The sequence below is a fragment of the Eschscholzia californica genome, unplaced genomic scaffold (genome assembly GCF_041429995.1).
Source record: "Eschscholzia californica isolate CP2 unplaced genomic scaffold, dmEscCali1.0.p SCAF_4, whole genome shotgun sequence".
Classification (NCBI taxonomy): domain Eukaryota; kingdom Viridiplantae; phylum Streptophyta; class Magnoliopsida; order Ranunculales; family Papaveraceae; genus Eschscholzia; species Eschscholzia californica.
In genome coordinates this window covers 25574391-25646479 of record NW_028238461.1, presented here as the reverse complement: position 1 = coordinate 25646479, position 72089 = coordinate 25574391, and the positions used below count along the sequence as shown (strand labels likewise).

Below are 72089 nucleotides of genomic sequence, written 5' to 3'. Positions count from 1 at the left end.
TACAGGTTTAGCAGTTTCTTCTTTACTTTCAGGTCATTAAAGAAGAAGAGATCTTGACTCGCTACATCAACTACTATAATTTGTATTATTATAGTTGAAGAAATCTCGTTTGTCTTGAGAAATCTCTGGTTTGAATTGTCACTTGAAGTCTCAGTTTGGTAGATAAAGAATTTGGTTTTGATTTGGAGTTTCAATTCAGTTCTACTTTGGGTCCAGGAAGAGGTAGATTCTAGGGTTACTGGTTGATGTGGGTTACTGATCTTATCTCGAAGTATTTCATTTCTGTCTCAAACGTTGCTTACTAATACCTAGGGAAGAAGACCGAAGAGATTTCGAGATTATCAAAAGAAGAAGAATAAATCGAAGTGCTTACAGTTTATTAAGTATTTCCATTTTTAAGAGAACCTGCCTCTTTTTGAGCTTGGAAGGAAGTAGAAGAAGTAGATTTGTTTATTAGAAAGTTATATCTTTTTAGCTCTTCTCCCCTGTTTTGTGCATTTCATTGATTGTTGAAGTCATGATGGCCATAACATCTTGCAAGGATTCGAAACTAGGTTTAGACAATGGAAAGTATGTTCGTTACACACCTGAGCAAGTTGAAGCCCTAGAAAGGGTATATCATGAATGCCCTAAACCGAGTTCGATCCGTCGACAGCAGTTGATAAGAGAATGCCCTATCCTCTCCAATATTGAGCCCAAACAGATAAAAGTTTGGTTTCAGAATAGAAGGTAAACAAATAAAATATTTTATGTTTCTTTATTTGGATCAGTTATATATCTGGTATATTGACCTGTTAATGTTCTATATGCAATTTTCAGGTGCAGAGAGAAGCAGAGGAAAGAGGCTTCTCGTCTTCAAGCTGTTAATCGGAAGCTTGCAGCAATGAACAAGCTTTTAATGGAGGAAAATGATAGGTTGCAGAAGCAGGTGTCTCACTTGGTGTATGAGAATGGCTACTTCCGCCAACAAACTCAAAGTGTAAGAATAACTACGGTCAGGGTTTGATCCATTTGGTAAAATAGATCTTTCGTTGAGAAAGGCTTGTTAAAGTTATAGACCTATAAATTCTTAACTAACATTCTGGGTTGCATTTGTATTATATAATCTGAAATTGAATCATGTGTCATGGTGTTTTTCAGACGCTTGCAACCACAGATACAAGTTGCGAGTCTGTCGTGACAAACGGTCAACATCAGTTGACGACGCCTCAGCATCCGCCAAGGGATGCTAGCCCTGCTGGGTTAGTAGGAAAAATCTCTTGGTCAATTGTCCTAGTTTTATTCTTGGTTTCTGTAGCCTTGTTATCACTGTCTAGCTGATAAGTTTATGCTTGTATTTTTTCCAGACTTTTGTCCATTGCAGAGGAAACTTTAACAGAGTTTCTCTCGAAGGCTACTGGAACTGCTGTTGAGTGGGTCCAAATGCCTGGAATGAAGGTCAGTTTTCTCTCTCTTATGCTTTATTCAATCTCTGCATTTAAATTATTTATTGAAATTGATTTTCTCGAAGGCCTTGTCAACTTCTGGACAAGAAATCTGAGGAAATATTTTGGCATAAACATTTTCTATCTTCTTATATTTGAATATAATCTAAGGTTGCATGAACCACAACATTGCACTCACTATTCTATTGATTTGTCCAGCCTGGTCCGGATTCCATTGGAATCGTTGCTATTTCTCATGGTTGCACTGGTGTGGCAGCACGAGCCTGTGGCTTGGTGGGTCTTGAACCTACTAGGGTAAGTTTTTGTTATATATATATATATATTATTTCGATGCTCTGACTTGTCTCCTTATTCTCTTGACTGGGTTTCCAAAACATTTAATCAAGTAAGATTCTTACAGGTCGCAGAAATCCTCAAAGATCGACCATCGTGGTTTCGCGATTGCCGATCTGTTGAAGTGGTAAACGTGTTGCCCGCTGGAAATGGTGGAACCATCGAGCTGCTTTACATGCAGGTACGCACTGATCATTCTATGTTCTAGTCATGGAAGTTGAGACTTGAGGGACTGAGGAGCATGCTTCCTTAACTAACCGTTAACCTTTCAAATCATTGATGTAGCTTTATGCGCCTACAACATTGGCTCCTGCTCGTGACTTCTGGTTGTTGCGCTACACTTCTGGATTGGAGGATGGTAGTCTTGTGGTACATGTTATTACTCTTAACTGCCTGCAACATGGATTTGTTTTCCTTTGCTTTTTCCCTTTTGTGCTCTCATTTCTTCAAGCTCTTGGAGTTCTCATTTGGTGTGCCTACACGTGATTCTCAGGTCTGTGAAAGATCACTTAGCAGCACACAGGGTGGTCCCAGCATGCCTCAGGTGCAGAGTTTTGTTAGAGCAGAAATGCTCCCAAGTGGGTTCCTGATAAGACCCTGTGAAGGTGGCGGTGCTATAATACACATTGTTCATCACATGGATCTTCAGGTAACGCAAGTCACTTGAGATATTATGTTGCAGCTGTTTTCCTGATAATCACATCTGTAGTTCTATTTTTTTTAAAGATATTAATGCTGAAACATTGATCCCATGTACCAGCCATCTGGGGTACCCGAAGTGCTTCGCCCATTATATGAATCATCTACTGTGCTTGCTCAGAAGACTACCATAGCGGTTTGGCTACTTATTCATTTTAAGTTTTTAAGAATTTTTATCATCAACACATTTCGTTCGAGGGAACCTTTTTTAAATGGAAGAAGCTTCTTTAAGAATTATTAAGAAGTATGGGCGATGAAAGTTGAAGCTTTCAATTATCTGACACGTCGGATTCGCCCTTGACTTTTTCATCTAGGCTCTACGCCAACTGAGGCAAATTGCGCTGGAGGCTTCTCAGACTACTGCAAATAGTTGGGGCAGACAACCTTCCGCACTACGAGCACTTGGTCAAAGGCTGAGCAGGTGTGCCTATCTAGTTTCTTCTCCCAGAGGTCTGTTACTGAGTCTTGTGACATTAGACTCTGATACTTTTATGGTTGTCTTGCAGAGGTTTCAATGAAGCACTAAATGGCTTCACTGATGATGGGTGGTCTGTGATGGGAACTGATGGCATGGATGATGTTACTATCCTTGTGAATTCATCTCCAAGCAAGATCATGGGTCTAAATCTTACCTCTTCAAATGGGCTTCCAACTGTGAACCAGAGTGTCTTATGTGCCAAGGCTTCCATGCTTTTACAGGTCAGGGGGTTTCATTTGCTATATTATTCTGAGTGTATTGCTGGTGATCTGGTGAACAATGAAATTAGAGACAGCTACACTCTAGGAAATACTGTAGTTAACATTTTCTTACGAACTATCTTGCTCATCTTTACTAATATAAAGCAAAATGCAGAAAATTCATAAACCATAAGTTAATACCCTGGTAACATGCATTGTCTATAAATGTCCTGAGACTGCATAAGGTACAGGATCTACCAGTTTATGTTCGTTAATTATGTGATCAAGGTATTGTGAATTATTTTTGTCATTTACTCATTTGTTTGTTTTAGTAACGTATTAGAAGGTACTCGTATAAGTGTACATTCGTCAATGATAACCATTGTAAGGATCGTGCTGTTCTTTGTGCATCCTATAGTTTTCATGTAAGTAGTAAGATATGCTATTTATTATTTTTTCTATGGTTATGGACTTATGGTGATACATTTAGTTTATTAGGCAAAGATCAGTTTCATGATATTTAAAGTTGTCATTGTTTGTAAAAATTATATATGAACTCTCAACGGTAGTTGGTTACTTGGTTACAAGTTATGACTAACAAAATTTCAGATAATTGGTGCGGGTATACTTTACCTGCATTCCTTATATTGGATTAAATGTTAAATTTTAGCATTATTTTACTTCATGTATGTCATTTTATGGACTTAACTGAACCTATACTTTTTTTTGTTAATTTGTATATATCACGTGGAAGTGTTTCACATTTGTTCAAGTATTCGTATGTCACCCTATTGCTACGTTTTACCATGTCCTTTAGCTGCATATGCAGAAGTTCTACTGCTCTTAGGATACATATAGGATATTTTCAGTATTTCATGATGGCATCTCTTAATTGTGAAAAGTAAAAGGCCAATAAGGTCCCCTTTCATATTCAACTGTTACTTAGATTCTACTCTCTTACGAGGATTTGATTCTTCTTTGTACTTGTTCCTTAATAATATGGGTAGCATCTATTGGAGGATAGCATATAAATTATTCTAGTTTCAATTTGCTCTGTCGTCCAGAATGTACCTCCAGCTATACTTCTCAGATTCCTGCGAGAGCATCGATCAGAGTGGGCAGAAAGCAGCATAGATGCTTACTGTGCTGCATCTGTCAAAGGGGTTCCTTGTAGCTTATCCAGTTCTAGAGTTGGAGGCGTTGGTAGTCAAATTATTCTTCCGCTGGCTCATACAATTGAGCGCGAAGAGGTTAGTAATAATTTAGTTCTAATCTCTGCTGAATAGCTCTTTTTGGTTGTGTCATGTTATAAGCTTCGAAAATATATTTCCACTATTTCCCAACATGATTCATATTTTTTTTATGCGATCCTCTTAAACAGTTCTTGGAGGTACTTAAGTTGGAAAATATTGGCCATTGCCAGGACGAGTTAATGTCGTCAAGGGATATTCTTTTCTTACAGGTAAGATGCTTCATTTCATTTTTGTACCTAACACTGTCCTAAAATATTATATGGTCTATTGATGGAGTGGTAAAATTCATTACAAAAGGTTGCATTGCCAACCTTTTTCGTAGTCAGAAACGCTGTCATGTTAGCACACGTTTTATTGTTGTGGCATTACCAATTTTCTTTGCAAAAGCCCTACGTTAGTTGATACTAGTTTTCGACATGCCGGAGGCCTATTTTGATCATATGGATTTCCAGTTTTCTGTTTAGTGTTGGCTTCTGTTCAAGAATGACTGATATTTTAAGCGGCGTTAAATGTAAAATGGCAGATCAAAAACGTACTTGTTTGGTTTGGATATTAACAAGAATTGAGATGATCTCTTATTCATTGTTATGTTACTTACAATTTAACCTGAAATTGTGTCTGTCGTTTCGACTCTGTGGCTCCAGCTCTGTAGCGGAGTGGATGAGAATGCTATTGGCACATGTGCCGAACTTGTATTTGCTCCCATCGACTCTTCTTTTGCTGATGACGGGCCAATTGTACCTTCTGGTTTCCGCATTATTCCTCTTGATTCAGGACTTGTAAGTATTTAGCTTTATGAAGATCTAAAGTTTCATCTTCATTTAGTTGCTATTAATTTAAATTTCACTTTCAACACCACGCAGGATGCCTCCAGCCCAAATCGTACACTGGATCTTGCTTCTGCTCTTGAAATAGGCCCTGCTGGAAATAAAATGACTGGTGATTATTCTGGGAACAGTGGTAACATGAGATCCGTAATGACAATAGCTTTTCAATTCGTATTTGAAAACCATCTGCAAGAAAATATAGCATCCATGGCTAGGCAGTATGTTCGAAGCATTATATCATCTGTTCAGAGGGTTGCTCTAGCTCTCTCACCCTCTCGTCTTGGTCCTCATGGTAGTCTACGCTCACCACCAGGCACTCCTGAAGCCCAGACACTTGCTCGCTGGATCTGTCAAAGCTACAGGTGCGTCAAATGTTTTCGCTCACTGAATGTTTATGCCTTCCAATATTGTGTTTTTAACTGCTGCTTAGAAAACAAGTACTTTTAGGGAAGTCAAGATCCACTTTGCTGGAAGAATATCTGTCTTGACATATTAAGGTTTTTCATACTGTGCTCAGTTAGATGGTTTATTCACTTCATTATACCCTATATAGGCGACTAGATGAGGAGTTTGGTTAGTAATGCATTCTAAAACTTGATATCGTTTTGCTAGAAATTGTTTGGGTGCGGAGCTGCTCAAACTTACCGGCGAAGGAAGTGGATCCATCCTCAAAACACTCTGGCATCACCAGGATGCTATCATGTGCTGCTCTCTGAAGGTAGTTGGGTGTTATAGCTAATAATCTCTATGTCTAGGATTCACCTTTACAAATACATTAATTTCACTCTATTTCAGCTTGTTAGTGCAGATGAATTTCAACTTTAATTTAAATTTTATGTCTTCTTTTTTTCCATACGAAACACGTAGTACCCATGGACCAGGACAGTCCATGTCTATTCCCTGTGAACATATTGTCCATATATTTCATTCTCTAAATGGTTTTCTCCTTTCTCCTCGGCATTGACTGTAGTTTAACATTTGGTCTTGTTTCAGCAAAAAAAAAAAAATCTTTAGAAGGCTGTGAGAACTAAGAGCTTGCGCATATCATTTCTCCTTGTGCTGTCATTGAAGCTTGATCTAAGTTTACCGACTTTGTCGATACTCGATACATTAGATTAAAAAATCCATGTATTGTGATCATGCTGCTTCTGGTTCTTTGTCGTGTTAGTGTAGCAACGATTGAAAGCTTTGGGAACTATTAGCTAGACGAACTAGAATGCTCCAGGTTATACTGAAATTAGCATAGACAACGGTAAAATAGAAAGGTCTATAAATCACCTGTTTATTCATTGTGAGGAGGCTAGAAAGATTTGGGTTTTCTTTATCCAGGCAGCGGGAGTACAGTGGTGCTCTCCTTCTTCGCTGCCTAAGGTGCTAATCCAATGGAGGAAAATACCACACAAGAAGCCTAGGAGGGAGTTGTGGGTGATGATCCCCGTAGCAATATGTTGGTCCATTTGGCTGGCTAGGAACTTAGGCATTTTCAATGATTCTCCTAGGAGTCTAGTGGTCGAAGTGGAGGACGTCCTTACTCCTTGGTCTCCTCTTCCATTGGAGTAGAAACATGAGTTGGGCGAAGTGTCTGTCATACTTGGACTTTATTTCTAATTGGGAGGCTATCATGAAGTAACATCTTCGCCTGTGATACAACCAATGCGTTTGTACATTCTTTTCCTCGTCAATATTAATTCAAACTTTAAAAAAAAAATAGAAAGGTTTTCAGCAACTTAGCTCATCATTGATCAAAAGATGTCTTCGACGAACGAACTGAGTCCTTATTTTTGGACCATGTCAGTCCATGTCTCCTCTGTAAATAACTCTACCTGATTCTTATCGCTTAACAGATGAGATAAATGATAACTACATCTACACAACGAGAGAGATTTGTTCTAGTGAATCAGGACTCTGAACCTTAAAAGTTGCTGGCATCAAAACTACCCACTTAATGTACTGAGTTACATATAATCACTTTCAGTTGACTTTATGTACTACTGAAAATATGTTTTCGCTCTTAATCTACTCAGTTACAGATAATCACTTTCAGTTGACTGTCTTTTACTAGTAAAATAAACATAGACATGCTTTCACTCTTAATCTGCCAGTACATATCATAAGATTTAGATCATTGCTTCATGATGGCCCTCATTCTATTTTTAGAAAGATTTATTACTCTTGTTTCTGGAAGCTTCAAATCATGGAGTTGCGCTGTAGTTGTCACATGATTCACGTGCTCTAGGCACTGCAAGTTGAAACTTACACTTCACTGGTTATTTCTCATTCTGCCCATATCCAAGCACATAGGAGTAGAACTACATAAGAGTTAAGACATCTCTTGGTAAAAGAGGAATACCAATTTACTTTGATGATGACAGGTATTTTCTTTAGTAGTCGCCATGTTTAATTGATTTCTGATATGGTTTGTTCAGGCGCTTCCAGGCTTCGTCTTCTCGAATCAGGCAGGTCTTGACATGCTTGAAACAACTTTGGTTTCTTTGCAAGACATAACTCTGGAAAAGATATTCGATGATCATGGAAGAAAGACTCTATGCACAGAATTCCCTCAGATAATGCAACAGGTCTGTCTCTCTGCTGACATATCACCACATTAATGTTACTGCATTCGTTTCTGGCCATTTGTTAGGTGGTTCTAACACTGCTTAACCTCCTGTGTGGGAAATATATTATTGATTTTTTAGCTATTCATCATCCATTATAAACGCCATAGGACCCAAAATGTAAAATGGTCTTTTAAAGCAGAGAATTCGCCTTCTCAATAGTGGTTTTATTTCCACTGCTTTGTCATGTTAGATGATAAATTATTTGTTTCTAACCTTCTGTAATATCATCTGACGTAATTTTCTTCCTGGTAGGGGTTTGCATGTCTTCCTGGAGGTATCTGTCTATCAAGCATGGGAAGGCCAGTATCGTATGAAAGAGCAGTGGCTTGGAAGGTATTGGACAATGAAGAAAATGCCCACTGCATTTGCTTTATGTTCATCAACTGGTCTTTTGTCTGATAATATCTGAATTTATTTATCACTATATACTAGGAGAAAGACCAACAACGTAAAAACTCCTTAACTTATCGCTTGCACTGTTTTTATTAGAACTTCTGCCATGGAGTCTTGAATTTCACATCAGACTGTCATGAATCTTTTGTTACTTTTGGAACTACTCAGTATTCTGCTCTGAACTTGTATGAAACCAACAACTACTATTTATTATGTTTTGAAGCTGTGTGGAACTATTTATCTTGAACCATATAACTTGTTGTGATGCTTCTTGTATTTGATTTTGTTATCGTCTTGGGTAGCTCTTTTTTTACCCTGACTTGTCAAGTGAGTTTTACCAGCATAGAACTCTGGATGCTATAACATTCCTATCCTTAAATACTTGATAGATTCCCCATCCATGTTAGATTTGTGGTAGTAATTGAAATGTTAGTGTAAAGTCAACCTAACTCAGCTTTTATCATATATTGATAATTAGATGTATTCAGTGAAGTGTTATTGTGAGCTTCATTGCTAAAGCTTCTTCTCTCTTAAACTTCACCATCTGACCTTAAACCAATTGTATGTATTCCATCTTTATATCTGGGCAAACTTCAGAGAACAACAAGAGGGAAAATTGAGAAACCCTAAAGAATGAACCTGATTTTTAGATGATATAAAGGCAATATGAAAATAAACATTGTTATTATTTATTTAAGAGGCAAGTAAAAAGTTAGTTTTGTAGCGAATTACTTAACTTCACTCTTTCAACAAAAAAAAAAAAAAAATTTTACTTAACTTAAGGTCCCACTTTCTTTTAGGGTTATTTTTGAAATGGCCTCTTGTTTATATGACCAGTTTGTTGCTCAACTTTTATGCAAAAACCTTGGATGATTTATTTAAGAGGCATCAAGATGACTCGAAGCATAAATGACATTAAGAAGAAAATCTCATCTCCGATCAACGACATCAATTCACAGACCCATCAATTCTCTCCAACTTCTCCACTATTTGCTATGTTATATGTGCAGTACTCTAAAATCTAAGAGGTCGTGGATTTAATTCATAGGGGTGGTATTCAGTACTTGTATGTAAAAAAATCTATGATTATATGGTATAAATAAAGTAAAGGTTCTCTCTAGGTCTTTGAACGACCTTTAAGGGTCTTGGCGTAGCTTTTTAGGGTTTTGCTATGACCTGTAAAGGTCGAAGTATTCGTATGGTCGATGTTTTGGGGAAATAAGAAAATTTTTCGTGATAGAAAGTTTTGGGTGGAAACAAATTTTTTTTGTTTCTTCCAAACAAGTTTTGGGGAAATAATTAAAATTTCTTCTTCCTCCTTTTTCCCTTTACACCACCATTAACTCCGGCGATCATAAACTCCAACGACCCTCCAACACCAATTCCGACCGACTCTTTTCTTCTCTGCATCCTTCTCCCTCTCTCTCTCTTTCTCTCTCTTTCTCTTTTTCTCCCTCTGTCTCTCCCTCCCTCTCTTTCCATTTTTGTGTGTTCCTGTGAAGGGGAGCCCCCTTCCTCGAAACCTCGTCTGGAAAATCAAACGAGGTTGTCTGGTTCTACCATACGAATCTGGTAGAACCAGACAGCTTCGCGTGGATCTGGAATCCAGATTCAGACGACCTTCGTCTGGAAAATCAGAGGAAGGTTTCGGCGAAGGGACCATTCCCTTCGCCGAAATTTAGAGAGAGAAAGGAGAGTAGAGAGAGAATTCCTTCGTCTGGTTTTCCAGACGAAGGTCCCGGCGGAAGGACCATTTCCTTCGCCGGAACTTAGAGAGAGAAATGAGAGAAGAGAGAGAGAAATAGAAGAGAGAGAGAGAGACAGAAGAGAGAGAGAGAGAGAGAGAGACAAAAAAGAAGAGAGAGGGGAGAGATTGAAGATGATGAAGTCGCCGGCCGTCGTCTGTAACATCCGACCGACGACTTTCTGCCGGTGACTTATAAGATGCGTTTAGTTTGAGTTTTTTTGGTTTTTCACCGTCTTCCCCGAAAACTTTTCTACTTTCCCCAAAACGGTGGGCTTATTTGTAATTGTGGCAGTAAAAGTACTCTCTCAAATCATCATGAAACTATTTAATTTTGTATTCACATGATGTAATCAAAATAATGTAAGATGTTTGGATTTTACTCCATCATTAATGAAATGAATATTTTTTTCTCAAATTTTTTTTGCTTACATTCAATTACCTTCATTTAATTTATTTATTTATTCTATGTCCCTTTTATCTTTCTTCTCTACCATAACAGTTTACGTCTCCTCAAAGACAACTTCTTCCCATCAATGATCCACCTTCAAAAAAAATCCTCACCTTTAATTCTTTTATAAATCGTATGGTGATATCATTTTCTTTATCTCAATTCTCACCGATAGGGTCATTTTCACCGTCGGCCATATGCTCGAATCCTAAAACGGTTGTGACTCTGAAAGCATAATAAGTTACGAAAAGTATGTTGTTTTTTTACTCTCCTCTTAGGATTATTTAATATGTATATATACATATAAAACTATTAGAGTAAAAGACCTTATGTTAGATCCAGAATATGGAGCTGATAGGAGGGCTCCCCCGCATACTGCTTGGTGCACTCTCCTTAATAGGACAAACTTCACGGTCTTTTCGTAATATGAAAAGGCTAAAAATACACCGCGTCTTTTTAGCCACCTAAACAATGGAGTGTACTAGGGAGTGCCAAATAACAATGGACTGAAATGGGCCAATAACGGAGACATGAGTACCAAAGCATTCCATGCGGCTATGTCAATCAGAAAACAAAAAAAAATAAATCCACCAATTGAGAACTCAATCAGGTAATGTAACCTCTAATGAAAATGAAATAGCTAAGGATCTGATTAGTTTCTTTCAGAATCTGTTCACAGCTGAACCAGTGATTCAACCACCAATGGAAATACTCAGTGCATATAAAGTGATATCAAATGAAGACTTAAGCGCCATCTCAGGAATCCCAACAGTAGAGGAAATCAAAGAAGTTGTCATGAATATGGGAACAAATAAAAGTCCTGGACCAGACGGACTACCATATGGGTATTTTCAATATAACTGGGACACAATAGGCAGTGAACTCATCAAGTATATTCAGAGTATATTTCGATCAGGTTCGATTGACTCATCCCTAAATTGTACTACTTTGGCTTTAATTCCTAAGGTCAAAACTCCGAGTTGCGCGTCTGAATTCAGACCAGTATCACTTTGCAATTCCATCTACAAATTCATCACTAAGATAATAGCTAACTGTATTAAGCCCTTTCTCGAAGATAATATAAAGTGGACCCAAAACCTTTTGTGCCTAATAGGCAAATCTTAGACAATATTGTTATCACCCAAGAGGTTTTACACTATGAATAGTTCTAAGGCTAAAAGTGGGGGGTTCTCCTTAAAAATGGACATGGATAAAGCTTATGACAGAGTAAGCTGGCAGTTTTTGGAACTACTTCTTAGAGTTATGGGCCTTACTGGCCCCTTTCTCCAGCTTATTCTTCATTGCATTACCACACCTACTTTTAGTATTCAGATTAATGGCCACTTATATGGGAGCTTGAAGGGCCCTAGAGGTCTGAGGCAAGGGTGCCCCTTATCACCCTACCGCTTTATCCTCACCTCTCAGACACTCTCTCTTCTTATTCATCATTACGAATCACAGTGTCTGTTTACGGGTTACAAAATTAATCCCTCTAGTCCTTCCATCTCTCATCTATTATTTGCTGATGATCTAATTGTATTTGGAAAAACATCAAATGATAATCTAACTGCTATTCTTGAGTTTATGACCATGCATTCAAGTTTCTCAAGCCAGGCTGTAAACTTCGATAAATCTTGCATCTATTTCTGCTCGGGAGTCCCACCTGCGATGAAAGAACAATATGTTAATACCCTCCAAGCTCCTATTATGACAACTCAATCAATATATCTTGGAGCACTTCTTTTAAAACCAGGTAATCACATTAAAAGTTTTGATTGGTTGCAGGAGAAATTCAAAAAACCCTTTCGGGTTGGAAACAGAAACTAGTCTCCCAAGCAGGACGTACTGTTCTAATCAAGTCGGTTCTTAGTCCCCTATGTGTGTACCCTTTTGGCTATCAAATGATTCCAAAAGGAGTTATACGTGAACTAGAAAAAGAAGAGAGATCTTTTTGGTCGGGGCATGGTATTCATGAAAGAAAATTACATTTCATCAACTGGGATCTTTTATGCAGCTCAAAAAAACATGGGGGCCTAGGCATTCGTTCACTTACTGAAGTAAACGAATCATTGATTGCTAAAATGGCATGAAAGTTCTTAACTAATAAACAGGCAATTTGGGTAAAGTTACTAAGCTCTAAATACTTAAAAAATGGAGACTTCTGGACGGTGGATAAAAATTTACCTACATCTCCTTTTTGGAGATCACTTCTGCAAGTTAGAGAGACGATGAAAAGCAATACTATCTGGATGATCGGTGATGGTACAGATACAAGAATCATGGAAGATAAATGGATCCCTGAAATTACAGAACACATTCCAACATTAATCCAAGTTCTACCACAGAATATCAGTTGGGTTGCGGATTTGATTGATAAACAGACAAACACATGGAATTCCTCTTTACTTCAACAATATTTTACAAGAGATTCCATCATAGCAATCACAAATATCACAATGGCCACTACAAATGAAAAAGACAGATTGATTTGGAAGAATACAGAACAAGGAAACTTCACAACTAAGTCGTATTATTCATCTATCAAAACTAGACCAGTTTTACCAACAGAGATAAGTGATTTTCCTTGGCCAAAGTTTTGGAAGAAGACGCAGATGGATCCTAAAATACAAATTTTTACATGGAGATTAATTCATGATGGGGTTGCTACTTCATCAAATATTGGGATCATAATACAAAATGTGAGTCAGATTTGCAAGATGTGTCCAACAGAAGAAATCGAAACCGCAAAACACTTATTTGGGACATGCACAACATTCAAATCATTTCTTTCATCTTCACAGGATAATAATCTTTCAGATCTAACAGAAAATTACATAGAAAATCTGAAAGATATTCTAAATAAGGGAAAAAGCTCGAATGAACAGTGGTACAAATATACTTATCTTCTGTGGCATTGGTGGAAAAACCGAAATGAAACTCAATTTCACAACTCAGATACAAAATCTGGATCGGATCTGGAGTAATATCTCTCTTGATCTTCGTCGTAATCCTTCACTTTCTGTTCTTCCCTCTTTTTCTACTGGTTTGCAGGATAAATCATGGAAACCTCCGATCTTTGGGAGGATAAAGATAAACGTGGATGGAGCATATACTCACAACAAAGCAGCAGCGGCGGCGGTTGCGAGAAATTGGAGAGGGGAGGTGGTGGATTCTTTAGCGAAGGTATTCCAACCGTTTTCATCTCTTCACAGCGAGTTGAAAGGACTTGAGCTAGGGCTTATTCCAGCGGATAGGATGGGTATTTATACCTTCGATATGGAAGGGGATTCTCTTACTATAGTAACCATAATATCTAACGGTCAAGAGTGCCCTTGGCGTCTTGCCCACGATCTAACCAAGCTACGTGGCGAAGTGAATCAAAGAGCGGTGTCAATTTCTCATTTCGACATAGAGGGGAATTCTTCTGCTCCCCATGAATTGGCAAAATTAGCTTTAAACCCCTCTGTTTTGAATTAGTGACTTTTAGTCCATGTAATTTTGAATTGTGCACTAGTAAACTCTCATCCTTTATCTCATCAAAAAAAAAACTCTCATCCTTTGGATAGTTATTTATGCTATTGGCTTTTCCGTAAAAAAAAAAAAACAATAAAATCTAAGATTAACCGTCCTGAATACAGTACTGCCAAATATTCATTTTACAAGGAGCACATAGATGTTGGATAGTAAGAAACTTATAATCAAAATCAATGAAACATGAGTTTTATTTTTTCATCAACATCTAAACTATAAATCCCAAAATTATTAATTTATTTTTCTTCATTGCTAGAGGAGAATCACAGTGGTCAACCAAGATCAAAGAACTGACACTAGTAAGTTAACTTGGGATATTAAACAGTACGAAAATATACATAGACAAAAAGACCATTTGAAAATAAAATTAAGAAAAAATAGCAAGAGAAAAACTAGCTAGTCAAGAAGTTCTATTAAGTTGGGAAGTTGCTTAATTATAAAATAGGATCTCTCCTAAATCAAGATATCAACTTTAGCTATATCTGATGGAAAAAGGAAAATATTTGATAGAGCTATCAACAACAAGACACATACACCAGCATTTCTTAATTTCATAATCTTAATTAGTCGTCGTTTTCGTCAAGTCCATTGTTTTTCGATTATCAATCTCCTTTGTGATGGCTGGAATACAACTTGAAGTTCTCATAATTCCACCTTTCTTTACACCTTGAAGACTCACTCTCTCATTAGGACTGTATGACTTAGCCCTAGGACTCTTCTTCAAAATTTCTCTCACAGCCTGAGCTTGGAATAATGCTGGGTAAGCCCTACCAAGCCTATTAAACCTAACACATGCATTCATATGTGAACTTAATGCTTCATCTTCTTTCCCACCATTCTTTTCTAATTCTTCTTTCACTGCTTCAGAACATAACCCACATATCCATTTCCCCGAAAACTTATCTCGAACTCGTTGTATATATTGACGCGTAAATTCTTCTGACATCCCACAACACTCACACTTAGCATCTTCCACCTCCGAAATCGGCGGAAGCTGATTTACTTCATCAAGTGCTCCTTTGCTTAGTTCAAAAGATATATCAGAAGTTGATCTTTGTAAACCTTCCATTGATAGTCTTGGTGGTTTCTTGGTTAAGTTCTTGCTGTTTCTTGTGTAAGAACCGACCACTGTTTCTCCATTTGGCGCCATGATCGATAATGAGAAACTTGAAGCAATACTGTGGTGCAACAAATTAAAGTTGAAGGTAGATGATAATGATAAGCTTATTGAATGAGTGTTATTTCATGTAGGTCTTATACTTTAATTTATATGAGTCTCTTTTGCTTGGAAATCTAGTGGCAAAAAGAAGAAACTAAAAGTATGTGGACAAGTGAAAATACCCCGTGGTTGTGATTAATGTTGAAAGAGAAATGTCATGTAAACCCTAGATTTTTCATGAACAAAGTCTGAAAAAAGTGTCTTTATTTACCAAAGCACCAAGATTCAGATTGGTACCTTACCACTAAATTAACTTCTTTTAATTGTTTCCAAAGAGGTGGGTAAAAAATGGAACATTAATTTCTTTTATTAATTTTAATTATCTTTTTGTACTAAAAAATTTCCTGTCCTACTTGCCAACACCCCTTGATTGGAGTGGTAAAAGGTTTAGTCTTCCACTTGAAAGGTAAAGGGTTCAAGGTGCGCTGACAATTAAGAAAAAAAAATTACTGTCCTAACACTCTAGCATCTCTATTAGAAGACTCAATCTTGAAATATGGAGTGTCTTAAGATACTTTTTTTTGTCTCTAACCTTTGTTTGTGTTTCTATCTTTAATTTCTAGTTCTTATTTTAGGCTGCGGCTTTGGGGAATCCAGGGAGTACATTCTCTAAGGAATCCATGTTTTTTGTATATTTTTGTAGAATATTTTATTTTAGTCCAAAAGTTCACTTGATCAAACATTTCCCCCTAATCTTCATCCTCTTTATCACCTTCACCACAACAACTTCCCAACACCACCATTTCGACCACCACCATTCCGACCACCATTGCCACCTCTTCTCTTTCCTCTCTTCTACTCTCTATCTCTGTTACCCTCTCTCCCTCTCTCGCTCTCACTGACTATCTTTATGTCGTTCTCACTCTAGATCTCCCTCACTCTCTTTCATTGTTATCACTCACATTATTTCTCTCGTTGTAGACATATCTCTCTCTCACTATCTATATCTCTATCGCAGTCTTTATCTCTCTCTCCCTCTCTCTCTATCTCTCTATCTCTCTCTCTCTCTCGGTCTGTATAGATCTGTCTGTGGAAATCATAGAGTTCATGGCCACGAAATCCTGGAGGAGGGGTTTCATCAGAAACCTTCCTCGATGTCAGGTTCCGACGAAGGGAACACTTCCCTTTGCCGAAACGGTGTCTGTGAGAGAGGGAGAGAAACACAGAGAGATTGATTGAGCAACAATGAGAGTTTGAGAGAGAAACCATGAGAGATCGAGAGACATAGATAGTGAGAGCAATAGAGAGAGATAGTAAGAGATAGACAATGAGGGATCAGGATAGAGACTAAGAAAAGAAGAGGGAAAGAATAAGAGAACAAGAGAGATGGTGCGAGACCATGGGAGAGAGAGCGCGCAATAGGAGAGATAGAGAGAGAAAGACATAGGGAGAGAGAAGATGAAGATTATGGGGCAATGTTTGATGAAGTCAAATTTTGGACTAAAAAAAATGCCCATGAATCAATATTTATTGACTAAAATCTTTATTCTCCGGAGAATTTTTTTTATTCCCAAAACGACCTTATTTTTATTTTATTATGTAGTTAAATTTACGTCTTTAAATTTATTTTCAATTATGTCCCATTCTAATTCATCTTTTACTTAATAAACAAAAAAAATAGCATCTAGTGTAGAAGTTTTAATCCAAATTATATAAATTTAGCAAATGTAATGTTTTACTGTCAACAAAAAAAATGTAATGTTTTAATAATAAAATAGATTTGTATTACTTTATTTAAGCAGGGACTTTGGGGAATAAAGAATAATATCCGGAAAATAAATTCTCTAGGGAATCCATGTTTTTTGTATATTTAACGGGCATATTTTATTTTAGTCCAAAAACTCACTTCATCAAACATTTCCCCATAATTTTCATCCTCTTTATCACATTCACCACAACAACTTCCCGCCACCACCATTCCGACCACCATTGGCACCCCTTCTTTTTCTTATCTTCTCTAATTCACTGTTACTCTCTCTCTCTCTCTTGTTGCTTTCGTTTTTTCTCCCTCTCTCCTTGGCTATCTCCCTGTCGTTCTCACTTTAGATTTTTTTTTCTCTCTTTCTTTGTAGATCACTTTCATTATTTCTTTCGTTCTAGACATATCTCTCTCGCAGTCTTTATCTCTCTTTCTCGCAGTCTGTCTCTCACTCTCTCAGTATGTATAGATCTCTCTGTGAAAATCATAAAGTTAGTGGCCACAAAACGTTCGGTGGCTACGAAATGGTGTGGCCACGAAATCTTTGTGGCCATGAAATGACCATTGCCACAAAATGTTTCGTGGACACATAATGTTTTGTGGTCACAAAATCCTTTTCCCTTTGCCGAAGCGGTGTCTGTGTGAGAGAGGGAGAGAAACAATGAGAGATTGATTGAGAAATAGTAAGAGATTGAGAGAGAAACATTGAGAGATTGAGAGAGAAACAATGAGAGATTTAGAGAGAAACAGTGAGAGATCAAGAGACATAGATAGTGAGAGCAATAGAGGAATAGACAATGCGGAATAGAGAGAGAGATACTAAGAGAAGAAGAGGGAAAGAATAAGAGAACAAGAAAACAAGAGAACAAGACAACAAGAGAGAGATGGTGCGAGACAGTGAGAGAGAGAGAGAAGACGAAGATTAGGGGCAATGTCTGATCAAGTCAATTTTTGGACTAACAAAAGTATGCCCTGAGTCAATATTTATTGGAGATTACGATAACAAATTAAAATCGTTTGGAAGTGTAATTCACTATTGGAGTAGAGCTCCAAAATAGGCCCAAAATATAGAGAAGATACCCTTTGGGAGGGGCATTTGGAGGCTGTAGCTCCACTGTTAACAATGGTATAGTGAGAGATTCTATTTTGAACCTCTATGATAACATGGATGGACGTAGTTATTTTAAAAAGTGTCCTCTTTAGTGGGGGCACGCCTACATGGAGACCATCCCAGACTCTATCGCGGGCTAGTTTATTAAAATGATATAATTTGAGTTCTAGATACCACTGAGGAGGTCTGTAGCTAAGTTAGCCAATAGGTTGTCCACCGTAACTCAAGGTTGTTAGCTCAATTCAACACTCCACTACAAAATAAGACATTTATATTTGGTTAGGACAATGATGGAGCAATACCATTCATTTGGGTTTATCATTGACAATTTTTTCGGAAGTGTTTTTTTTTTTTACACTCAATTCTCTCACTCACTCTCTAGACTGCCCCCACTTTCAAATCTCTATATAATCTTTTTTCTTAACAATTTTCTCTATCAATCTATATTTCCAAATCTTAATTTCGAATTATGTGAAAAAAAATGAAAGCGAAGCCTTAATTTTTGTAAAATCCTCCTATATAAATGAGGGGACTTTATTTCGTCAGGACAATGATGGATCAACACCATTCATTTGGGGTTTATCAATGACTTATTATAACGTTTTACATGTAATTTTCTGAAATTTGTGTTTATTACTTCTCGTGTAAATTTTTTTTACCTCGAATTAGTATAACTGTCATCATTAAAGTATTTTGGGCTCTTGCTGCCATATTAAGATCCTTAAGGTCATGTTAGGGGCCTGAAAATCCACCAATTCATACCTTTACTTTATTTACAATTAAATTTAATGACTTGACTCAATTCTTCAACATTTTCCGTTAACTTTAGTTTTTGTTCTCATAAAACTCTAAGTCTTGAATAATTTTGATTTCCTTTTCATCATATGTTTGTTATTTTATAAGATATTTTTTAAAATGGACAACGAACTATTCTAGTTGATGATTATAATTGACTTAAGAGGGTGGTAGTGGATGAGGGCTCTCATGGACTCTTGAGAGTCGCTGGATGTCCGGACATTCGATTCCAGACATTTAAGAGTCATCCACGAATGTCTGTATAATCAATTTATATTTGAGAATCCTCTAATGTCTAAAGCATTCAAGTCCAGATAATTGAATGTCTGGGACATTCAACATAAGACAAAGAGTCCATAGACTTTGGTAAATTAAATTGGACTTTCATGGAAATGGGAGATCTTATTGTAGATTTGGGGAGGAAAATGTCCTAAGAAATGGGGGACATTTGAAGTCCTGATTCGGTAAAGGTGATTACGTTACTATTAATACCGATACTGATAATTTAATAGTAATAATATGAATAATAACCATAAATAAAAATTAAATGATCGAAAAATAGTAAAATGATAGTCATATATTAACTATGTATAATTAAATAATAGTATTATGTATTATTATGTAACCATAATAATATTATTACACAATACAATATAATAATAAAATGATAGTGTATATTGTTATGCTTCAAACTGAGTGGACCCGGTCTGGCCTTTATACAAGCTAGTTTGACCTGTGACTTGGGGACGGTGTTGAGATGGACTGAGTTTTCAGTCCGTCGGGCCATTTTGTTCGTGCCCATCGTAAGTCATAGGCCTCTACAGACCACGTGTTGCCCTGTCAGGCTTGTTTTTCGATTAACTTTTGTTTTTTGCCACTCATGATATTATATACATAATAATATAAATATCTAGGGTTATTTCCCTAATGGCCCCCAACTTTGTGACCAGCTTCCCGCCTGGCCCCCTAAATTAGCAAAAATACCCATATGGCCCCCTTTTTCCGTTATCTTTAACTGTCTGTTACTGTCACTCCTCCACCTCATTTCCTCTCTCTGCCAAGTCACCTACAATGCCACATGATCATCTTCTCCGGCAAGGGGTCGCCGGCAAGGGGGCCAGGAGGGAAGCTGGTCACAAAGTTGGGGGCCATTAGGGAAATAACCCTACCTTTTATAATAGATAATAACAATATCATGATAGGAGATGGCAAGTGTTTGAATATTGATAGTACTGGAAAAGCTACACTTAAAACTGGTACAACATGTTTTCAGCTCAAAAAGGTACTATGTGTACCAAATATTCAGAAAAAATTGCTTTCTATCTCCAAATTCACAAAGGAAAGTTTTTGTAGTGTGGAGTTTCTTCCTTGGGATTTTCTAATAAGGGATTTGTGGTCAAAAGAGGTATTAGCAGATCGTCCTATGGTTAATAATCTTTATAATATCGACTTTATAATGAATCCCTATTTCACTGAGATAGAATGAGAAATGGAGGAAGCTTATTCAGTGAGTGTTTTTGCTAAGGTTTGGCATAAGAGGCTTGGGCATGCCTCCCAAGAAGTTATTCTGGCTCTTGAAAAAGACAACAAGATCAAACTCTCTGCTAAAGACTTTACCACAGTGTGTTCTTCATGTTAGCTAGGAAAGAGTCAGAGAATACCTTTTCCTATTTCAGAGACTTATCTTCTACACCTTTACATCTAATTCATTGTGATATATGGGGTCCAGCTCCTTTGACCACTTTATCTAGAATTAGATATTATATTCTCTTCATGAGTGACTATAGTAGGTTCTTTTGGGTATATCCAATGAAGTTAGGGTCAGAAAGTTTGGGTTGTTACCAACATTTTCAGAAACACAATGAGAAGTTACTCTCCACATTTATTAAGGTGTTTCAAAGTGATGGAGCACCTGAGTTGGCTAAAGGAGAATTTCAAACTTATCTGAATCAAAGTGGGATTCACATTAGAAGCCCTTGTCCTATACTCCTGAACAGAATGGGAAGGCTGAAAGGAAGAAAAGGCACATTACCTCAGTGGGAAACACCTTGATGTTCCAAGCATCCATGACTAAGCATTATTGGTTTCATGCCTATGCCACACCTACTTATCTTACCAATAGGACTCCAAGTAAAGTATTATCTTATCAATCACCCTATGAAATTTTATTTCAGAAGAGTCCAAATTGTGCCATGATTAAGGTATTTGGTTCTTTATGCATTCCTTACTTGGGTAATGTTAAAGAAGACAAGCTCAGTCCCAAATCTGCAAGGTGTATCTTCATTGGTTACATCCCAATTCATAAGGGTTATAAATGTATTGACCTTGTTACCAACAAAGAATATGTGTCTAGATATGTCATCTTTGATGAGTTTATATTTCCCTTTGCTAAGTCTAACACTATTTCCTCACAAGACTCTCAAGAACCTTCACAATCATATCAAACAACTCTTTTGCCAACACTTCCTATCAGTTCTTATCCAACCATTCCATCTTATCACACAGACTATCCTCTTACTGATCAGGAAATTTTACCCATATCTATTTCTCCTGCCTCATCCTCTACTTCTCATCCCTCTAGTGTATCAAATACCTCTTTAACCCAACCTTCTCCTTTTAACTCTCCTTCTCCACATACCTCAGAAACAAACATTCACTCTATGCAAACCAGACTTAAGAGTGGTATTTCTAAACCCAAGACTATACCTGATCACATTGCTCATCTCTCAGTTCCTCATGCTCTTGATAAGTCATATGTGAGCACTCTTGCCTCTTTTTCTGAACCTAAGTCATATAAAGAGGCTGCTAAGCATAAGCACTGGTGTAAGGCTATGCAAGATGAGTATGAAGCACTTATTCACAATAACACCTGGTCCTTAACATTAAGGATTCCCTCCATGAATGTCCTTGGTTGCAAATGGGTGTTTAAGGTGAAACAGAAGTCTGATGGTACTTTGGAAAGGTATAACACTAGGTTGGTGTCTCAGGGTTATAATCAACAAGAGGGTATTGACTACCAAAAAACCTTCAACCCTGTTGTTAAAATCACCACAGTGAGGGTTGTCTTAACATTGACAATAACAAATCAGTGGCCTATACATCAGCTTGATGTGTCCAATGCTTTTCTCCATGGGGACTTATATGAGGATGTGTATATGAAGCAGCCACCTGGTTTTGAAGATCTTAATTTTCCTTATCATGTAATCGTTTGCACAAATCCTTATATGGACTCAAGCAGGCTCCTAGAGCTTGGTTCACCAGGATTGCTACATACCTTGTTCAGTGGGGGTTTCTAAAGAGCTCTTCTGACACTTCTATATTTGTGTATTCATCATCTGATCACATGATGGTGTTTCTCTTATATGTGGATGATATAATCTTGACTGGGTCAAGTCTGAAGTTAATACAAAGTCTTGTACATGATCTTGACACTGAATTTGCTATGAAGGAGCTGGGTGATTTGCATTATTTCGTGGGCATTGAGGTTTTTAGCCATGCTTTTACTCTTTAATTATCCCAGACAAAGTACATTGTTGTGCTATTGCACAAGTCAGAGTTACTTAATTGTAAACCTAGTTTGGTTTCTGTTTCTACTGGTAAAAGAGTGTCCAAGATGGATGGAGATTTGATTGACAATCCTCTATTTTATAAGAGTATTCTTGGAGGATTACAATATGCAACCATGACTACGCCAGACATTGCATATGTTGTGAACAACCTATTTCAATTTGTGCACCAACCCAGAACTGTGCATCTGGTTCTTCTCAAGAAAGTTCTTAGGTATCTCAAAGGTACTCTGGGTGCTGGTATTTTGATTCAACCAGGAGATGTCTGTGTTCTATCTTGTTTTCATATTCAGATTGGGGAGGTTGTCCAGACACAAGGAGGTCCACTAGTGGTTACTGTATCTTTCTTGGAGATTCTTTAGTTTGCTGGTCTTCAAAGAAGTAACTTACAATCCCAAGATCTTCTACTGAGGCTGAGTATACAACTCTGTCTCTTGCTACATCTGAATTACTATGGATTTCCTATTTTCTCAAACAACTTTATATTACAGTGAAGAATCCTATGGTTCTATCATGTGATAATATGGGAGCAAAGTACTTGGCATCTGATCCAGTATTTCACGGAAGAACAAAGCATATTAAAATAGACTTTCATTTCATTCGAGATTTGGTCTTGAATAAGACTATTTCTATCAAGTTTGTTGCATCAGATGATGATTTGGCTGATATTCTCACCAAGAGAGTGTTGTTCTCTGCCTTTGATCACTTCAAAGCAAACTCATGTTTCTTCCTCCTTTGAAACACTTGTTTGAGGGGGGCTATAAGAGTACTGACGAGAGAAGGTCAGAGTTAGCTGAGCTAGAAGGTGAAGATAACTGATTTACCTACCTTCCTATGGGCACACTCACTTGCTGGTTGGGCTTGGTTACGTGGGCCAGTGGTTATACACAATGGGACACTCGTTCACATGTGTAGAATATCTGTGTGATAGTTAGTTAATCATTGTTAGTTAGTTAATCAATTTTAGCTAACTAACTCTCTCTCTAACTATCGCACTCTCTCTAACTATCACACTCTCTCTTTCTCTCTCTAATACTGTATTTCTTAGGTATATATATATATAAAGAGAGATCATTGTATTCTGTAACTAGTGAAGTTAGAAATCAATAAAGCTTCCAAGTTTTTCGGTAAAGAAGAAAAATGAAAATCTGCCAATTCTTCTTTAAAAGCTTCCGATTGCAAACACAAATAAGAATAAGTTTAAGAAAACTAATATAGGAGAAGAAAGCATGTTTAGAGAGATATAGATGAGAGAGATATCACAGAGAAGGCGGACAAAAGGAGCCATTCTAAACATTATATTCGTTAGTTGGATTGAAGTTGAATTTTTTCTTTTTTAATTTCATTTATATTAAGATCAGTACCAAATTTGCTTTTCTTTTTCAATTTCATACCCTCATGCAAGCTGGTTGGTTCATAGGCTCCTAGTGGGTCGGGTTATACGAGAAGAATGAATTCATATTGCCATCGACCGAATCGTAAAAAGGGGCAGTTTTGACCCACGTAGTTATTTTATTCCTTCTAGATCCGAAATCATCTTGGTGCCGATTATTATCTTAGTTCTGACGCTGACTTTTTATTGCTATGAACCTCAAATATGTCTTGATTATCTTACATAAGTACCTTCTTATTGCCATGGGCCCCTCAGCCTAAAGTGGATATGCTCATTAAGTGCAATTTTTTCTAAATGATCTCTGATTCTATTGTGATTATGTTATGTTTGCTCGTCATTACTGTTTTAATGTCACTTGGTTATTTGCGTTATTTACACCAAATGGAAGTTTGATCAACAACTAATTAAGTGGTCGTCCTAGTTAGGAGTATGTCAAAGCTGTATCATTGAATTATTTTTCAAATTGAACTTTCGGTTTATTTACCTTCAATTTGGTGGAGGGTAATAAAAAAAGAGTATCAAAGAGAAGACGGAAATCCAGAGGAAAGATGAAACCAAATCATCATATATTTAAATAACTATTTTATGTTTATCCTTTCCTTTAATCTTAATCTCTTTGTTACGTTTTCATTTTATGTAACCTCCTCAATATTACAGGAAGAGTCTAATAACGCACTCCTATTTTTATTTATTTATTTGTTTGTTGAGTAGACTCACTCCTATTTCATAATCTATTAGTAGTTCTTCATCATAACACATCTACCATATAAATTTGTGTAGTTTTCACATATGCAAGACTCTCCATTAAAGTTTGACACTGACCCCCTCTAAAATCCCAGTCACACTGATTCTCATGGCTGGGTAGAAAACCCACATTATAGACTCCCTTCAACTTGTTTATGTGATTTTGATAGCCACCAATCCTGAAACCACATACATCTTCTTGAGCTAACAACTTGGGTAGCATGAACCAGACTTTTAAGTTAACTAATAAATAAGTAAGTTAATGTTGTTGAGGAATACCATTGCCCTCTGGTTGGAAACAAACCAGCGCCCGCCCACAGATAAAACAACCTGAAAGACATTTCTATGTTCACGTGTTGGCCTATTCCAACCATATGCATATAGGTATTACCTTTTTAGTGTGGGAATGAATGGTAGAAGAAAATGGATTGATTTTTTTTTGTTGAACTATAGAAAATGGATTGATTGATCAAAAGCAAATCCATCCACATGACAACATATATTAACCATAGATTTTTAGAGATAGAACTAGGTAGCTAGAGATTGAGGTCACAAGAAAATAAGTGGTCTGTGCAGTTTTGTCACAAGGAGTGATTAAATATAAACTTTATGATTATGAAGGGTTCTAATCTTAGAAAAGATTATGGAAGCTTTAGGATTCACAGATATCTTGGATAGCAAAAGAAGAGATGGGATAGTAGAACTAGCTCTTACTCTGATTATGTGTATATTTCTTTAAGTTGTATCTATGCCTCTGAAAAAAGGGAAAGTTTTATAGGCAATGCCCAAACATGTTACAAGCAATGTGTTTTTTTATCCAAAACTTGGTCAAAACAAGTTAACCAAGTACGATTAGAGGCAATGCCCAAATTTGCGGGTGTTGGTTACCCATCCCTTCTTTTTCACTTCTTCCAGCAAAATGTTGCTGGCCGACGACCTGAAAAAAGAATTGTTCACCATCTTATTCTTTCTTCTTGTTCTTCTTTCCTCCCCAGATCCAGACGAAGATCTGATAAACCAGACCATCGACGAACGAGTTCCTCCTATTTCTCCAGCCGCTAGAGAGAGAAAGTAGAGAGAGGGAAGAGAAAGATGATTGGAAGGAAAAAAATGAGAAGAAGGAGGAAACAATAAGGGGGAAGAAGAGAGAGAAAAAAAATCAATCGCCGGCCGTTGATGCTGTTAGGTCAAACATATATTACCTCTTAACCCACATTGCTTTTAACCAAACTAGGAATTGCCTTTAACAAGATTGCCTTTAATTTTAGGCATCGCCTATAAAATCTCCCTTATAAAAATTTCTTTATGTTTTGTGATGCATCATTCTAAACCCGGCCCACCTGAAGTTCAATCAACTCGTCTCGGGCTAAGACCTTTTACGGGCTCAGTTCAAGTAAATTTTTATTCTATTTTGTCTGAACCCGCTCGCTAAGTCTAATGATAGCGATATAGGCTACCTGAAGCACCAAAGTCCGGACCAGAGGTACCTATGGGTACCCCAATCCAACCCAATTCCCACCCAAACCCCTACTTATAATAAAATCCCTAATATCATACCTTTTTTTTTTTTTGAATTGTTCATCGTGTCTCGAACCCTTGACCTGTAGAATGGAAGACTATACCTCTTATGACTTAACAAAGGGTTGTTTACAGCTAAAATCATAACTTTATTAATGTCATTTCCTTCTCTGTTTATATCTCTTTTTGCCTTCATGAAAGTCTCCACAATGAATTTACCATCTCAAATTTGATTGACGATTAACATATCGAGTAATGCTTGCCAGAGTCGCCGTTTATCTAGATTTTTTTAATCTACTTTTTGGCGAAAAATTGTCAGTATTCAGTGTCGTTTGTGTTTTGTAGATCTGAATATGAAATCTAAAATGATTGTAAATATTTTAGTTGTTTTGCGTGCTTTTATCTAAAGATATTGAAACAAGCCTACATTTCCAATTGATCAGGTAAGTAAACTCATGCAAGTACTCAAATTGATGAGAGAAGTAAATACTTTTTTATTTAAATTCTTGTCTAAATCTTTTTTTTAAAGTTTCTTTTCTTTACTTATTTAAAACCCCCCACCCTCTCGAGAATTAGACCAAATATAATTTTTCAAATTTTGAAAATAAAATTTTGAAGTCGAAAATAGAATTGAAATCACGGAGGAACCCGTATTCAAATTGAAAATCAGGGTTTCCCAAAAATTAGATAGGAGTCCCTCGTTCGAGAGTCCCAGGGGGTTTGCTCTCATGCGGATAAATTGTGCATGAAATTACATCTCTTTGATGAAATTGCATAACTTGTGCTTCTTACGTAGAAAGATTCAATATTCACTTTTATCGTCATCAATTCGTCCATCCAATTCCAACTGTAAACTTCGGGTAAAGAACTATTGGTGTGACTAATTGATTTTATAGTTGTTGAAAATCTCCTAATTTCTTCATGAATTTTTTTTACATTGATCTCATCCTTTAGACCTCTTTGCCAAATTAGCCCTCATTAATTCTTTGAAATCTTCATGCGTAAAAAATCTCTCATTCTTCATGAGTTTGATTTGAGGGCAAAATGTGTTAAGAGATGGTAATTAGATATGGACATTACAATTTACAAGCACTCACACATATACTTCATACACATTTTGATACTTAGAGTAGAGTAGAGAGTAGAGAGTAGAGAGTAGAGAGTAGAGAGTAGAGAGTAGAGAGTAGAGAGTAGAGAGTAGAGAGTAGAGAGTTAGAGAGTAGAGAGTAGAGAGAGTAGAGAGAGGAGAGAGGAGAGAGAGAGAGGAGAGAGAGGAGAGAGAGAGAGAGGAGAGAGAGAGAAGAGAGAGAGAGAGAGAGAGAGAGAGAGAGAGAGAGAGAGAGAGAGAGAGAGAGAGAGAGAGAGAGAGAGAGAGAGAGAGAGAGAGAGAGAGAGAGAGAGAGAGAGAAGAGAGAGAGAGAGAGAGAGAGAGAGAGAGAGAGAAGAGAGAGAGAGAGAGAGATGCGGAGAGAGAGAGAGAGAGAGAGAGAGAGAGATGAGAGAGAGAGAGAGAGAGAGAGAGAGAGAGGATCCTTATGATACTTAGGGGGTCTTGAAGGAAGCATCAATTGTAGATTCTTAGAGTGATCACCTCTTCAACTAGGGTTCTCCCTGTTTTTGGTTTTCTCCATCTGTGCAGTTTTGTTGATGCATATTTTGATCAACAAGTACTATTTGTTGCAAATCAATCGAGTTTAGATCGATTTTTCCAATTGAACTCATCCAATTACATGTTCATCACCATTGGTTGATGTTGAAGTATTTCCACTCGTATAATGATCTAACTTCTCACCACCTTTAGCCTTCTTTATGTTTTTGTATATTATGTACAGTAACATCTGAACCACTCCAAACAAGAATCCTGGTACGTTTGGTACCTAACATTAAGCAATTAATACAATTAATTTCAGGAATATGGTTATGATCCATATAAACTCATACTAGTAAATCCTTTGATTGTTTTAAGTATATTAAAATTGTGGGTTAATTGACAAACAACCCATGTTCAATTGGTTGAGCATCTACCCAAAAATAACAACCGTGATACACATCCCGACACGTCACCCCGCCGGGTTTTCGGCCGGGTTTCGTGCCGGGATGAGGATCATTTTCCAAAAAAAAAACCTGACCATGGGCCGAGCAGCCGAGACCTGAGGACCAAGATGAGTCTAAGATACTTGAAGATCTACAAGTTAGTGTTTCATGTATTTAGGATATCTTGTAATTGACTTCTAGTATTAATAGAAAACATAATCTAATTTCATAGAATAGTTAAAAGTCATTGAAACTAGAAAAATATAAATTTGAGTCAGTTGTAAGAAGTAATCATCAAGTTGCAGATCGGTAACTAAGACAAAGTAGTCTATGGTGAGTTTATACTAATAGAGTTATTGCTAGTCTTTTGAGAATCCCTCTTTTATTACTTTGTTTAATGCGGTGGCTACAACCCCGTCTGAATCCTGACTGGAGTATGTGATCGGACAAGATTTAGAGAGAGAACGAGTTTATCTTTCCACACTAAATCATGTCTGGATTACCCGGGTGGGATTATGGTGGGGCAAACAACCATTTTTCATAAAGTAAAGAAAAACAATGCTTTCTAAATAATATAAAAAAACAATCATCTTTTTTTTAGTAAAGAGTTGTCAATTCAATCACACAGCTCCACTTAAACCAATTTGGCATGTAATTGGAAGGTACTACTTACAGCAATGTATAGGTCATTCAGTAGGAGGCCATAGGAGCACCATAGAATTGCACTCAAAGTGAGGAAGAATGACAAGTAGAAGGGCATGAATTCTACACTCTTTGTTCTTATTACCAGTCTCTGCAAGCAAGATAATAATTCTTTATAATTAAACAACTAATTCTTTGTAATTAAACAACTTTTCGATGATTAAGAAGTTAATAGAAATGATTAACAATAGAAAGTATTGATTTAGTTTCTCACTATAATGCTTAAAGGTGCAGCGAAAACACAGGCGGAGATACCAACACAAACCCATCCAACAATCTTGGTTCGGGTTGAACCTTTGCTAACAACATGCTGAGAAGAAAGATCGATCCGAATAATCCAAAATTCAATGACACTAGTAACTTTACTGTCAGGATCTACATCCAATAAAAAAAGGAGAAACATTAGTGTTGATCATATTATAAAGAATTGTTATTCTAAAATAATTTTAGATAAGTAAACGAAATTATTCAGAAAAAAAAAATGTATTTGGCGAGGGACAAAAATTCATAAGGGCAATGCTTCTTGCTTCTCCTCGACTTCTATTAATATTTGTCTCTTATCATCCGAAGTAAACAAAAATAAATTTTTCTAATAAAGGTCATCTTTGTTTTCTGTAGAGATATGAGTCTAGTGAATTGTATTTATGTGTATTTTACTTGCATAACTTTAGTCCTTGTAACCGAATATTGGATCTTTTATTTATAAAAGCTTTATTTCAAAAAAAAAGTTGTAGTTCTCCCATGTTAGATCTCAAAATAAGCTTTATTCTCTAATTTGGACTTGTTTTTTTTTTACTGAAAAAACACGTATCGGATATACATACTTGCTCTAACACGTAACTACATCAAAAATGAAAATAGAAGTACACAAAACAACTAAAACTATACGCCTGATTTGTTTTCGTCCTAGTACCTACTTAAGAGCTCCTTTATAGAACTCTTCTAGCAATAGAGTTATGTGATGCGAGCTCCTTGATAATTTTAGTTTACTACTTAACAAATTTTTATTATTATTATTTTTATCTTTTTATAGTTCTCTTAAGAAAGGGGAAGATTAATTATAAGTCTTATTATATGAAAAAGTTCTGGAGTACCCTTGCTTCCTTGGACGCGTAAACAATGAAAACAGTGAGATATAAAGTCTCAATGAGACATCCAAATGAGTTGATGGTAATTAGAAGGAATGCATCCGATTTGAGAAGGGCGTAGTATATCCAAAGCATCGAACTGAATAGGGCAACCACATATGGAATTGATTGAAATCCTCCGGTCGATTTCTTCTTGTATACTCGATAAAATGTTGGCCTGCAATTCCAGAAACAAAAAAACATATAATGAAAAAATGATTGTATCGATGACCAATCAATATATGGATGTCCATATCGATAAAAAAATTGATAAATGTATAATTTTCAGACTCGATACTGACAAAACATATTGTTCGTCGGTAGATTTATTTACTGGGAGGAGGACTGTTGAGTTGTCTACTTAGGTCAACAATCGAACAAATTACTGTGTGACGGAAGCCTTTTGTTTGATGTCATTTTCTATCAAAGTTTAAAGATGCAGACGTTAAGAAATTTAGGATACTTACATGGGTGCAAGGTACACCATGACAGATACTGCATTTCCTGCATGCCAAGAATACAACAGAACCGTATGAAAGAACATTTCGATAAAATATAATCTACTTCAAGTTAAATTATGACGTACGCCTAGCTCGAATGATAAGCTTAAAACTGATAATATCGCTAAATAAAGTAGTATCCATATTTGGGTTAAATCCAAACGAACGAGTTTACAATCTTAAGGTGTTGAAACAATAGCAATAGACGATAAAACTTAAGATGGTGACTACCAACCTCTCTTTGTATTTAAATATATGTCCATGTTTACAAATAATCTTTACTTCTTTGTAAACGAAAAACTGGGCGCCCAATAAATTTTTTTTTGTTCGAGAGAAAAGGTTTGAATAAACCAATCCATGCCAATCTCGTTGATAACATAGACGTTTTTTTCTTTTTCTTTGTCAACAACCTTTGGTCAGAGCGGTTAACAAGTTAATTTCCAGCCACTAGGTCAGAGGTTCGAGACACAGAGACATACTCCTTAAAGTATGTTGACTTCTAAAAAAATAGAGAAAAAAGAACATAGACATGTTTTTGTCTATTAAACTTTCACTCAAAGTTTGAGTATCTTGATAACTTCATATACCATCTCTCTGAATATATATTTTTATTAACTATCTTTTTTAATAATAATAATAATAATGATGTAAAATAAAATGTTACAAATTGTAGGTTATTTTCAGAGTTTTTCTAGGCCTTAAATAAAATTGCTTTTATATATTGTATTTGATTCGTTTAGTACGCTATATGAGAAGTGTTGTTATATCTTGAAAGCTAAGATGTTGCGTTTGGCGATCTTTTTTTTAATATCGTGTTTATTAAAATAATACAGTTATATTATTATATTACTAAAAAAATTTTATAAGATAACACAAAATTAACTTTCTATATACACATATAAAAATCAAAATTTGAGAGATTTGAATTTTGTTTGTAATGGTGAGGATGATTTTAATATTAATGGTGTGAGTAGAGTTGTGGCAATTGCGGTAGTGATTAATGCTGGTTAAGTTGTGGTGGAGGAATGAACGGGGATGTTGGTGGCGGTATAGTGTGGTTGATGAAGTTACAATAATGGGGTTGGAATGTTGTTGGTTGAATTGGTATAGTGTGGTGGTGAAGTGGTTGATGATTGGTGGTGATGGTAGTGAAGTGGTTATGGTGGTGGTGGAGCTGCGACGGAGTTGGAGTTACGGCAGAAGTGGTGGTGGAGTTGCGGCAGAAGTGGTGAACTAGTTGTGATGAAAGTGGTGAAGTAATTGTGATGGTGGTGAACGTTTATCAATAGTGAGAGGGAAATATATTTGTTTTTATTACGACCCAGTTTTTTGGAAAAACAATTATATAAAAACTACAAAGTTGTAACCTTTTCAGAGAAAATGAGTTTTTAAGCTGTAATTTTTTCAACCAAACGCCTTAATTTTTAAATGAACACTTAAAATAAGCTAACGTAGAGGCACATGCCTCAAATTTCTAAGTAATTTGAGCCCTTCCTTTTGGTTGGCAAAAGAAGGAAGAAATTATACCTAAAATGCCAACAGGAAAAGCCCATGGATGATGAGGATGAGCAGGGGCAATTGTCATCTGAACTTCAACTATAACAAGTTAATTGATTACACACATAAAAAAATAAAAATAGTTTTCAAATGAGAAATTAATTAAAATAAGGTGCAAATTTCCATCTCAAACCTTATAGCTAGTTTGCTACTAAAAGATCGATTCCTTAAGTGTTTCAATTGTATTTCAAACTAGTTGATGGGTCGATCCCTTATATAGATTATAGAAAGAGGAATTAGAGATAGAGAGATAGATGGATATAATTTTGGACTTGCATGCGCACTCAAAATTCATTATTGGTGTAATCTAACACTAACAAATTAATATGGACAAGATAAACCTATCTGTTCTTCTTCTTTTTATTTGTCTTCTTTTCCAATTAAAAAAAAAAATCTTAGAAAGAAACATATCTAACAATTCTTTATTGTTACAATAATTTCACATTAGTTGTGGAAGAGATTTATAGTTGTAAATTAAGCCTCAATATAAGATTTGTTTTTTTTTTCTTCATATATTTATTTTTGTTTATCTTGAATACCTTAAAGAGTGAATATGTGGAGTATTACCTATTTACCCGTCTTTCTAACTTCACTTTAGAATAATCAAAGCAAAAAGAATCTGCTCTAAGTAAAATGGAAGCTGGATCATGTGTGTCCAAGGTAATGAGTTGGGATGGTCTTATACCCATTTTTTTTCATCAATTATGTAAACAATTTTTGAAAAATGACGCCGAGATTCACGCCGGAGATGGGCCAAGCATAGTATCTCTGTTGAACAATTTTTCTCTTCTTATTAACTTGTTGCGGTTACAATAATGTTTGCCCCGTAAGGTTATTGTTATGGCAAAAGGAGTTTGTTACGACTGCAATCAAGTAATCCAAGAAAAGCAATAGGAAGTAAAGTACAATCATACAAAACACAAGAGATTTACGTGGTTCGGTTGGTGACACCTACACCACGGCGACAACAGCGCGATGATTTCCACTATGATAAGCAAACAAGTTACAGAAGAGATTCGTGAGAATTCGATACAAATATCTCCTAGGGTGTTAGTTTATATAGCCACTAAAAGCCTAATCCCACCGCCTCTCCTAGGGTGTTAGTGTTAGTTTATATAACCGACATAAGCTCTGCTCCGCATTCCAGCTCTATCTAGGAGTCCTGCTCTGCCTCAGAGCCCTCCTTCGCGTACCAACCCTGTCTTAATAATCAGCTCTGCTAGCTGGTTGGCGGGTTGTAAGCCGGGTTAGATATCAATCCATATTCAAGACACTTTCGACAGTTATGGTAAATTATCCATGTGAGAACTGATTCGATTGTTAGCACATTATCCAAAATTGTTCATGTATTTTCTAGTCCGATAAGAATTTCCTAATTTAATGATTTGGGTTTGCAGATATTATAAGTGCATTTAGTGTATTATCGTGCACGTAGTACCACCAATTCATTTTCCCTTCTTTATTATAGACATTGCGCGCCATTATTTTATCTTTGTTGTTTGCTCTTTGATATTGTAAATGGGGTTGTGAATAGCTACCAGTAGACGATAGAAAGCGTCTATGGTCAAAAGATCGATGGGCAAAGGCTGACGAGTCGGATCGACATACAATCGAAATTCTCTGGTCGAATCTGGTATTTGCAGGCATCGACGACGTCAGCAAAGGGATCTGTCAATGAAGAAATATAAGAGAGATCGTGAAGCTCTATGAAACTGGGGTGGTGCTGACCAAAACAACTGCGACGGTTAAAATAACGACTGTAAATAGGGAATAAGCAAAACAACTAGACTTAAGGAAGATGCCGCCGCCGTTAAAGTTTGATTTGGGTCGTGGAGGGATCGAGACTCGGCTGTACGAGGTGGTTCTAATGTTGTAAGCTTGTAAGAAGTATAATGCATTTAGCAGAGAGGCATTAGTGGTGATCACATGTTCTCAACGGTTCCTCGTCAAGGTGAAGATAAGAGTAATCCAAATATCCAAGGATAAAATGTGACTGCGCAATCACCTGGAGGAAAACTTAAGTTGCAGTATATTTCGAGATAGAAGAATGTTAGTTTGGAATCGATTGATTGTTCCTTCCCTTTCATTGTTGAGTTGTTCCTATTATATAGGGATTAAGAGTTTTTAACGGCACAAAGCCGATCACAGAGGCGTTACAATGGAATGTTCGTGCAAGAATCACGGGTTTTAAATACCTCAATCATATTAATGATTGGTATCATTAGGGACTAAGGTAAGACTATTAAGGGATACGTGGAAAGTCGAGGAAGTCTGACCGTCAGTCGTCCTTTAGATCGGCTACGAAATGGTCGAATTCGCGAAGCTGGGTGTGCTCGGATGGATCTGAATATAAGATTGCGGTATGAAACTTGGTGATTTGCATATGCCAGCCTTTCGACGGGCGTTATATGTAGGGGGATCTCTACGTTGTTGGATCAAGGTTGGTTAGATCTTTAACCATTGTTGCACTGAACGTGTGAGCTACATGGGGGGGGGGGGGGGCATTGGATAACTCAGTGCATAAGTAGGCTTTATGCTTGTGAGATTTGGAGGTCGGTTGACCTCGTGCTTAGGAGGTCAGACAGATTTTCCTGATTCCACAAAGTTTACATGCTAGGCGGTCGTGGTTGTCAGTGTGCTTAGCCAAGTGTGTCAGACCTACCGTTCTAGGCGTTACGACTCGTAGTTGGCTCAGATAAAATATTATCTTATAAATTATGTCCTCCTCTATCTAAGTTGAGATAACTCTAAGACTCAAGAGCAGTTATGTAGATCGCTGGTCTTGAAGTGATACAGTTGTGGGATTGTGAGCGTGATCAATATCTGCAAGCGGTATTGCTGTGTTACAAGGTGTAGCTTGACATTCGAGTGATGTCTGAAAGTTATATTCAAGATATCTTCCTGGTAATCAGTTATCACTGGTAAATCTTCTTTTTTCCTCTAGTGGATCTCAGATAAAAGAAGAGCGTGAAAAAAAGGAGAGATATTCCGACGCCCAAGTCAGTGGCATATTTTTGTAGTATTAAAAAATAATTCAATGCCCAAGAGTGAGGAAGATTACCTTAATTCGATATATTTTTGGGGAAAACTTTATATGCTTACGTAAGTTTGGACAGTTGTGGCGATGCACGACCGAGATGATGCAGTGGTACATCATCAACTTCGATGATGACTACGTCTGTTTGGTCATTTAGAAGATAGTATTTGTTTAGTACATATCTGAAGGAGATGTCCTTCGACCAAAGATGCAATGCGAGCAATTTGTCAGATAGGACAATTGATGAAGAAGATCATCAAGTCCGGTTGATTTAGGGGCGGTAGTGTTTAGCTAGAAACAACTACGATCGTCGAATTACGAAGTAATTCGCGGCTAACTTCGACCGGATCCTCGATCGGGTTACACATAAGAATGTCTATTTGATTGGATGATATAACTAGTGGGATGAGACATATAATCATGGGAGATTCCCATAAACATGTCTCATAGGCTGAAAAGAATTTTAGGAAAAGATAGCACAAAAGGCCCGAAAAAAGGGATTTTGGGACGGGGCTTAAAAGTGATGTTTTAGGGCCCGGATTAGGGCCGGCCTTGGCTGGCCGGTTCTCCTAATGGGGCCGTAGAAATCTGCCCAATTGGGAATGGGTTGGGTGGCTGCATCTAAAGGAATAGAGAAAATATAAACTAATTTCTATTTTCGACTATTTTCTTAATCTTATTCAAAAGGGACTTTTTAGGAATCTAATTAGCTTTGGACTCTAATTTAGAACTCTATATAAGGTCTCTTCGAGACTTGAATAAGGTGTGAAAATTCCCATTAAGCTTTCTTACTCTACCACATCAAGTAGAGAAGAGAAAGAGAGCTAATTCCCAAGCAATCTAACTAGTTAACAAAGAAGAAGGTGTTCTTCATATCAAACCACCATTGGAGTTCTAGATAGCTACAAGGTGGAAGATCAAGTAGATTATTCAGTGTCTTGAGTAGAGGAGCAACACGTGGAGCTCTTGGTCTTCGCATTCGATTGGAAAGGTTCAAGGGAAAACTAGCGATTAAGGTAATCCTAAACTCTTAGTTAATTATTAGCTTATGCATGATGAACTTGGGACCATACTAGTGTTAGACATGAGATGTCTGAGGTTCCGCTTAGAACACTAGGTGACACCACAGCCCAACAGTGGCGTCAGAGCCTCTTCCAAATAGCTAATTTTTGCTAAGTTTCAGACTAATCCATGATTGGTTCGATGGATAGCTATGTCTAAAAGTGTTTTAGACTTCAATTTGATGATTTAGAATGTGATTCAAAAATTTTCAAATTGATTTTCAAAGTTGATGATTGAAAAGAGTTTCAAAAGATTCGATTTTGATTGATTTCGGTATTGAAAAGTGTTTTCAAAAGATTGTTCTTCATTGAATTTTAGAAATTGTTGAAAACAAGGTTTTGGGAAGTTTCTAAATACATGGGGACAACAACTTTAAAGCAAAAGAAAAAAAAATATTGGAAGTTGCATGGAGGAGCAACTTTAAAAAAAAAAAAATACGCGGTTCGTGGTCGCATCTGGGACGCGACCAGTTCAATCGAGACCGTCTTAGACTTGATCAGAGACAGTAAACACGCGTCCAGAGCAACTGACAAACGCGTCTAGGACGCGTCTCGGTGCTCTAGGTAACCCGGGTGTGTCTTGGACTCGGTCCGAGACACCAGGTAGCTTCCACCAGACGCATAAGGATGCGTATGGGTGCTTTAGTCATCTCGGCCTAGGACCGAGATGGCCTAGAGGCTTCGGCCATAGATGCGTCTGGGACGGCCTAGGCCCGAGACGTCCTGGAAGGCCCGACCTTATGTCAGACGCGTCTGGGGCTAGGCTAACGTCTTGGCCCTAGGGCCAGGACGCGTCATATGCCTTGATCGAGACCGAGATGCGTCTAGACGCATCTGGTCTCGACCAGAACGGGCTGGGCATGACCCAATGCACTCGGCCTTGAGCCGAACCAAACATGGGCGGACCTAAGCACCACCCGAGTCTCTTTTGGGCCAGACCACCATATTGGGTCTTGACCTCTGGGTCTTGGGCCTTGACCCATGGTTGTCCCGGGCAATTCCGAATTTGACTTAGGTCCACGGGACGAAGTTTTACGGGTCTTGACCCGAATTGGAGTTTTTCCGACGAAAGTCTGAACCTTTCTCCCGGTCCACCCAAATATTACCGAAATTGTTTTGGGCCACCCGAAGGCCCGAAACGGGTTTTTCTTAAAATTGATGTGGGAAATCATTAAGAGTCAAACCATATTTTTCCGAAATTGACCCAGGCTCTTTAAAAGCCCAAACGGAGTTTTTCTTGATATTTACTTTAGAAATCATAAAAGATAAAACCGGAACGCACAATTAGTCGAATTCTTCGAATTTAGACCTAAGGTCCGTAATGTGACATATAGATGTCGACAGAAGTATCTCCCGGATTATCATGCATATATAATTGTTAGCCTTGATTATGATATGAATGCATGTGATATGAATGCAGGATCTAGTATGGCCATAGAGAATTTCGCTTTCATTCTTGTTTTAAGGACGGATGGGTGCAATTTGTAATAATTTTAATTTCAAGTTTATACGATCTGCGTATCATTTGAGTCTTGTAATTAACGTTTGGGGTCTATGAGTAAATTGAAGAAACTCAAGGATGGAGATCCTAATTCGAGTGGGAGAAATCAATGGAGGTTCAAAGATGGTGATCTTGGCGAACCAAAAGCCGAAAAAAGAAGAAATCCTAAGAAGATTAGATCTTTTAGGACTAGGGGCCAAACTAGGATCCTTATGTGCTTGATTTACTCTCTCGCGCGCATTTACTCATTTATTTACGCTTTATGTTGTGGATGTTAGTTAAGCTAAATAGTTCACTATAACGCATACCAGACATAGCGTAAAATGTCCCTAAAAGTAATTTTGAGAAAATGCTTACCCAGACTAAGACACCCTTTGCGCCCTTGATTGTGGATGGTGAGTCGGTCTTCGCAGAGTGCCATTCTCTATCTTGGGACAATGCGGGTAGACTCAAAGAAGGGGTCTACACGTCAAAATGGTTTTTCTCAACGAGATCAACAAAAGAGTTTTAGATACTCGAGGACAAAAGATAGATTAGCCATTCATATATGCAATCTATCAACCAAGAGTCATAAGTGTAAGATCAGTGAAGTAGTTCGCTCACCTAGGCAGACGGAGTTGAGGGCAGGGCCCTGGTCCGCTTGACTCTGTATTACTAGGATCGTGGAATCACGTTATTCAATTATGGACGATTTTATTGAATAATGTGGGAAGTTGAACCTTCCCAAAACGACAACGAGTTTTAAAACTTTGCAATTCTTTCATGTAGTTTAAGATGTCGCAAGATGACTAGTTCAACCTTGAATCATTGGTAAGGGAAGAGCTGAATAAATCTATCCATGAAGGAAGGAATCGAGAGATACTTCATATATTGGATGACGAATTTAAAAACGAGCTAGATGTCTAAGACTATCCAATTTCAGAATTGGATGCTATTTCGACTGCTAAAGATGAAGAACATCAAAAGGATGATCAAAAGAGGGAATCAATAAATTTCTGGATGCAGACAGCCATGGAGGTAACTCTTCATGAGAAACCCTCTAACATAGAAGTCCAAACCATGTGTGGACGAGCTAAGGATTTATCCCCGAAGACGTCGAGAATAGAACGGTTTGAAACCACCGGGAAATTATTGGATCTGCGCCTTGAGGAAGGAAAACTAATAGGCCCTCATGTTTCGCGAATGATTGGACTCTTTGCAAAACTAGAAAGGTTGGGGTCTCCACTTAGCCTAAGTGAGACTAATGACATCATCCTTCATTCACTTCATAAAGGGTTCAATCTATTCCGGATGTACTACGGTATGAATGGATGGATCAAGTCGTTAGAGGAGCTTCATGCAATTAATGCTTCAGGCACCCGAGGTATTTATGGCAAAAGTGGAGCCAAAGAATGAATTTCTTGTGGGTCAAAAGAACAAAAGGAAGAAGACAAAACGTTCGAAGGAAAAGGCAAGGATGCTAAATGGAAGAACAAAGTTTCCCTTTCTGATGTTAGATATTTCTATTGCGATGGCAAGGGTCATTGGAAAAGAAACTGCCTTAAGTTCTTGGAGGACACGAAGAATGGGATAGTAGCTTCCACTTCAGGTATTGGGAATTAATTTATCAAATACTAAAAATTTCCCAACTTGGTATGAAATACCTAATGCCCTATTATTGTGAATGTATAGGAGCAATTGGGAACTAAGTATTTGACTAAAGGAGAAGAGATCCAAGAGGGAGCAGAAGCCAAGACTGCTAAGGATGCTGAAAGGGATCTGAATCTTCTTTAGGCACTAGTCTAGATTAATTTGTTTTTCTAGTTAGACATCATCTTTGTACTAAGTATTATGGAGAATAAAAAAAAAGAGTTCAGTCATTAATTGAGATGTCTTAAAAGTGCTAAATTAACTAACATATACCAAAAGATTCTATACTTGGTTATACCTGTAAAAGAGACACATAAGGATGTGAATCGTACAACGGGATCATCTCAATGACAAAGGGATAGGAAAGTGTTTCCAAACATAACCAAGAAAGCTTGAAAAACAAAGAATCGAATGGACAAGATAGAAGGTCTTGAGTCAAAAACAGAAGTTGATCGTCGCTTCTAACCTATCCAAGTTGGAGTGCAAAAGGATAAAATTGAAGAGAACAAATCAAACTATGTCCTCCGATAAACACTATGTCTAGACACAACTTCCCACACATAGCCGAAATCTGTCTAAAAACTAAAAGAGCCTTGTAAGATGATTACAAGGCATAAATTAGCAAAAGCTGACGCAATTTCTTTTGGAAGAAATTTGGGCTTCACAACCAATCAAGAGAACAAAGTGTTTGTTGTTCATGATGGTATCCTCCTAATAACTAGTTCCGAAAGGATAATTAGTAAGATAAGTAGGAGAAAGACTCGAATGCTTCTTCGACCAAGAGCAACAAAACTGTTAAAGAAAATAATAGGAGGAAAAGGTCTAAATACCTACCTCATTAAGATGAATGGAGATTCGTCAGAGAACTATCAAGAAGTTGAAAGTTGCTCAAAACATGAATACCTCAAGGAGTTGAGAGTATTCCGAATTGTTGTTCTAAAGCCCTAAAGGTCTTTAAAATTTATCTCCAAAATTAAAAGATTGAAATCTTACTAATAAAACATAAAGGATATAGACCTGCGTAGAGACGGAAACTAACTCGATAATTGGCTAGGAGTCAATATCTTATGGAATCCTTTCTCGTCAAGAATGGAAACTTGATAATTGGACAATGGAGGAAAACCATTGGACGGAAATTAGTTTTTCAAGAAAAAAAAACTGAGAAGGACGGAAGCATTGGTGTTTCCCAAAACTAGACGAAGAAGATTAAGATCGTGGATTCATACCAAGAGACTATGAATGAGATCCTATATCAGTCTATGTTTAAGTCCATAACTAAACATTTGTGCTTAAAACAAGAATGAAAAACAATCTTCTAAGGTCATACTAGTTTCGACATTTACATCCACACATACACAACAATATGACATTCAATATATTATAAAGTACGTAATCTAGTTTTAGATTCATCTCTAAGGGTGGAATCTAGGTTTGCTATGGTCTATATAGTTATTCGAGAGAAAATATTGACATCTATATGCCAAACGACCTTAAGTCTATTTTCGTAAAACTTGGACTAATGGCGCGTCTCAATTTTAACCTTAATGATTTCTCAAATCATCTTTAGGAAAAGTCTTTTGGGCCTTCAGACGGCTCAGGTCAATTTCGATCTCAGTCCGTAATCCTAGTCCAAATTCAAAATGGCCCAGGACAAGGTCCGATAAAGGCCCGAGACACTCTCGGCCTAGACCCACTACTTGGTACGGGGTCGGGCCAAGACATGTTTTGGCCTAGGCCGAGCATGCCTTGACCTAAGGCCAGCATGTTTTACCGTTAGGCTAAGACGCGTCCTAGACGCCTCTGGCCCTAGGACTGAATCCTAGGCCGCCTCGGACATCATGTCCGAGACGCCTTGTGTCTTTCTAGATGCATCTGGCCCATGGCCAGTCCTTGGGCATTTGGGACATCAATTCCGAGAGGTCTTAGAACATTCCAGACGCGTCTAGTTAATGAGGGTTTCTGTGTGCATCTCAAAATCCTAGTCCGAGACAAGCGTGTCTGGCCCGAACTTTTTCAAAAGTTTGTTAATACTTCAATATTCTCTTTTGAAAACTATTTTTAGAAAATGTAATTTTAGAGCTTTAACCTATTGAAACCCTTTCAAAATTTATTTGATTAAGTCTAAATCTTATTCAAACTAAGCTTTAACCTGTTGGGTTTTGGTGTCACCTAGTGTTTAAAGCGGAATCTCAGACCTCTAATACGTCTAATGGTAGTTCCCAGCATCACATGCAAGAACTAAAGATGAACTAGAATCGGGAAGAAAATTACCTTGATCGCTTTCCCACGAACTAAATCCCAATGGGGTTTCTGTCCCATCTGGGACTCCTTAGTGTGGCCGGCCAGGACAACCTTTTTAGTTGGTTGGGCCTGGCCGCCCACTCCATATGGTCGGCCATAACATGGCTGGCTCATCTCCTTTTTGGCCTGACCTTTTTTCGGGCCAGGGTCTTTCTATCTTTGTCCGGACTCATCCCGAACCTTTTGGACTTATGAAACTAGATCTAATCCAACTATTTGCCTAGTTCACCCAAGAGATTTGCACTTCTTATCTTCTCATCAAATCTTATCGTACCTAAATGCCTTCTTTTCTTCTCTGCCTCCTAGTTCTCTTCAATATTAATTGCTCTCTCAAAACTTCCTAAAAAATTCTCCCCCTTCTTCTCTGTTTACTGCCCAAAATTTCCTCCCCTTTTGACCATAAATCGATTGGTATTAATACCCACATAGCTCCCTTCAAACCGGTAAAATCTTTCCCTCTATCTTAACCGTAGTCTTTGTAAACCTCAAAAGCCCCCTGTTGACTACTTTGAATTGCATTACCGGGTGGATTTGAGTTTATCAACTCTAAAGTGATAAGTATACAAAGCCCTTGTGGGACCCATTCTTAAAACAACCAAAACCCACATTATAATTCACCTTTTTGATTTGGTTAAAAGGACGGGTCCCACACATCATTTCCTAACCTTATAATAAAGTGGCCACATTATAATACTCCGCACCAGATTTATACAACAGGTAACATTCACATTGCTACCATACTCTGGATACTTTGGAAAATCAGATGCGACCACTGCTTCCAATACGAAATCACAAATGTGAACACTATCATCAAATTGATCCACACCTTCCCTAACCCCAATAGAAAAATTACAACCACAAAACACAAAGATAGAAATTTCTGGACACCTCCTCCATCATCCTTCTTGAAAATAAATGTTGATGCCTCCTTTATTGATAACATTTCAGTAGTCGGATTAAGCCTAATTATTCACAATGATAAATCTATCTTTATTGCAGCTCAAACTAACACTTGCAGGTGCAGGAATAGTGAGGAAAGCGAAGCTCTAGCAATTCTGTCAGGTCTTATCTGGGCTTTTAATAACGGTTACAATAAAATTATCATAGAAAGTGATAATTTGAACATTATTAACCACCTTCGGAATGATCAGATTGAAATTAGTTGGCAAACAAAGGTGCATATTAGCAAAATCCATCAAATGAAATACAGGTTTGAAGCAATCTCCTTCCAGTATGCAAGCAGGAATTCAAATAGTTTAGCAGATAAACTCGCAAAATGGGCTAGAAAGAAGAATCAGAGCAAAACATGGAAGAATGTCCCCGCCTGTTTAGTTAATTTGTATTGTAAAAATAAGCTACGACAGTGTAATAACGCTTAAGGTTCTATAAATATTCCGTTTCAACAAAAAAAAAAAAAAAAAAAAAAGTGGCCATCACGTGTGCAGTGCCCAACTTGAATTGCCAAATTAATAGTACAGCATCAATATGTGGAATGGTGGATACTTCTCCATTACGTCCATGCAAAATGATCACTCATGCGTAACACCCCCCATCAAATGTCTTTGTTGCACAACAACCTCAAAACTAACTTTAGTTGCACGGAATGAACTATTTTTGGTACCAAAGTATACATCAACTTCCCATTTCTATTGGCTTCTTGACATTTTTGTGTTATTCCTGAAAAACTAATTAAATTGATTAGTTTCATCAAAATTAAAGACTAACGAATGTACATTGATGATAAATAAATGAGTTTTAGCGAACTCATCAAACATCCCCAAACTTACATTTTGCTAGTCCCCGAGCAAAACAGAAAAATGAAACTATATCTAATCCACCACTTTCGTAGGGATCACGATTGCACTTAGCACGTGCAACAAGCCGTTAAACCTCTAGGTTACCCTAGAGGACGAGTTGAGTCTCGTGAGGGTTTGCAGTGAATATACCCACAAAATTCAAAAATATCAAAAATCCAGAAGGGTCTAAATATGACATGGACTAAAAACGTTAAGACGATAGAAATTTTCGAAAGTTAATAGAAATGAAATCCAGGCGGCCAAACCATACAAACGCTAAAAATCCCTTCACTAGTAATCAAGACCTAAAGTGCACGTGACCAGCCAATATGAGTATCATTTCGGTTCTGAAAAGACAAGACCTTGATTACCGTCTCGATACATTTCGCCTCGACTACTGCCTCACGGTCATACACTCAAAAATTAAAGTCACTCAAGAATGGTTCACTCAATGTGTTAGTATGAATATCAAGGAAAACTCAACACATGAAAAAGACGGACTATAATTTTTGTGGACGACTGATCTCAAAGAAGGAAACAACCACTAATATGGAATGGGGAAGCTAACCAACTCTTCTCACCTGATCTACTATCTAACAATGCTTCCTAAAAGTCGATAGACACTAATGAGGATGTGAGTAGAACTCCTGAGAACTCGACGTCTTCAAATCTTCAAGAACTACTTCAGGGAATAAACACTCAAACAAAACTACACAAACACTTTTTTTTCTTTCATCATTTTTTTTTGTTCATTTTTCTTTTTCTTTTTTTTTCTTTTTTTTTTTTTTTTTTTTTTTTTTTTTTTTTTTTTTTTTTTACTGATTCTGGTAATAAAACTCAAAATACATAACATACTTTCTTCACGTTATTCTTTCCTTGGGTAAAATTCTATTCACTTTGCTTCATGCCTCATTCTCAGGGTTCTAAATGATGAAGTTCCTATCTTCCTATAGTTGACACTGTTTTCAAGTTTCTCATACTACAAGAGTAAAGTTTGCTTCCTGATGACATCTCTAGTGGTTGTAAAATTTGAACTCAAGAGATCAACTGAGTTCTAATGAATATTGCGAGGTTGAGTAGCTCTTCATTCTACTCAGAATTAGCTCAGAAGAGATCACTCAAAACAAAAGAAAGGCTCAGAATCTTACATGGGTTAAGTCTCCACTAATGATCAATTAAGTTCTCTCAGAAAAGTCAACTCTTCACCTATCTAACACTCACATGGCTAGTGCACAGACAACTTCAAGACTCAAAATTCGTGGAAAAACCTTTAGCAAAAGCATACAACCAACTAGACTCTATAACTACTAACACGCAAAAACAACTAGACTCACGTTTCTAATCCAAAAATTAAAAATTTTGAACCCTTTTGAATTTTTGATATTAGGACTAGGGAAAGATGTTCTGAAGACTATGCAAAATAACAGGAATAGGGAAAGATGTTACCAGATTCAGAAGTCCTATGCATGGGTTGCCTCCCAGAAAGCGCTAAGTTTAACGTCTTCAGCCAGACGAAACAGATGATTCAACAAACCTTAAGAACAGCTCCATAAACCAATAGGCGAAACATCTGTGGATCTACCCAAGACACGAAGTGTTTAGTGAAGGATAGTCTCACATTTGTGTAAATATGTTGTGGTACCCGTGAGACTATCGTGATCAGGTAAGAATCCCCAAACTTAGACGACAATAAAGTCGTTAAGTTTGGCCATGGACTAGAAAGAGTATAGTCCTGGTAGAAAGGATCTAGGTAGGGAGGAGAAACCAAGTGAGGTATTGCACAATCTGTTAAACATGCTCCCGAGGGATACGACACAAGAGGATCTAGAGGACTATCAAAGATACCCAGAGTTAAACAAGAGGTTTCTAAAACAGGTACACGGAGTTCTTCCAAAGGAATCACTCGGTTACCAGACTCAAACTCTACCAAAGTTGGTTCAGATAAACCCTCTATAATTTGTTTAATGATGATGTCATTAGTGTCCTTAAAGAACTCCAGGTCCTTGACTAAATCAAGCGAGTCATCATTCTCATTTAGTAGATTGAGCAGCCAAGATTCATCATCATCTTTTATGGTGGGTCCATAGTTCAGTGGTAGAGCATTTGACTCATACGATGGAAGTGGTGACTCTAAGGTTGGCAAAGTAATCGGCTCAGATACCAACAAGGAGGTAGAGTCTGACGTGTTATCTATCTCATTTATACTACCCTCCTCATCTAAGCATAAAAGTGTCAATAGAGTTTTTAAAGGATCTCTCAACTGAGTTGTTGGTAATGCATCTTGAACTAATAATTCTACCAAGTTCAACCCACTGAACTCATCTATGTCATCAGGGTGAAGTCCCATATTAAAAATATTCATCTCCACCGTCATATTTCCAAATGACAATCTCAAAAGACCACTTCTACAGTATATGACAACATCTGATGTAGCTAAAAATGGTCGACCCAAAATGACAGGGATTTGACTCTTGGTATCATGAATGGGTTCAGTATCTAAGATGATGAAATCTACAGGAAAGATAAACTCGCCAACTTTTATCAAAACATCCTCTACTATGCCACGTGGTCGTCTTACAGACCGATCTGCCAATTGAAGGACTACAGAAGTGGGTTTTATTTCTCCCAAACTTAATTGTAAGTACACCGAGTAAGGAAGAAGATTGACACTGGCACCTAAATCTAACAGAGCTCGTTCAATCTTATGGTTCCCTATAGTGCAAGGTAATGTAGGGCTTCCTGGATCTTTGTACTTAGGTGGGAGGTTTTGTTGGATAATAGAACTCACTTGTTGAGTCAAAAAGACCTTTTTATGCACATTCATCTTACGCTTTCTAGTACATAGGTCCTTAAGGAACTTAGCGTAAGCTGGGATCTGTTTAATTGCATCTAGTAATGGAATGTTAATATTGACTTGTTTAAATATTTCCATTATCTCGTCGAACTGAGACTTCTTCTTTCGCTCTACTAAACGTTGAGGATATGGAGCTATAGGAATGTAAGGCTCAGTAACTACAGGCGGTTCCTCAGACTCAGGAGCCTTCTCGGGCTCATCACTAGAGACTCTGGTTGGCATAGAAGAGGGTTCATGATCTCTTTCACTATCTTCGGGAACTCCTACCTTATTATCAACTACCCTACCACTTCTAAGGGTGGTTACTGCATTGGCTTGACCCATTTGTTGTTTACCTAAAGTACCTTTTGGGTTTTGCTCCGTTTGACTAGGAAAATCACCTTTTTCTCTCTGGCTTAGGGCTTCTAGCTTGGTTTCCAAACGAGTTATAGACTGGCTGGTCATTTGCATAAACTTAATTTGTGTCTTAGCTAGTTGATTTAGGGTTTCCTTCAAGGAGTCATTTTCTTGAGAAGGGTATTGGGTACTAGGTTGACCATATGGATTCCTGGGAGCATTAAACCCAGGAGGGTTCATCGAACTACTAGGCTGTCCCTGATTTTGACCCTTGGACCAGGAGAAATTGGGATGATTTCTCCAACTTGGATTATATGTGTTAAAATAAGGGTCATACTTTTGATGATTGTCTTGCCTAGAGTTTTGGTAAAGAACATAAGCTTGTTCTTTTTCAGCAGAACTAAGAAATAGGGTACATTTGTTCCCTATATGAGAAGGGTCTCCACAGACGGAGCACGGATAAGAGGTGGATTCATTTCCAACACTCATGACCTGAGTGGGATCCTCCCTGAATGCTTTAGGCTGACCAAGCTCTAGGGCTTCTATTCTTTTAGCCATGGCAGCGAGTGTAAGTTCTGACTTATCAACTCTATAGATGCCACCTTTATTTGGAGTAGGATTTGCCCTAGTAGGAGGTCCTCTAGAAGTTTCCCATTGATGGGATTTCTCAGCTAGATTTTCTAGAAAAGCCATGCAATCATCGGCGGATTTATAAGTAAAACCGCCACCACAGAATGATTCTACCATGGATGTAGTTGGGTAATCTAGTCCGTCATAGAGAATCTGGACTGTCTTATCTTTTCAAAACCATGGTGTGGACACTGTAGTAAGATTTCTTTAAATCTCTCAAGATATTTATAGAGAGATTCTCCTTCTTGCTGCACAAAACTGTTAAGACTTTGCCTTAAAGAGGTAGTTTTGTGTTTCGGGAAGAATTTCAGAAGGAATGCACTGCTCAATTCTTCCCATGTAGTAATGGAATGAGGTTGTAAGGCATACAACCAAGATTTTGCTTTCTTCCTTCAGTGAGAAAGGGAACAACCTAAGTCTCAATATTTCGTCAGGCATATTGGGGAAATTCATAGTCCCACAGATTTCTTCGAAATCCCTAACATGGTAGTAGGGATTTTCGTTCTCAACCCCATGGAAAACAGGGAGCATTTGAATAGTGCTCGGTTTCAACTCGAATTGAGTCGTGCATTGGGGTAACTGTATGCATGACGGTTGACACGTTCTAGTGGGATTCATGTAATCCCTGAGTGTCATAGGCTGATTTCCATCCCTGACTTGGTTTAGATTTTCACCCATAGTGTCACTCAAAGAGAGATTCGCTAAAAGATTACTTAAATGTGCTTCTCTACTGATGAAACGACCTCTCTTATCACGATATCTATCGGGCATACACTAGAGCCCAATGACCAAGGATATTCTCAAAACCTTTTTTTTTTTTTTTTTTTTTTTTTTTTTTTTTTCGAACCAAAGAATCACTACGAAGAACCTATAGGAAAGCAAACACAATCAGGCTGACTCCACCAAGCAACCTAAACAAAATCTAGCAATGAGTGGGTTTGTCAGATTCACCTAAAAAGCTAGACAGCTCCTACTTCGCCACAACACTTGAACTTTGACTGTTATAAAGGTTACTCTATCAGAGTAGTCGGTAAACAATTCTCCAGGAAGACAACCAACGATGAACGTTGTGACAGCCGTCTTCCTTCGGCAAACTTTTCCTCTTCTCGAGGCGGCCTTTTTGACAAGAATTGTTTACAAACTTTCCTCTGAGAATGCCTAGATAAAAGTCAATTTCCCGAGTTGTTTTTGAAGGGTCCAATGAGCTCGATACCTTAGGGGCTGATGTCTAAATAATATTTTAGCTTTTTAAGTGAGGTTTGGGTTCGTGAATGTTGTTACCTATGTGGGCAAGAGAACGGTGATGAAACCCGTTTCTTATCTTGTAACTGGGTTAGTGCCCTTACTAGAATGATTACACTAACAGTTCGATCAAAGCAATTAGGCACACGAATTCACACAAATACCCACTGACAGGAGATTCGTGGGTGTTCAAGAAATTTACCTCCCGTTCAAGACGGACGATGACCTTTGTAGATGACCCGCGAGTGTTCCAACCCGAGGCTTCGTTTTGGTTTTCGGTTACAATTTAATTAAGCCCTCCAATTTAGGGTCAAAACTTTAAAACAAAAATAAAAATAGAAAGTCTAAAAGTCTTTCTCTCACCAAAAATAAAAATAAAATCTAAAATAAAAAAATCTTTGTCTTCTTGATTTCCTCCTCCTTGTTTGCTCCTTTTCTTTAGCTTCTTTTGTGAACTACACACCAAAAACAAGAAAAGCAAGTTAAAGTGATCTAAAAAAGACAAAAACAAAATAAAAATAAGAAAATAAATTTGAAACCCTAAAACTAACTAATCCAAGATCAAAACAAATTTCCTAACTTATCCCCGGCAGCAGCGCCAAAAACTTGATACGTATTTAAACTAACCTAAATAATAGGCTAAAATAAATCCGTATTTTATAATAAAATCCGCAAGTGCACGGGTCTATGTAGTGTAGACCTAGCAAGTACGGGTCGATCCCACGAAGACAAGTTGAAACTATTTTTAATCCTAAACCAGTGAATAAGTAACTTTGAGATTCAGTTTTGATGGTAAAATTAAATAACAAAGCGAAAATAATAAATGATTGAAAGAAAATCAATACGGAAAAAAAAACTAGAGATTTTGAATCCACTCACGAAATACTTAGAAAGAACATCTAACAAATTAATCGAACACTTTTTTTTATCACTCAGACTTTAGGATATGAAATATCTAAAGTCCGGAAAATGTTTTCTTTAAAACAGTCTTAGCTTTTTATATCCACTATCGTTTTAACATTTAAAATAGTTTAACTATTACTCATCAAACAAATAAGAATAGACCATCAAAGACTTAATCTAAGCATGATATATCAAATCTAAAAGCATGAGTAATGAAAAATTAATTTAAATAATAAATACCAAGTGGGAATCAATACATGAAGAACAATAGAGTATCGGATTAATTTTATTACTGTATCTCTAAAAGCAATCTCATGGGTTTCATCATCCTCTCTAGATGGAGGATTAAAAACCCATGTTTACAATGATCATCATGAGGAAGTTAAATACAATAAAAGAAATAAAAGAAGGGATTAAGAGAGAAATCACCCAAGAGATTTGCACTTCTTATCTTCTCATCAAATCTTATCGTACCTAAATGCCTTCTTTTCTTCTCTGCCTCCTAGTTCTCTTCAATATTAATTGCTCTCTCAAAACTTCCTAAAAAATTCTCCCACTTCTTCTCTGTTTACTGCCCAAAATTTCCTCCCCTTTTGACCATAAATCGATTGGTATTAATACCCACATAGCTCCCTTCAAACCGGTAAAATCTTTCCCTCTATCTCAACCGTAGTCTCTGTAAACCTCAAAAGCCCCCTGTTGACTACTTTGAATTGCATTACCGGGTGGATTTGAGTTTATCAACTCTAAAGTGATAAGTATACAAAGCCCTTGTGGGACCCATTCTTAAAACAACCAAACCCACATTGAAATTCACCTTTTTGATTTGGTTAAAAGGACGGGTCCCACACATCATTTCCTAACCTTATAATAAAGTGGCCATCACGTGTGCAGTGCCCAACTTGAATTGCCAAATTAATAGTACAACATCAATATGTGGAATGGTGGATACTTCTCCATTAAGTCCATGCAAAATGATCACTCCTGCGTAACACCCCCCATCAAATGTCTTTGTTGCACAACAACCTCAAAACTAACTTTAGTTGCACGGAATGAACTATTTTTGGTACCAAAGTATACATCAACTTCCCATTTCTATTGGCTTCTTGACATTTTTGTGTTATTCCTGAAAAACTAATTAAATTGATTAGTTTCATCAAAATTAAAGACTAACGAATGTACATTGATGATAAATAAATGAGTTCTAGCAAACTCATCAGATTACATGATGGAAAGACTTAGACGTCACCTCATGTACTACTCATAACATTCACTACTCGACTATATTATGGTTCATTTGGAAAGCGTGATGTGATTGCTGCTTTCAATATATAATAACATTGCCCTACCAGGTTGCTAAGAAAATTCTGGCTTTTCTCAATATAGGAGTTAATTCCCTTCCTACAACGCCTAAGAACAAAATGGAAAAATGGTCTCATCCAGTTAACCTTTACGTCAAAATCAATGCGGCCCTTCCTACAACGCCTAAGAACAAAATGGAAAAATGGTCTCATCTAGTTAACCCTTACGTCAAAATCAATGCGGCCGTGTCGTTCATTAACTTTAATGAATTTATTAATGAATGTATTTGTAATAGTTTATTTTTCATGATGACCAGGTTATTGTAGTCAAGACAACGCAACTCAGAGCTAGAACCAATGAAGAGAGCGAAGCAAAAGCTATCCTACTGGGAGTTCGTTAGGTAGCATAACACAATTATAAATTCATGAACATTGAGAGTGATAACCAGAGTCGTATACAACATCTAGGTGACACTCAGGAAGGAATACAGTGACAAGCTGCCATTCATATGCAACAGTAAAAAAATTAATACCGTAATTCAACGACATCGAATTCTCTTGCATCAACAGATCATGCAATAGTCTTGCAGACAAACTAGCCAAATGGACAAGGACACATCAGGGCAATAGACTTCGGCATCATGTTTCTCATATGCTTTATCATATGTACTATAACCATAAACTTCGTTGTTAATAATATTCGCCTTTCAACTAAAAAATTTCATACTTTCATCAATTATTTTATGATAATACAACGATTTGAAATAAGCAATTACACATTATTTCATTAATACAGGGGACCATGGGTTGGAAGTGCAAAAGTTAGGAAAAATTTGGTCCAAAATCCACCCATAAAGATCTATAGGTTTTTAGTCCTTTGTCTGTAATGCCAAAAATACTTTCAGTTAACAGGTTTTGATACATTTGGTAGTTTGTACAATGCATCTGGTAGTTTGTATATTGCATCTGGCAGTTTGTACAATATATTTTTAAATGTGTTATCCATTTTAGTCTATTGAGTAATAAATTGTATTATCATTCTTTAGACATTCTGAAAAATGTACATATTGTAATTCATTAGACAATTAGAAATACATTCTAAAAAATGTACAACTATCTGAATAATATACCATTAATTCTGAAAAATGTATGCAGAATTATTATCATTCCTTATACATTCTGAAAAATGTACATATTGTAATTCAGTAGACAATTTGAAAATACATTTTAAAAAATGTACAACTATCTGAATAATGTAACATAAATCTGAAAAATATATGCAGAGTTATATATATAGAAGGGGAAAGTTAAAAAAGGCAAAATTTTATTTTCTTAGAGATGAGATTTAGTACATTGAGATCCGATTTTGGACTAGATGTGGATTTATAATTTGTTTTTGAGCTTTTTCTGATTTTTGGGAGATGGGTGGACTATTGGTCCTATTTGGACCTAATTTTTGGACCTATGGCCCATTTTTTCTGCATTAAGTGGATTATATTTGAAGTGATTGGATCTAGCCCCTTCAAAAGTAATACTCAAACGGTGATTGCTATTTTTCTTTTTATTGCCAAAATTAAAGCAGGGGCAATAGTCATCTCAACTTCTACTGTACCAAGTTAATTAATTACTGGGACATAATAAAAAATAGTATTCAAATTATAAAATAATTAAAATAAGCTCCAGATTTCCATCTCAAAACAGTTAGTTTGCTTAAAAAATTTATGTAGACTACAAAGATACACACGAGAGATAGGGGAAATGATAGAGTGCCCAACTAGAATGCCTATTAAAATGTCTAAATTTTCTCATTTAGAAATAAAAGCGGTCCCCACCGTAGTCAAATTTTAAAAAAGCCTTGCCTTTTAGTGAATTCATGTCAGCTGAACATTTTAGTAGGCACCGAGCTGAGCACTCTAGCTTCTCCCGATAGACAGAGGGATATAATTTTAGACTTGCATGCGGACTGAAATTCATTAATGGTGTAATCTCACTGGATAAATAAATGTCTAGACGATAAACCCAAAAAATGTTCGTAGCTAAGGCAGACGTTAGCTAAATTAGAACCCACTTATCTGCTCTTCTTTTTGTTTTGTCTTTTTCCAGCAATTTCTTTTTTCTATTGAAAACAAGTATATCTGACCATTCTTTATTGTTGCAATATTTTAACATTGTCCCACCACCTTTTGTTGGTGTGGTCGGACACCCCTTGATCAAGAAGCTCCAAGTCACATGTTGGACTTTTAGTGTAAGTAGAAATCAACATTGTTGAACTTTAAGTTATTAAAGATATAATTCCAGTATATTTTGAAATAAATAGGATTTAAGGTCTTTTTATAGCCTCTAGGATCCAAATAGGGTACTCTTATCATTATGTATCTAAATATTATACATTCCTGCTGTATCTGTATATTACGTATGTATGTCATAACTCTTTGAAGCCCATTAAAAAAAATTATATAATTTCACATTAGTTGCAAAAGAGATAATTATTAAAGGTCGATGTTTTGGAGAAAACAGAAGAATTCTTCGAGGTACAGGATGGAAACAAATGAATTTTGTAAATTCGGTTACCTCCGAGCACCTCCCACCCTTAATATTTTTTTTTTTAGTTTCTTCTTTTTCTTCTTCCGCCTTTTCTCATTTCCTACCACCAATTCAGACACAACCAGTTTCGACCACAACTTCCTCTCTCTCTAATCACTTTCTCTCTCTAACCCGAAATCTTAAAGAAGAAAGGTCTTACCACTAACAAGATTCTAGTCTCTCTAAACCCTGATGAAAAATGGATGAAGTTGGTTTGATCTTCTTAGCATCCTGATAAGCCGTCCTAGCTTCTTCCTTCATCTCCTTGTGCTCATAACACTGCCCTAAAAGTAAAAAAACTTTCAAATTATCCTGACTCAATTTCACAGAGTCAAGCAAATCAGCAATATGAGAGTCAATTCTAAAGGCGACGATTCAAAGCAATCCGTAACTCAGCTCGCTTGTATTAAGCATCACCTTGTTCATGATTATATAATGATTTCATAGCTAGTTGAGAAAGAGCCGAATCGAGTGATTCGGGAACAGAGGATTTGTGACCTTGTAAATCTAGGGCTCGGGCTTTGAGAATCGGTTTCGTCGTTAGCATCTTTTGATAGGTTAGAGGCAGTGGTTCAGTTAGGAGCAGATCTCGGAATTGAGCACCAAACCGCCAAGAACAAAATAGTGTTTTACTTGAACACTGTCTCTTTGTCAACAAAAGGACAACATAGCATTTGGCAAATCAAAGAGAAAGATTTGAAGAAGGGAAGAGAAATCCGAGAGAGAGAGAAAGAAAGAGGAGAGGGACAGTAGAGAGAAAAAGAGATGAAGGGAGTGTTTGGAAAGACTTTTTAATTTTTTCACCTTATCAAATTTTATTCTCCGGAAGCTTTTCTTATTTCCCCAAAAAAATCGACATTGTTATATTATAGTAAAATAAGTCACACAGCTCGAGTGATAATGATTGTTGTTGTATTTCTACTTTAAAGAGTATAGTATATCTTTATCTCCATCTAAGATCATCATACACTTCAGTGGAAGCTACAAAAAGCCTTTATCTAATGTTGTAAGTTGAAAATGATCGAGGGGTTGTTATGGAAAGAGTGTCATATGATTAGTTTATAAGTGTAAAACAAAACCTTATCTCTTAGACTTTTTTTTTGAAGAGTTATTTTCTTTTTGACCCCCTGCTTTGTGACCAGCCTCTTTCTTGGCCCCCTATTTTTCATAAATTCAAAGTTGCCCCCTATTTTTAAGTAAATGGCATCACTACCCTTCCTAATTTCTAAATAAAAATATTAAAAAAGAAATATTTCCACCTCACCTCTCTCTCACTCCACATCACCTCTCTCTTCTCCAACGAAGGTCGCCGACCGGAAAATTTTCCAGCCGGCGATCTTCAAACATTAAAAAAAAAAAAATCTCTCCTCCCTCTCTCTCTAAATACTCCGGCGAAGGGGTTTCCCTTCGCCGGAGGTTTGTGCCAAACAAACCTTCAGATCCATAACATCAGCAAATTAATGCTAGCAGGAGGGCTGACTCCAGCAAAATCACCACCGTTCGGTAACCCGAGTATCAACTCGATTCTTAGAAGAACCATATCCTACTTTACTTTGAAAAGTCATAATGTCTTCAAAATAAGATTTAACTAATGAGGTAGAACGCCTCAGAGTGGAAGAAATAGTTTTTGAGGTTGAATGCCTCAAAGCTAAAAAGCTACGGGATATGAAAAACTTACAGGCAAGCCTCTAGAGAGCTCGAGAAGAGACATCGTTCGTGAAGAAATCAAAAGAGGGCGAAAAACAGAAGGAAAATGTAAAGACCCTATCACAAAATCTTTTTTTGAATCCCATTTATTGCTTTCATGTCACGTAGCTCAGAAGCTATGGAGTTACTACGTTACCCATACTCTGAAATTATTCGCATAGCCTTGAAAAAGGGTTTGCGGTAGGACAACATAATCTGGGATATAGCTAAAGACGAACCTCTTAGTCTAAAGGGATTTATTGAGACTGTCCATTTTGTAGTAAAAAATGGAAAAAATATATAAAAAGATGAAAGAGATCAATAAACTCCCAGCGGAGAAGGAGCTCCCAAGGAAGAGAAATAAGAAGAGAAGATCGGCGTGCCCACGAGCAGAACTAGTACAAAAGGATCAGACAATACTACGAGTTCTACACCCCTGTCACCTAAGAGAGAGGGGAGATCTTGGAGATCCTGGTGAAGAACAATAAAGTTCAGTTTCCAAAGTCGAACCCCGAGAAGAGGGATTTAAGATCGGGGAATATGAACACATAGTGCACTTTTCTTAAAGTATACGAGCACAAAACTGAGGAATGCATAGACCTCAGAAATCTCATTGAGAAATGTGGTAAGAAAAAAAGAGCTAGACAAATATGTCTGGCAAGAGGATATGGCTCAAACGTCTGAACATAAAGTAAAGAAGTCTTATGGAAAAGAAGGAGTGGGGACAGGGCGGGAGACAACAACCCACTTTATTTCTTCAAAATTAATTCGGGAAATGAGAAGCAACCTGAGAAAGACTCCGAGCCCAAGACAGTAGGAACTATCAACACCATTGTTAGGGCCTGGTGTCGGGAGGAAACACGAAAAATGTTTGGCGTTGATATGCGAACAAGACCAGGGGACCACCTCCATGTGTAGAAAACCTGAAGTCGTAACTCCTGCAATTATCTTCATAGACGACGACTTGCTCGTAATAATTACCTCGCACCACGATCCTCTAATGATCACTGCAAACTCGTTTTTATCTCGTTTCAGGTTCTCTCTAAAAGGAATTGATTTTTTTAGTTTTACTTAGTTCTTTAGAATTTTAAAGGATTCTGCATAGACTTTTTCTTAAGATTTAAGTCAAGATATTGATACTATGAATAATATAATAATGAACAATAGTAAATTGGAGTGTAAGTCAAATTATGATAGTCGAGCGACTCACTGCCTACATTGTAATCATAGGAGATGTTTTATTCTAGATTCTAGAGCCATCGTCTCCATCTCGCACTTAATGATGAAGTTCTTGATCCTAAGAACAACCCTGATAGAAATCGTCAAGGGAAATCAAATTGTAGCACGAGATTGCTATCGGATCTCGACTCATAATTGCAAGAAGGCAGAGAAAAATCCTGAAGCGGCAGACATATCTAAAATACAAGAACAAATCCCGGCAAAATCGGAAAGCACGGAGAACAAATGAAGCAGAGTAGAACCGCAAGGTAAAAACACTTGTAAAGTTTAGTTTAAATTTCTTTTGAAAAAAAGAAAGGGGTGTAATATAATATACCTATATCCAACAAGCCTTAGGGATTAAGTTTTTTAATTCTCTTTTTTTAAGTTCTTAAGTACTTAATTCTTTACTTCTTTCTAAGTTATTAGGGAATTTATTTTCCTCCAAAAAGATATAAAAGTATTTAAAAATAAGTCGGCACTTTGGGGAAATAAGAACATTTTCCGGGGTAGAAAATTTTAAAGGGAAATGTTAGTGTTGACCAATTTTCTGGGGTGAATTTTTTTAAAGGGAAACAAAACACCTCTTTTTGTGCCTCATCTCCCATCACCACCACCACAAAATCCGACCACCTCCACCCATACTATTTTTCTTTGCTTTTTTCCTCTCTGTCCACCACCACCTCCATGTATCCTTGTCTCCATATTCTTCATTCCCTTATTCTCTCTCTCTTCAGTTTTCTCTCTTTCTTTACGATCATTTCGCTCTCTACAGATCGTCTTCTTGGTTGGTAAATCCCCAAACCAAATCGGCTTCTTGGTAAGGAAATTCCCAAACTAGTACGCCGATTGGGGCTTCTCCCAACTAGTCCATGTTGGTTTGGAGGGATTTCCAAACCAGTCTAGTTTTGGGGATACCTCCAAAACCAGGCTGGTTTGGGATCCCCCAAAACTAGTAGAACTGGTTGGGGGAATTGAAGGAGATCTCCTTCGAACAAATGCGAACAATTTGTCGGATAAGACAAATGGTGTAGGAGATCATCACGTCTGGATGATTTAGGGGTTGTAGTGTTTAGCTAGAAACCAACTACAACTGTCGAATGAATCGGATGATTCGCGACTAAACTTAATCAGATCCTACATCAGGTAGTACACCAAAGAGTGTCGGTTTGATCACAAGATACGACTTGAGGGATAAGACATAAGGGTATGGAGTAGGTCCATAAATGGGTCCAAAAAGGCTAGACAAAAGTTAGGGCAAAGATAACACAAGCCTAGGCAAAAAGGATTTGGGACGGGGAAGTAAAAGGGCCATAAGTGGGCCATGACCGACCATGTTAATGAGGTTTTCCAGGCCAACCCTATTAGGGCAAGGGTGACCAGCCATACATGAGAGAGTCCCTGATGGGCCAGACATCCCATTTGGGAATCCCAATTAGAGTAAGACTCTGAATCTATTTTTGTGGTCAATATGGAATCCTAATCCGAATGAGATTCTGACTTGAAGAATTCTATGTAAATGCCTAATTAGAGCAGAAATAGGTGTGAAACTTTCTTAAGGAAATCTCGATCTCTGCAAACATCAAGTAGAGTGATAAAAAAGTTTCCTATTATATGTCTAGTCAAAAGAAAAAGGTGTTCTTCTAACTACCAAAGATTGTTTTAGCTAACTGGAAGGCGAGAAGCTCAAGTCAATTGCTCGGGTCGCTCAAGTAAATGAGCTACTATTGGAGCTCTCAGTCATCGCAAAAAGCAATCAGTTTAATTCATACGAATAGAGATTCAAGTATAATCTCTGACTCTGAGTTCATCTTTATGTTTACATATGAGATCTTGGGATTATAGTGTTAGACGTTTTAGACGTCTGAGATTCCGCTTAGAACAGTGAGAGACACCAGCCGAACATGAAACCCCAACTAGACTAATGGCTTGGGTTCTTCCAAACCAGTGAATGGTTTGGAGATCCCCAATCTAGTGTTACTTTCCATCGATATTTTCTTCGCTGGAAAAAGCTAGAGAGAAGAATTAGGAAAAAAGAGAGGGAGGAAAAGAGAGAGAAAGTGAAAAGAAGAGAGATAAAGGGAATAAAAGATAGAGAGAGACTGGAGTAGAAGAGAGAAAGGGAAAGGAAGGAAGAGAAAAAGACAATGGTAGTGGTGAACATAGAAGAAGAAAGATTCTCAAAAAAATTGAAGGTGATTGGGAGTGGTCGTTTGAGAACGTCCATTACTATAGTTGATTAAAGATGTTAGTGGAGTTGTGGAAAACAAAAGGAAAAGAAAAATTATTTCACTCAAAATTGTTTTCCTTTAACAATTAGAAAATAATCAGTCAACTAAATCTGACCAAGTTTTGACAAAGTCTTTGCACTCCGGAACACTTTCATATTTTCCTAAAGTGCGCGACCTTTGAAATATGAACAAAGGCTAGTTATTTATGAAAAAATATTTTAGCAATGACAATTGTGAAATCGTCTCAAGGCATTGAAACAGTATAGTATAGTTAACCCTGTTAACCAAACACAATATTCAAAACAAGGCCTGGTAACCCACGCTACGACAAGACATTAATTAAATTCAACGACGTAAGCCTTGATAAACAAGCAGCGTATTAAGCCCTGCAAAGAAAAATAGAAATTAATATGGTAGTTTAGCACGAAAGTGTTCACAATGATTCAGACAATTAAAGGACATAACCCCGGATAACCCAAGCAATAACCTGATAATCCCAAAAGTCGTAAGCGTAGATAGCCCAAACAATAACCTGGTAGACCTAAGAATGTAAACCCGGATACCCCAAGCGATAACATGACAACCCAAAAAATTGTAAGCCAGATAGCGATACGATAATCTAGCAAACCGGAAAATGAAAGCCCGGATAGCCCAAGCGATAATCTGACAATCCCTAAAATCTTACGCCCAGATAGCCTAAGCAATAACCTAACATACCTACAAAAGTAAGTCCGGATAGCCCATGCAATAACCTGTCAGTCCTAAATATCGTAAGCCCAGATAGCCTAAGGGATTACCCGACTACTCCAAAAATCTCAAGCCCAGATAACCCAAGCAATAACCGGACAGAACTAAAAAACGTAAGCCCGGATAGCCTAAGTGATAACCAGACAGTCTCAAAAATCGTAAGCCCGGATAGCCCAATCAATAACACGGCAACCCCAAAAGTCAGAAGCCCAATTAGCCTAAGCGATAACCTGGAAGACCTAAAAACCATAAGCCTTGATAGCCCAACCGATAACCCGGCAGTCTCGAAGAAAATAAGCTCTGTTTATATGGCTCCATCAAGACTAGGTAACCCAAGCTACGACCAGGCGCAAGGAAAAATCCTATTCGAAACGTAACAAGGATAAAATCGTATTGGAAACTTAACAAGGAGAAGTCCTATTCGAAACTTAACAAATCCTGCTTGAATAAACATCAGCAAATATCTAACGTAGTAATCCCTAAAAACAGGCAGTGTCTTAAACCCTTCTCGTCAGACACCGTGGAAAAAAAGTACATAAGGCAAAAAACCACCCAAAGACAAAATCCTCGGTGGCTGAGTACTAACAAAGACCTGTTAAGCAGGCCCCAAAATAAACAATCGGAAAATCCTGGTAGCCCAACCTATGACCAGGATATGCGAATAAAGAACAAGCCCTGCCTTGAAGTACACTCAACATAGGAATATCCAGGTTGGCTAAGGTGACGACCAAAGCGAATTAAAAATAATAACAAAGAAAAAAAGACATGAATGAGAAATGCAATAAAATAGCCTGAACTATAAAGATCACAAAGTTCAGTCTCTTTAGGGATTGTAGTGTTTAGCTAAAAACCAACTATGATAATTGAGGAAATTTATCTGACTCGCGGCTAAGAGTTTCAATCACGATCAAGTCTCAACTGGATGGACAAATAAAAGGGAAAAGGATAAGAAAGACACAAAGTCCACGGGTCAGGTTGGACTCAACCCCGTGGGCTAGCCTTTGGTTAGATCAAATAAGAATCAAATGTAAGGGCATGGCCTAACCTTTGGCTAGCCAAGGCTAGCCCAAGGCACCCGACCCGTGACGCGGGGCCACTAGCCCATCCGACCTAGAGAACTCGGTTGAGCCAAACCCAACTGACTTAAGAAAGTCAGCTGGCTGACTCTTTATGGAAGTTGTCCAAGTCGACTTTCTAAGGAGAGCGTGTGTTCCTCTTTATAGGAGTATCAGGGCCACTTCGTTAGACACACCTAACTCTTTCTCTTCCATCTCTTTTCTCTAGAGATTTATCTCTTCTCTCTAAGACATTTATTTCTTTCTTTTGAGCTTATCTAAGAGGATATCGACTCGCTTGAAGTTTTAGCCAACTAATTGGTGATGATCGTGGTTCGAGTTTGTGTGTCTCGAGTATAGGAGCTACAATTGGATCTCTGAAAATTCAAAGGAGCTTGAAATTCTTATTTCGAAGAGTATTTGGGTCATACTAAGGAAGCATTTAAGATATATGTTTGTACAACCTCTTAGTTAATTCATTCTCCTTCCGTCTCATTTTTTAGATCTTATTCCTTTTAAGGAACTCCCAAATTATTTGTCCACTTACTTTAAATAAGACTCTTTTATTACTAATTTTATTAACATTTCTCAATTTACCCTTACTTTTAATAATAATAAAGAGTTTCAATTAGTTCTACACTACTTCCAATATTGTATTTATTTTAATACTCTAAAGTAACTATGGGTAATTTAAGCAAATACATTTGGTTAGCTAGCAATAAATGAAAATTCTTAATTAGTTGGATATCCTAAAAGGTCAAACAAATTGGGACAGAGGGAGTATCAGATTGATGCATGTCATCCTAAGTAGTTAATGTTAGATGTTAGAAATCTGAAATTCCGCTAATAGTATAAGACTACCCTAAATCCCAACAAGAGATTGTTGAGAGATCGGTACAAGTTTCCTAGGCACCTTGAACTCTGCACCAACCTAAAGGCAAACAAAGTTATGAACCTGAGTTAGCTCTGCCCCTGAGACTTGTTTTGACTAAGTGGCCGATATGGAGATGTGTGGAAACAATCTCGATAACTTAAACTTTGCTCTACCTCAGGGCAGTTAGAGAGGTTGATCCAAAGTAGTCTCGTGGATTGCTTTGTGTTCGAATTTGGTCAACTACTTCGACTAAACTTTGCCCTAGGCTATTTTTCTGATCCGACTCCGATTCGACTCCTGTTTCTGGTATTGGGTTTGTCTTGGACTCTGCTTTTCATCAGACCATGAACATTGACCAAAAGTACCAGACTACCCTCATCACCAAATGACCTTAGTATGTCTTTCTCCCGATTTTATTCGTTTTTTCACGCTCAACTCCTTAGAACACACCTGAGTAAAAGAAACAAACAATTCATCAGAGTAACTGTTGGAAATGGACTAAGTAGCTAAGCTTAAGAGATTCAGATGGGACATTTTCATGTCTCACCATGTTACCCTTGAGCCCTCCTCTAACAAAAAAAGCAAAGTGGTGAGGTATGCAAAAGCCAAATCAACATCAAGAACTCTGCCCGAGAAAAAGACATTTGTAAGGAAGGCCAGATAGTGCGAAAGATCTGTTTTGCATACACGAATATATTTATTGTTAGAACATCTAATCATGTCTGAAGATATGCACGTGGTCAATTGTTATTCTTCGAACGACCATGCTACATGGGGTTATGATCATCTCGATGTCTCACCACTGCGTCATCTCAACCAGTGTTTCACCACCGCTAACTGAACCTATGTAAGCATATTAGGTTTTCATTTCAAGGAAAACGACTATTTTCTCTTACTAAATTACTTTCCTAACCCCGCACAACTAAGTCTAAGTGTGTTTACAAGTAGCCCCCCCCCGAGGTAGGACATTCAGTGAAAAGTTACAAGTTCAATTTTCAATAGATGGTCGGAAAACCATTTTTTTTTTACATCATGAGGATCGTAAGGTTTTATTTCATCCCATTTGTCTTTAAACTATTTAGTGGTGATGTCTAAAAATGATTATAGGTTATCATTCAGGATGTGAAGATCCAATGAACCGAACAATCAATTGCTCCTCTGGATACTGAGAAAGAATCTGCAAAAAACTCTAAAACCTCTTCAATGCTCAAGTCAGTAAGAAATTTTAGTTGTAGTGAGGGTAAGAAATCGCGGGTCAAGAAGTCAGCTAGATCGGGCCGTTGACCGGAAGTCGAACCTCCAACCATTAATATTTTTGCGGGCATCGACGACGTCTTTTGACTTAACCTATGACAAAAGAGACAAGAACACACGTGACCGTGAGATCTTAGAGGAGACCGGGATGGTGCCGGCCTAAGTGGGCTCCGACGGTAATGTCAGTAAACTTGGCAAATAATGCATAGGGATTATAAAGTAGAGTTTGATCTATGGAGTTAAATATGTTGCTTTAGCGAGTTGGTCGTTGGGAGAAAAGGTGATACAGCCAAGTATATACCTGCCTAGTTCTCTGGTCGTCGAGTGAAATAAAGCGCTTGCACCCCTTAGTCGTGGGGAGAGAGAAATGGTCAGTCGCCTTCCTTGAACAGGTGATGGTCAAGATAGAGAATGATCACCCGTCTTCCTTGAGCAGGTGGTCGTTAGGAGAGAGAATGATAACCCGCCTTCCTTGAGCAGGTGGTCGTTAAGAGAGAGAAGGGTCCCCCGTTTTCCTTGAGCAGGTGTTAGTTGACTGGCAGTGGTTTGGATGATTGATGTGATGTTAGAGAGAAAATAGGTGATTAGATGATCGCAAGTGAATTGGATGTCGAGTGTTGTTATCCGTGGTTCGATTCTTTAGTCGATTATCAGCTGATTCTTATATAGAGTTTTGTGGTCAACTGTCTGTTTTGGTCAACCGTCGCCTGGTGGTGAGTTGTTGCCTTGAATGTGGTAACGCATGAAGCTATTACCATGAATGGGGATATCAAGACTCCCATCCAACGGATATATATTAGGGATATTGTCATCTTGAATGAAGGTAACGCCTCCCCAACGGATATACGAAGGGAGGTCAGCTGAGGAGGAGAGGACTAACCCCTTCTATCCAGAGTTGGATGTACTTCCGTATTTTGGTCTGCTAAGGGAGTGAGGACGGACCTCTTTATATAGAGATGGATGTACCTCCGTACTTTAACGTTGCTTCAGGGTTCCTGAAGATAAATGGGTAGGGCTCATTGAACATTTATTCATGGGCTTGGTCACAGTGTAAGCCCATGAATCGTGGATTTTTTGGGGCGCTTCTGGTGACGTATTTTGGCTCATACAATTTGTCTCCCACTCTCTAAGTTGGCGGTGTGCGGAGACTTGGAGAGTAGTTTGAAGTTGTAGAGGCTGATTCGCAGTTTGATTTCGTTGTTTTTGTAGCTTGGTACGTGTCCCGTGGGGACGTGGTGGCGAGAAGTGTCGAACTTTGTGAGTCTAAGTTGTTTGAGACTGATGGACTATGTCAGAGTGATCTGACGCTTTTGTGGAAATTCTTGAATATTTTCGTGTCTACTAGCGTAAATCATAGAAGTGTAAGACGAATCACCATCATGAAGCTTCAGAAACAAAAAGTGTTAGGCTCGTGACAAAATAATGTGGCCAAAATGTTTTGTAGAAAATATTTGACCAGAATACAAAAAGTTAGCTGACCCAAGAAAGTCGGGATTGATGATTTGAGACGGGTCGCGGGGCACGGATCAACATAGGTTGGGAAAGGTAAGCGATGGAGCAAGGCAGCATAGACTGACCCCGGGTCAACTGTGCGGTCAGCACATGTTGACCCGGGGTCAGGCGCGTGACCCTGGTCAGCACGTGCTGACCTTGGGTCAACTACGCGGTCAGTGCGTGTTGACCTTGGGTCAATTGTGCGGTTAGCGCGCGTGACTCTGTTCAGCGACTGTTGACCCGCGCGCTGACCTCGGGTCAACCGCGCGGTCGGCGCTCGTTGACATGAGGTCAAGCGCGCTAAAGGGCCTGTTTTTTTTTTGGGTCCAACTTGCTCATAAAAATTGATGTGACCATTAGTTGGTCACTTGACTCTTCCGCATGCCTTTAAGTTGTCTAGTAGCTACTTGGTAAGTGAACTCCTTTATTACTTGGGTAGTTGGACGAACATTAATCTTGGGAAGGTCATCTTTTGTCTGGTCAATAGCCTTGGGTTGTAAGAAACCACTAGTCTTGGGAAGGTTACCTCTTGTTTGGCCTATAACTTAGCCTGCACAAATAATAACTCAATTTATTTTACCTTGGGTAGTTTGATGTGATTGTCCAAATTTACTCTCTTCTTTTTCTATAAGAAGGAATGTCTTACATTCTTTCTTGCTCAAGTGCTTTTGGATGCAAAGGTGTTAGGTAGGAGATGAGGGGCAGGTGATAGCAATTTTATGGGATTTTCACAATCTTCTTCATTTTCTTGGATTTTCCAAGTGTGTTTTCTTCATCATCACCCGCTAGATTTTGACTGTTGTAACCATCCTCATAAGCTTTCTCTCAGCATATGATTTTCTCTTATTGTAGGTAGAAAAAACCATTGTCTTATCTTCTTTAAGTTAAGTTTATGCTTGATACTTTTCGGTATTAAATCAAAAGATGAATTCTCGTTCACTTGTAGCGGGATCTTCTAGTTGTAAGTCCAGGACGGGCTTAGGAGAGAATCCTCCTTCCAAGTTAAAGGAGGTTGACATGGTTACGATTTGATGTTTATACAACATCCATGACTTGGTAGAAATTCGGTTTCCCAATCCTGGCGAGCTTGTTACTTGTAATTCCTCCCCTTGGGTAGCTTTTTATGAACTCCCGTTTAATATTGGGTTTCGTTTTCCTATCCCGGATATTGTGCGTGGTTACTTATCTTATTACCGAATAGCTCTGGCTCAATTGATGCCAAATGTGTGGAGAACTTTTATGGTGTTAGAGGTCTTGTGTTGCCTTGAGAAAATTAATTTGACACTGCCAGACGTCGCCCAATATTACGTCTTAAAGGAGCACGACCACGAGGAGGGTCGGTACTGAGTTAGGACGAGCCGTAAGGAACAACCTCTGATTACCCGCCTTGCTTCTGCCGATCGTCAACGGAAACATAAATATTTATTTGCTAGGGGTGCCTCCGTGCTAGGTGGGTCCCCTGAAATTCACTTCGAGTGGAAGGGTGGATTTAAGTAGCTTGTCTATATTAGTGACATATATTGTCGACTACTTTTCCCTTGATAATCTTTATCTTGTTTTGGTAGTCATCGCTGGTCCATGCAACGAGCGACTACATTCCCAAGGATCGGTTGATGTTCTCAAGCGGATTCTTTCGCTTTCTGAAGATAAGAGAGACTAGAGATTCTTACTTAGTGAAGATACACTTGTTAAGGTGAACATCCGAAGGCCCACGAGAGTTATTTCGGATTCAGTTTCTCCAGACGTCGTTAGCGAGTCTTCTAATAATTCCTCCAGTTTGGAGGAGAAGTCCTCAAGTTTTAGGGGTATATTTAGCGCCATGAGGGGGATAGGTAAAGAAATAGGCAAGGGTCTAGGGTTTAGTCCCTTGAGTGCTGAGGAGGTCTCTTGACGACGCGAGAAAAGGAAGATGGGTCGACCATGTGATGAAGGGTGCGTGCCACCTCACCCCCCCATGGGAGTTCCGTATCGCAGCCAGTGGTTCCCGTTTCCCAAGAGACGAGATTTGCAGCACAGCCCCGCGTGTTATGGCAGGTTCGTCGTCCTGACGGGTCGGTTATGTGGGCACTACCTCAGTCGACCTCTGTCCTAGAAGATTTTGTTAATAATATTGGAGATTCGTTTATCTTTCCTAGTGATATGGAGAAGTTTCGTGACCTGGGGCCCAGTATGACCGCAGATATGAGTGGTCAACTGAATATGCAGGTACAATGTTTATTTTATTTGCACGAGTTTAAGATTCTATCTTATTTCGTTCTTTTTCTTATAGGCATTTGTGGCTTCTCTTAGCACGAGGAGGGAACTAGCGCTTAGCGAGGCTAGGGTAGCTCAGTTAACTCAGTCTCAAGTTGAATTACAAGCCTCTGAATAGGTTCGTGAGCGAGACATTTCCATTCGAGGGCGGGATGCCGCTCTTCATTAACGTGACGCCGCCAGACTTGAGTTAGGAGTGCAAACTCAAATAGTGGAGGAGCTACGGGAAGGAATGGCCCAAGTCTCCGCTGATTCCATTCTGGCTACTGAAGCCAAGATACAAGAATATGACGGTGGTCTGGCAGGCAATTGGGATGTAAGTCACGTCCGGATGTGGCAAAAACGAGATAAAGAGATCGTGGCGGAGCGCCAAAGGAACGCTTACTTCCATAGTGGTGGTCCGAGTCGGGGCGGTCATAGACCTTAGACACGTGCGACCCTTCTCCTTAACTGCTCGTACTTTGGACTTTGTACTTTTGAAACTTTTTGTGTAAGGAAGACGTGTGGAATCCTTGTTTCTTTTCAAGTACTGCCTTTTTTGAGCTTTTTGTGTAAGGAGGATGTGTGAGTCCTTGTTTGGTTCTTTTCAAGTGTTGTCTCTTTTTTTTCCTTCTCTTCTACCTTGTCAAGGGATGTTAACATGTCATGCGAGAGTTGGTGACGCGAACCCATGTATTTTTGGCGAAGGCTGTCATTCAAAAGTCAGACTAGTTTGCCTAGGGTTGCTTGATGCCTACCTTATAATTGAGGTGGGCTCGTGAAATAGGATTACCAATAGTTCGGGTGGTCCTGACGTAAATTTTCAATGAGGTGGTTCCAGAGTTCATGGCGAAGCGGATCAAGTGCTTTTGGCGAGGGACGTTGTGATGCAGGGCTGTCGGTCAAGGCAAGGCTTATACGCCGAGTACACTTGATGCAGACTTAATGAGATCTACTCAAATCGAGGCAGGATTGTAGAGTAGGGCTACTGACCAAGGCAAGGCTTACACGCCGAGTGTTTTTAGATTGTAGACTTTTAACAATGCCTGTTGTAATCAAGAAAGGCTTGCAGAGCAGGGGTATAGATCAAGACAAGGCTTACATGCCGAGTGTTTTTGACCGTAGACTTATAATGATGGGGGCGGAGCTGGTGCTCTGATCGAGGCACGCTTTTTTAGGGCAAACTTTTCGTTCAAGGCCAGGCGAGTTTGCCTAGTGTTCTTTGTGCGGACTTAGTTGTTCTGTTGGGGTGGAGCTCCGCCGATGAATGCCTCTTTTATCCCTAAGGGTATTGCCCTTTATAGATAATTTATATTATTTGCCTCTTCTGTCCCTAAGGATATTACCCTTTATAGACGGTGTAGATTATACCTTCATTGTGTATGGCGTGGCCAAGGCTGTCGGTCAAGGTAGGGCTTATACGCGGAGCTGGCATGTAGAGCTGGATTGTCTTCAAGTGGGGTAGACTCAGAGGCATGCTTTTGTTCGTTTTTTGGAAATATAGAAATTGTCATTGACTTGGCTTGGCGAAGTCATTGTTGTTTCCTCCCGCTTGTCCCCCAGATGAAGTTTGGTTTCCCTGCCATAGCCATCGACCCTCCGACGCCCAAGTCAGTATGTGATGTAAAAGATAAATGACAAATTAGTGAAATTGAGTTAGAAATAGTACTGTTTAAGGTGTTTTGCATTCCAACTGTTGTTGATGTCTAGGCCTTCCTGTGAACGGAGCGTATGCTCCTTGTCCCACTACTAGAGTGATCAGGTAAGGTTCTTCCTAAGTGGGAGCCCGTTTGCCTGCTCCTGTGTGCTTGGTGTTGTGAAAAACCTTTCGAGGAACACAATCCCCAACTTTGAAGGATCTGACTCGGACAATTTTATTATAGTGAGAGGCTGCTCTTTGTCGATAGACGGTGTTTCTAATGGCCGCTGTGTCTCTTAGCTCGTCAGTTGTGTCGAGGTTGTGGTTAAGCTTGACCCAATTGCTTTCTTCTTCAGTCCACTGGTACCGTGCGGTAAGAACTCCTGTTTCAGCTGGAATTACAGCTTCAGAATCATAAGCTAATGAGAAAGGGGTTTCACTTGTTGGCTTACGTACAGTTTTCGATAGGCCGTTGACCGGGCTTGGTTACGGTAAGAAATCGCGAGTCAAGAAGTCAGCTAGATCGGGCCGTTGACCGGAAGTCGAACCTCCACCTATTAATATTTTTTCGGGCACCGACGACGTCTTTGGGCTTAACTTGTGACAAAAGAGACAAGAACACACCTGACCGTGAGATCTTAGAGGACACCGAATGGTGCCGGCCTAAGGTGCTCTGACGGTCAAGTCAGTAAGCTTGGCAAATAACGAATAGGGATTATATATCAGAGTTTGAGCTATAGAGAAAAGGTGATACAGCCGAGTGTATGCCGGCCTAGTTCTCTGGTCGTCGAGTGAAATAAAGCGATTGCACCCCTTAGTCGTGTGGAGAGAGAAATGGTCAGTTGCCTTCCTTGAACAGGTGATCGTCAGGAGAGAGAATGATCACCCGTCTTCCTTGAGCAGGTGGCCGTTAGAAGAGAGAATGATCACCCGTCTTCCGAGAGCAGGTGGTCGTTAGGAGAGAAAAGGGTCCCCCGTCTTCCTTAAGCAGGTGTTAGTTGACTACCAGTGGTTTGGATGATCGATGTGATGTGAGAGAGAAAATAGGTGAGTAGCTGATCGCAAGTGAATTGGATGTCGAGTGTTGTTATCCGTCGTTCGATTCTTAAGTTGATTATCAGTTGATCCTTATATAGAGTTTTGTGGTCAACTGTCTGTTTTGGTCAACCGTCACTTGGTGGTGAGCTGTTGTATGTGGTAACTAATGATGCATAAAATGTCCAGACGTTGACTAACGTCTGAAGAGACAAGATCAGACCTGAAGTCTACTGGGTCAACCCGGCTTAAGGTAGAAGGACAGCTGAGTCCCTAATGGTCCACCGAATATTCCCCTAACTGGGAGGTCGGCCTGAAGAAACCAGCCCTGCAAAACGCCTTTGGCGTGGATAGATCAGCCCTGGGGTCTTCAAAGGAGTAATAAGGGTCCGCACAGGTTCGGCCAGTATCTTACGCCCAGAACTAGGGAGGCAGAAGCACCGAGCGACCTATCGACTTAATCCCGAAACTTCCAGAAAGATATCAATCGGCTAAGTGGTTAAGCCAGTTTGGACTCCACGTATCTAAAGGAGGAAACTTGTCCTTTAGAGTCTATCAAATCGGCAAGATATCTACGGAGAATCCTTGAACTTAGGAACTATTTATCAAAGATCCGGGATAGACTCTAAGAGAAACCCTAGATACTCGAGAGAGAGAGAGAGAGGAAACTTCTCCTTCAGGTTGACGCCAACCACCTCACCACTGCCACTAATCTCAGTCGGCCTAACATCACCTATAAAAGGCCTCCCACATCGCCCTTCACAGCACACGATCTCTTTACCCCAAAAAGATCACAAGAAAATCAGAGTTCTTATAACTCACCCCCCAAAAGGATCAATCAATATTCATTCTTTTACTGCAAAGAGCAACCTGAATGGCTTGAGCGTTGGAGTGGTTTTCGACCCTTTGCAGGTTTTCTCCCCTCGGGAACAGACGAACGTGAACTGGAGCAAGGAGCAGGAGCAAGGAGCAGGAGCGAGGAGCTGGAATAAAGAGAAGCAGAGCTAGAAGCAGGAACACTAAGCCGAATAACACCAACATAACGGAAGATTCATACATAACGGAGGCTGTCATGCATCAACTCCCTTTTTCATGCTGATCTAACGGAAGGTAATTTTTTGACATCAGTAATAACACATGGAGCTATTACCATGAATAGGGATATCGTAACACCCATCCAACGAATATTTGGGGATATTGCCATCTTGAATGACGATAACGCCTCCCCAACGAATATACGAAGGGAGGTCAGATGAGGAGGAGAGGACGAACCTGCTGATGTCAAAAAATGGCTTTCTGTTATATCAGCATGAAAAGGGAGTTGATGCAAGACAAGCCTCTGTTATGATCGAATATTCCATCTTGATGATTGATATTCTTTCAATTCCCGCTTCTTCTCTTAGAAATATGGGGGGAAAACCTGCAAAAAGAAAGAAAACCCCGATGCTCAAGCCAGTCAGATTGCTCTTTACAATAAAATAATGAGTATTGAATGATCCTTCCGGGTATGAAGTCTGTTATACTTGTTTAGCTTACCTTGAAGAAGATAATATGAGGCCTTTTATAGGCCGAATTAGGGGTTCCCTTCTTAGTTATCCTGTATCTGGGATAAATAGAAATATTCTAAGTTCTAGGATATTTCGTAGATATCCTGCCGAGGTGATAGATTTCCAAGGAGATAGTTCTTCCCTTAAGACTCTTGAAGTCCAAACTTGCTTAAACACTTCTAGATCTGTAACCGACTAGGATCTTTAAAGGTACTTCGAGATTAAGTTGGTAGGTCGCTTGGCACTAATGCCTCTCCAATTCTGGGCGTAAGGCAGTGGCCGAATTTGTGCGGACCCCCTTATTCTTTTAGAGACCCCAGGGCTGATTTGGTCATACCGAGGTCCTTACAGGGCTGGTTTTCTCTAGCAGACCGCCCAGTTAGGGAAGTGTAGCGAATCGTCAAGGATTCAGCGGTCCTGCTGCCTTAAGCCGGGTTGACCCATTGGACTTCGGGTCTGATCTTGACTCTTCAGACGTTAGTCAACGTCTAGACATTTTTATGCATCATCATGAGTCCCGCCACTCCTTAGTCAAAAGTATTGAGACTGAGGAGTAGAAGTAATTCTCGTGTTTCTTAAACAGTGAAGACTCTGAAGACAAAAGGGTTTACCTGGACCGGAGTTGTTCCGTGAAGCTCTGTCTTCTTTTGATTTCACGGAGCTCCGCATTCCAATGTTAATCGTAGTTGTATTTGCCGGGGCTGATTGATGTTGGGAATTTTCCTGCATATACGCAACACTCTAAATTAATGTTGAAAAACTAATATTAAACTCTTCCAAAATAGAAAATTATAAAGATGTAATAGGCTAGCAAAGAAGATACATAACAGTGATTAAACACCGTTAAGAAACAATGGCCTATATAACTAACAATGACACTAAAAGTTATGTCAAGGAGAACTGTTTACGGGGCAAGTCCTTAAGTTATCATGTCCGAGAGGAAAATAAATAATCGTCCGAAAATTAGGTGATAATCTAAACGAGAAAGAAACACTTCCTGATTGACGTGCTTTCGTGATGAACCAGATACCGTTTTTTTTAACCTTGTTTCCTGCATAATATTTCTAGCTTCAAACAAAATGTGTTAGCGGGTTAGTGTAATCCTAAGCTTACTAATGCAAGTTCCCTAGCTTACTACGCATGCTCCGAATGATCGCTCCTACATAACAAGAAAAAGTTAGACCTGTTCTATCATGCCCTAGTCTTACTAACTCCCTCTGCAAAATAGAACCTAAATTAGCCCTGCATAAAAAGTTTTGAATACTTCTTGAGTCTGGGTTCTGCCCCTGGTTGTGTCTTTTGCTCCCAGGGTTGTTTCCTTTGGTTTTGCTCAACTTAGTTTAGCTTGGACTTCTCCTTAGGCTCCTGGTTGTTTCTACCAGGGCTGGTTTCGTCGACTTGAGCACGACTAGTTTAACTAGTACTTCTCCTTAGACCTCTGGTTGTATCTTGGGCTACCAGAGCTGGTTTCATTGGCTTGAGCACAACTAGTTTCGCTAGGACTTCTCCTTTACACCTCTGATCGTAGCTTGGGCTACTAGAGCTGGTTTCGTCGGCTCGAGCATTACTAGTTTAGCTAGGACTTCTCCTTGGACCCCCGGTCGTTGCTACCAGGGCTGGTTTCGTTGGCTTGAGCATAACTAGTTTTCTCTGGGAATCCTCCCGTATCCCTGGTCGTAGCTTTGGCTACCAGGGCTATTTTGTCTGCTTGTATATGACAAGCTTCGCAAGGACTTCTCATTATACCCCTGGTCACCTTCGTTAGGGTTGTAGTTTAACTAGGACTTCTCCTTGTTGAAGGAGTTGAAGGAGATGTCCTTCGACCAAGGTGACAATGCGAATAATTTTTCGGATAGGACAATTGATGTGTAAGATCATCAAGTCTGATTGATTTAGGGATCGTAGAGTTGTAGCTAGAGACCAACTACGATTGTCGAATTACGAAGTAATTCGCGGCTAACTTCGA

The 72089-nt window shown here is 38.3% G+C and overlaps 3 protein-coding genes and 1 pseudogene across 5 annotated transcripts in view; 1 reads left to right on the top strand and 3 right to left on the bottom strand.

Annotated features, from left to right (window-relative positions):
• Positions 1-8496, top strand: part of LOC147543861 (homeobox-leucine zipper protein ATHB-15-like) — an 8870-nt gene extending 374 nt beyond the window's left edge. Inside the window, exons 1-18 of one of the 2 annotated variants that reach the window (XR_015223280.1) lie at positions 1-729; positions 820-979; positions 1141-1241; positions 1347-1437; positions 1644-1739; positions 1846-1959; positions 2064-2147; positions 2272-2427; positions 2539-2613; positions 2792-2898; positions 2984-3176; positions 4220-4405; positions 4537-4617; positions 5053-5187; positions 5272-5597; positions 5848-6500; positions 6951-7811; positions 8106-8496. The exon at positions 1-729 is cut by the window's left edge and continues 374 nt beyond it. Coding sequence is in view for 1 of the 2 variants with exons in the window: in XM_086633797.1 (XP_086489923.1) it covers positions 518-729; positions 820-979; positions 1141-1241; positions 1347-1437; positions 1644-1739; positions 1846-1959; positions 2064-2147; positions 2272-2427; positions 2539-2613; positions 2792-2898; positions 2984-3176; positions 4220-4405; positions 4537-4617; positions 5053-5187; positions 5272-5597; positions 5848-5953; positions 7662-7811; positions 8106-8252 (2520 nt within the window). In the remaining variant the exon portion in view is untranslated. The remainder of the gene's footprint in view (positions 730-819; positions 980-1140; positions 1242-1346; positions 1438-1643; positions 1740-1845; positions 1960-2063; positions 2148-2271; positions 2428-2538; positions 2614-2791; positions 2899-2983; positions 3177-4219; positions 4406-4536; positions 4618-5052; positions 5188-5271; positions 5598-5847; positions 6501-6950; positions 7812-8105) is intronic. The other variant, XM_086633797.1, reaches the window with a different exon arrangement.
• Positions 8497-14357: 5861 nt separating this feature from the next.
• LOC147543860 (CASP-like protein (DUF1677)) lies at positions 14358-15206 on the bottom strand. Its single transcript, XM_086635198.1, has one exon. The coding sequence runs from the start codon at positions 15120-15122 to the stop codon at positions 14532-14534; it is 591 nt and encodes a 196-aa protein (XP_086491324.1). The 5' UTR covers positions 15123-15206; the 3' UTR covers positions 14358-14531.
• Positions 15207-27514: 12308 nt separating this feature from the next.
• LOC147543859 (bidirectional sugar transporter SWEET14-like) lies at positions 27515-31970 on the bottom strand (annotated as a pseudogene). Its single transcript, XR_015223418.1, has 6 exons — positions 31908-31970; positions 30348-30384; positions 29848-30058; positions 28968-29128; positions 28725-28844; positions 27515-27894 (listed from the first exon to the last, which is right to left on the bottom strand). The product of XR_015223418.1 is annotated as a bidirectional sugar transporter SWEET14-like (transcript).
• Positions 31971-41929: 9959 nt separating this feature from the next.
• LOC147543858 (uncharacterized) lies at positions 41930-46692 on the bottom strand. The gene is made up of 2 exons (XM_086635526.1): positions 45663-46692; positions 41930-42051 (listed from the first exon to the last, which is right to left on the bottom strand). The coding sequence occupies exons 1-2, from the start codon at positions 46690-46692 to the stop codon at positions 41930-41932; spliced, it is 1152 nt and encodes a 383-aa protein (XP_086491652.1).
• Positions 46693-72089: the final 25397 nt, after the last annotated feature.

Excerpts from the sequence above, each read along its gene's own strand:
- LOC147543860 (XM_086635198.1), bottom strand. The coding sequence starts at position 15,122 with ATGGCGCCAAATGGAGAAACAGTGGTCGGTTCTTACACAAGAAACAGC.
- LOC147543858 (XM_086635526.1), bottom strand. The coding sequence starts at position 46,692 with ATGAACCCTCCTGGGTTTAATGCTCCCAGGAATCCATATGGTCAACCT. Across the intron at positions 42,052-45,662 it reads TGTCATATACTGTAGAAGTG|AATGGGTCCCACAAGGGCTT; the intron begins GTCTTTTGAGAT and ends GGTTGTTTTAAG.